This window comes from Bufo gargarizans, chromosome 4, assembly GCF_014858855.1.
Source record: "Bufo gargarizans isolate SCDJY-AF-19 chromosome 4, ASM1485885v1, whole genome shotgun sequence".
NCBI classification, from domain to species: domain Eukaryota; kingdom Metazoa; phylum Chordata; class Amphibia; order Anura; family Bufonidae; genus Bufo; species Bufo gargarizans.
In genome coordinates this window covers 538,776,373-538,848,461 of record NC_058083.1, presented here as the reverse complement: position 1 = coordinate 538,848,461, position 72,089 = coordinate 538,776,373, and the positions used below count along the sequence as shown (strand labels likewise).

Here is a 72,089-nt window from a genome sequence, read left to right as displayed (position 1 = left end):
TTTCTGCTGAGGAAATCTGCTTGTACATTTTCCGAACCTTTTAGGTGAATAGCCGTGATGGAGGATACATTCTTTTCCGCCTCCCTGGTGCTTTACGTATGCTACTGCCGTCACATTGTCAGAGAAAATCTTCAGATGTTTTCTGAGTACTATCTTTTGGAATGATCTTAGCGTCTCCCAGATCGCCCTTAGTTCTCGGTAGTTTGAAGATATTACTTTTATGTTGTCTGCCCATCAGTTTGAGGAGCCTAATTTCGCCCCCCATCCAGTGCCGCTTGCGTCTGTGTACACCTGGATCTCTGGATTTTTTATCCAACTTACACCTTTCGACTGATTTGTCTTTTCTATCCACCAATTCAAATCGGATCTTACGTGAATGGGGATGGTTATTTTTTTCTCTAAGGAGGACTGTTTCTTGTCCCAATTCTTCGGGATCCAGGATTAGGTTATCCTGGTATGAGCCTGGGACCACAATACCGATGTAATGCAGGAGGTCATCATTCCCAATAGACTCATGGCATTGCGTATGGAGCACTTGGTCTGGCCCTGAAATTTTTTAATTTTTCCTATGAAGGTTTGTTAATTTTTCTTGAGGAAGAGATGTCATCTGAGTTCTTGAATCTAAAAGTACTCCTAGGAATTTCATCTTGGTTGATGGGACCAGACAAGATTTTTTCTGATTTATTATCCAGCCCAACTCTGAAAACCGATGAATTAGGTAGTTGGTGAGACTGGACGCCTCTGATTCTGATTCTCCCAGAATGAAGAAGTTGTCTATATATGGGAAAAATTTTATTCCCTCTGATCTGAGAGGAGAGATCATTTCCACTACTAGCTTTGTGAAAACTCTCGGGGCCAAGGAAATTCCGAAAGGTAAAGCTGTGAACAGGAAGTGGTTTACCACTCCGGTGCTGTCTATCAGTGCAAACCTGAGATATTTTTGCGAGTTTTCGTGTATGGGGAAGTGATAGTAAGCGTCCTTTAAATCTATGGACGTCATGTAATCTTCTACTTTGATTAGAGGAGTGATGGACATTATAGATTCCATCTTGAATGTCTTCCTGTAAACAATGGACGTATTTAACCTCTTTAGGTTTATGATGGTATGAAAGGAGGCTTCTGTACCAAAAACAGGTTGGAATAATAACCCCTTCCTTCTTCTGAACAGGGGACTTTTACTACCACACCTGACTCTATTAACTGCAGGACGCCTTGCCAAATCCTTCCCAGAACTTTTGAGCTGTGAGACATCATCCAAAACTTTTTTGGAGGGGTTGAGGAAAACTCTATCCGATAACCATTTTTTTCAAATATCCAAGGCCCATGGGTTCTGGGTTGTGGTTTGCCAAAAGGGTAGAAATCTCCTCAACCTTCCTCCCACTCTGGCGTCATTGTTTGTCAGACTGTTTGTTTTGGGGATTGAGAAGGAACCCTCTGCCCTTTCCTTCTTTTTGGTAGCTCCACCTAGCGGTTTTCCCTTTCCCCCTATAGGACCTGGATTGGGTGTTAAAGGGATGAAAGGGCTTCTTTTTGTTTTCCTCAGGGAATCCATTCTTTTTATCTGCCACTTTCTCGAGGATAGAATCCATTACGGGACCAAAAACATATTCTCCTGAAAAAGCGATAAAGCATAATTTGGATTTTGATGCTCGTTCGCCTCCCCAAGATTTCATCCACAGGGCCCTCCTTGCAGAATTTGAAAGAGCAGCATCCTTGGCGGCAAACCTCACAGACTCGGCTGAGTTTTCCGCCAAAAGTGCTGTAGCTGATCTGAGGAGAGGAATAGAATTTAGAATTTCTTCTCTCTGGGTTTTATTCTTAATATGGTTTTTAAGTTCGCTAAGCCAGAAGTACATTGATCTAGCTACGGAGGTTGCAGCTATGTTAGTTTTTATACCGAACATGGATGCTTCCCAGGACTTTTTCAGGAGAGAATCTGCCTCTCTCTCCATTGGATCCTGTAATTGGGAGGAGTCCTCAAAGGGAAGGGAGGTCTTCTTGACCACCTTTGCTACCTGGATGTCGATTTTCGGAATTTCGTTAAATATTTTAATATCGGTTGGATCAAACAGTAATCTATTTTTGAATTCTTTGGGGACTCCCAGTCTCCTCTCAGGTTCCGTCCACTCATCCATGATCATATCCTTTATATTTTTCGTTCACTGGAAATACTTTAGATTTCTTAGCTCTAAGCCCCCCAAACATCTCGTCTTGGACCGATTAAGGTTTTTGTACCTCCTCAATGTCCATGGTTGCTCTTACGGCGCCCAGTAATTCCTCCATCTCCTCAGATGAAAAGAAATACTTTTTCCTGTCCTCCACTATTTCTTTCACGACCATGGTCATGGTCGTGACTCCTGAACCGCATGCTGTTGCCTCCGGTCTGGTTTGGTTGATCAACCACAGGTGAGGGCCGCTAGTATGTTGCCTCACTTGTGGTTGCCACTGGCAACATGTTGTTATTTTGTATGTCGCAGTATAGCAGCCCGAGCTGGTGCTAGGCAGCTTGCTGCAATGTGCATGCGGTTGCACCTGGCAACCTGTCTTTGTTAGGTGTGTTTTTTCTATGTCTGGTGTGCACGGGGTTTGAGTGTGTACTTTCCCCTTTAAGTGGCTTCCATCCCTTGCCTGGTGTAGGAAGGGTTAACTCCATTCTTTGTGTGAACACTGGGTGTGTCTGAGTGTGACTACTTGGGGCTATTTAGCTCCTGCTGATGCCAGTATCTGGGGGGTACTTCAGCCATGGTTAGCTGGAGTCATCCTCCTGGTTATTTGCCATCTGCCAGTGAGGGCCACCCTTGTGGTCATAAGTTTAAGTTATTTATGATGTTATTTTATGTTTATGTGGTGTCTATTATTACTGCGGCTATGGATCTGGTTTCCTGTGTGTTTATGTGTGTGTGCTGTGTCCTTTTATGTTTGGGTGTGGACACCAGCTTGTGAGCACAGGATCCAGTCAGTGTGTCTGTGGCAGGTAGGTGTGATAGTGCTTTTCACCCTCCTGCCATATCCATAGGCTGTTTATGTTTCTATCTCCTTGCAGCTTGACCAGTTTAGACTCCTGTCCGTCCGTATCCAGGAGGAACAGGTAGTCTACCAAGCACCTAGCTCAGGGATCTGCGGAGGGTTAGTAGGGATCCGAGGTTCCTGAGTATGAGCCCTCCTACCATAAAGGTCGTCTCATACAGCTAGGAGTCAGGGTCAGATTAGGGATGTGTTAGGAGGTGACCTGCTCCCTAACTCTGTTGTCCAGGTCAAGCAGCTTCCACTTACAATAAGATCACACGGATCAGAGTTACCCCCACTCTAATCCGTGACAATTTCTCCCTCTGACAGTGCGTCTACATTCTGTCTAGAGGTGGAAGCGTCAATGTCCTCTGATTCAGAGGAGGATGGAGAGGACATTCGCGATTTTCTCGCAGGCGGAGTAGGAGGGGCAGATCTGAGAGAGGCTAGCAAGGATTTTATTTTGCTCTGAATCATTGATTTGACCTCCATAAGTATGGATGGTTGCTCCTCTTTGACAAGCTCATTAATGCAGACTTGGCAGAGCTTCTTTTAGTGATTTTCTGGCAATCTTTTGCCACACGTAGCGCATCTAGGGATTTTGGCCTTAGTTCTGGGCTCTTTAAGTCCCTAAAAGAGGAGCAACCCAGTATCAGTAAGCTATTGCAAGAGGTAGTAAATCAACATGATACATATTTTCCTTCCCCACAGGGGTACTCACGGTTTGAGCAGCCAAGGGTGCATCTGTGGAGTCCATCTGGTCTGCAGAGGTATTGGTGGCCAACATCTGGAGCAGGAGCCTTACTGGGACGCTAGTTACTTTCAAATCTCCCGCCCTTGAGCGATAGATACGGCGTCTGACGTCATCTTTGTGCGCGCCTCGGCTCCTAGCCCCGCCCCCTCAACCTCCTGCCGGCCGGAACAGAGAACGACGCTACGGCTTCACACTAAGGGGTCCGCGTGCAGAGCGTTCAACGGTGCGCAGTCAGCTTCCTACTGAGGGAAGGGGGACCCTGTGCTTTGGGGAGGGATTCAGGCCCCCCGCTGGAACAGGAACGAGATCATCTCAATAGTCCTCCTCTGCCCAGCTTAGGATGGAGCCGTCGGAGGGCAGAGGGAAGGGATAGCAATCCCAACAGGTATTTTAAAAATAACAAACAAACACTGTGGTCTTCTCACCTCCTACAGGAGGTCTCTATGTGAGGTGCCCCCCGTAGGGGCAGGAAACACTGAGGGTGAGAGTGGGTGGTGGCCTTTTAAACTCTCTGTGTTCCTGCCCCTATAGAGGTCAAGGGGTCAATCTCCAGGTTAAGCCGTCATGGTGGACGAAATGGAAAAATACATTTTTTGTCACCTTACATCACAAAAAGTGTAATAGCAAGCGATCAAGTCATACGCACCCCAAAATAGTGCCAATCAAACCGTCATCTCATCCCGAAAAAATCATACCCTGACCGAGATAAACGCCCCAAAACTGAAAAAACTATGGCTCTCAGACTATGGAGACACTAAAACATTATTTTTTTTGTTTAAAAAATGAAATCATTGTGTAAAACTTACATACTTAAAAAAAATATATACATATTAGGTATCGCCGCGTCCTTAATAACCTGCTCTATAAAAATATCACATGACCTAACCCCTTAGGTAAATACCGTAAAAAAAAGTGTAAAAAAAAACAATTTTTTTTCACCTTACATCACAAAAAGTGTAATAACAAGCAATCAAAAGTCATACCCACCCCAAAATAGTGCCAATCAAACCGTCATCTCATCCCGAAAAAAATTAACCCCTACACAAGACAGTCTCCCAAAAAATAAATAAAACTATGGCTTTCAGAATGTGGAGATCCTAAAGAATCATAAAAAAATAAATAATGCTTTGTTATGTAAAACTGAAACAAACAACCAAAAAAAGTATACATATTTGGTATTGTTGTGTACGTGACAACCTGCTCTATAAAAATACACATGATCTAACCTGTCAGATAAATGTTTTAAATAACAAAAAATAAAAACTGTGCCAAAACAGCTATTTCTTGTTATCTTGCCTCACAAAAAGTGTAATATACAGCAACAAAAAATCATATGAACCCTAAAATAGTACCAACAAAACTGACACCTTATCCCATAGTTTCTAAAATGGGGTCACTCTAGGTGTCACCGCCACTTCTGTGAGAAGGTCTGACAGACGTCCTTTTCTACCTCTTGCATGATGTTCTTTGTTTTGGTTTCACTTTGTCATCTCATTTCCTTCTCCCAGGTGTCACCTATTTAGACTAATACTCTTTCCTTTTCTATTCCCTCCCATACTGCCTCACTTTGCGGTTTATACTACTTCCTGGATTTAAGTGTTCACTGCTGGAGATTTTTGTTGCTGCTTGTTCAGATAAGTCCTTTCATGTATTGTGTTTACTTGCTGGCTTGATTCTAGGTGACCCTGACTCCCTCCGTATTAAGTGCAGGGAGCCAGTGGTTGTGTCCCCTCACTATTATAGGGTTTTCAGGTATCACACAGCCTAGGTACGGGGACATGCAATTGTCTACCTCTGAGAGCGTTATATGTGCTTAGCAGTCAGGGTGAGCTCTTAGGGTTTTATAGAGGTCACCTTTATGCTCCTTAGTTTGGGATCAAGCCAGTCGGATGTTTATCCATAACTTCCAGCTATCTGCAACATTATCTGTGACATTATAAACCGCCATTACCGTCTTAAGCATGGATCCGGTTTCAGCCTTGATTGACCGCATGCAAGGTCTTTCACTGGAGGTAGCAGATCTCCGTAAAACTGTGTCTCAGTTTCAGTTGACCGGTTCGGCTTGCGTTCATGGAGTTTGTACCGAGCCTAAGATCTCGCTTCCGGATACATTCTCCGGGGGTAGTGAGAATTTTGTTTGCTTTAGAGAGGCTTGCAAACTCCATTTTCGCCTACTTCCCTATTCCTATGGTGATGAGGAGCAGAGGGTGGGGATCATCATCTCGCTGCTCAGGGATAACGCTCAGTCTTGGGCCTTTTTACTGCCAGTGGGGGCACGGCCCCTCCGAACGGTGGATGAATTTTTTGTAGCCCTGGGGCAGATATATGATGACCCGGATCGTATTGCTCTGGCTGAATCTAAACTGTGTCTTTTATGCCAGGGTAAACAATCCGCAGAGATATATTGCTCCGAATTTCGGAGATGGGCAGCTGATACTGGTTGGAATGATGCTGCACTCCGAAGTCAATTTTGCCATGGTCTTTCGGAGGGATTGAAAGATGCATTTGCTTTTCATGAGAGACCTACCTCGGAGTCTGCCATGTCTCTAGCTGTTCGTATTGACAGGCGTCTTAGAGAGAGAGGAGAGATCGCTCCTTCCTGTCATACTCAGTCGAAGGACAGTGGGGCTGTCTCCTTCAGTGCGCAGGGGCCTCAGTCTCTCTCAATCCCCTCTGAGCAGGAGGCCATGCAGCTGGGTTTGCTTGCCTCTGATAAAAAAACCTCTAAAAACTTTCCATTTCCTACTATTGGCAAGGTTGATGCGGAAATTGAAGGTTTGCCGTTTGCTTGTAGTTCCCGTTTTCTCCTACCTGCCAGGGTGGCGCTAGACAGCAAGAACATGGTTTGTGAGATTTTTGTAGATAGTGGAGCAGCTGTCAATGTCATTGATAGTCAATTTGCTATAACTCATGGTTTCCAGGTATGCACTTTGGGAAAAGATATACCTGTTTTTGCTATCGATTCCGCTCCACTTCTCAAAAATCGCTAAAGGGCATAGTTCACAATATCCGTTTGACTGTGGGTGACGCTCATGTTGAGGATATGTCATGTTTCGTCTTAAGTGGATTACCTACTCCTCTAGTGTTGGGGCTACCCTGGCTCACTAAACATAACCCCACCATTGATTGGCAAGCGAGGCAAATAAATGGTTGGAGTGAGTTTTGCAGAGAGAGAATTGCCTCACGGCGTCTCTTTCAGAGGTTTCTACCAAGACTGTGCCATCTTTTCTCTCTAAATTTTCGAATGTGTTTTCCGAGAGTGGTGTCCAGGAGATGCCCCCTCACCGGGAGTACGATTGCCCTATTAATATCATCCCAGGCGCCAAACTGCCTAAATCTCGTTTATACAATATCTCCCAACCTGAAAGGGTCGCTATGCGTACTTATATCGCTGAGAGCCTGAGAAAGGGACACATCCGACCCTCAAAGTCACCTGTTGACACTGTTTTTTTTTTTTGTTAAGAAAAAAGATGGTTCTTTAAGACCTTGTCTGGATTTCAGGGAGCAGAACTGTATCACAATTCGTGACCCATATCCGCTTCCTCTGATCCCGGACCTGTTTAACCAGATTGTTGGGGCTAAAGTTTTTTCAAAGTTGGATCTAAGAGGGGCATACAACCTAGTCAGGGTCAGGGAAGGGGAAGAATGGAAGACAGCCTTCAATATGACAGGGTCATTTCGAGAATTTGGTTATGCCTTTTGGTTTGATGAATGCTCCAGCCGTCTTCCAACATTTTGTGAACAGCATTTTGTTTATCATTTCATGGGGAAATTTGTACTGGTGTATCTAGATGACATTTAGATTTTTTTCTCCTGATTTCAAAACTCATAGGGACCACCTACGTCAGGTCTTGCTCATTCTGCGGGAGAATAAATTGTACGCTAAATTGGAAAAATGTGTGTTTAGGGTTCCGGAGATTCAATTTCTTGGTTTTCTTCTCTCCGCTTCTGGTTTTCGCATGGACCCTGAGAAGGTCCGTGCTGTGCTTGATTGGGAACTTCCTGAGAATCAGAAGGCGCTGATGCGGTTTTTGGGTTTTGCCAATTATTACAGAAAGTTCATTTTGAATGATTCTTCTGTTGTTAAACTACTCACTGATATGACTAAAAAGGGGGTAGATTTTTCCTCCTGGTCGGTAGATGCGCTTAAGGCCTTTTCTAGTATCAAAGAGAGTTTTGCTTCCGCTCCCATTTTGGTACAACCTGATGTCTCTCTACCTTTTATTGTTGAGGTGGACACTTCTAAGGTGGGTGTGGGTGCGGTCTTATCTCATGGTCCCTCTCCTGTCAAATGGCGACCGTGTGCCTTTTTCTCAAGGAAACTCTCCTCTGCAGAGAGAAATTATGATGTGGGAGATAGGGAGTTGTTGGCCATCAAATTAGCTTTTGAGGAATGGCGCCATTGGCTAGGGGGAGCCAGACACCCTATTACCATGTTTACCGACCATAAGTATCTGGCCTACTTGGAATCAGCCAAGCGTCTGAACCCAAGACAGGCCAGATGGTCTTTATTCTTTTCTAGGTTTAATTTTGTTGTCACGTTCCACCCTGGGGTTAAAAATGTGAAGGCGGATGCCCCGTCACGTTGTTTTCCGGGAGGGGGGAACTTTGAAGACCCGGGTCCCATTTTGGCTGAAGGGGTGGTCGTCTCTGCTCTTTATGCTGATTTGGAGGCAGAGGTTCAGGCAGCCCAGGCAGAGGCTTCTGATCTTTCTCCTCCTGGGAGGTTGTTTGTGCCTCTCCCTTTACGACACAAGGTTTTTAAGGAGCACCACGATACTGTCCTTGCTGGGCGCCCGGGGAGTAGAGCCACAGTGGATCTCATTGCTTGGAGATTCTGGTGGCCGGCTCTTCGTAAGACGGTTGAGGGTTTTGTGGCAGCCTGCGAGACCTGCGCTCGTGCCAAGGTCCCTCATTCACGGCCATCGGGTTCTCTCCTCCCGTTACCTATTCCTTCCCGTCCTTGGACACATCTGTCCATGGACTTCATTACGGACCTACCTCGTTCCTCGGGGAAGACTGTGATTTTGGTGGTAGTGGACCGTTTTAGCAAAATTGTGCATTTCATTCCCTTTCCTGGGTTACCCAATGCTAAGACGCTGGCGCAAGCGTTTGTTGATCACATTGTTAATCTGCATGACATTCCTTCAGACATCGTTTCTGATAGGGGCACGCAATTTGTTTCCAGATTCTGGAAGGCTTTCTGTTCTCGCTTGGGGGTTCGGTTGTCATTTTCTTTTGCTTTTCACCCGCAGTCGAATGGTCAGACCGAACGTGTCAATCAGAATCTGGAGACATATCTGCGCTGTTTTGTGGTGGAGAATCAGGAGGATTGGTGTTCTTTTTTGTCCCTTGCTGAGTTTGCTTTAAATAACTGTCGCCAGGAGTCCTCTGATAAGTCACCATTTTTTGGTGCATATGGGTTTCATCCACAGTTTGGGACATTCTCTGGAGAGGGGTCTTCTGGTTTACCTGATAAGGAGAGATTTTCCTTGTCTTTGTCATTTATTTGGCAAAAGATTCAGGGTAATCTGAAGAGGATGAGTGAGAGATATAAGCGTGTGGCGGATAAGAGATGTGTGCCTGGTCCAGACCTGAATGTGGGTGATCTGGTGTGGTTGTCTACAAAGAATATCAAACTGAAGGTTCCCTCCTGGAAGTTGGGTCCTAAGTTTATTGGGCCTTACAAGATCTTGTCCGTCATCAATCCCGTTGCCTTCCGCCTTGATCTTCCTCAGACTTGGAAGATCCATAATGTTTTTATAGGTCCCTATTAAAACCTTATGTCCAACCCACTGTACCCTCCTCTTTGCCTCCTCCTCCGATTGTGGTTGATGGTAATCTTGAATTCCAGGAAGGAAAGAGGTTCAATTCTTGTTAAGAATGCTTCAGGGCGTCCAAGAAAGTCCAACAAGCGCCAGGATCATCTTCTAAAGAGGATTCAGCTGCGGGATCGGAGTGCCACCAGTGCAGAGCTTGCTCAGGAATGGCAGCAGGCAGGTGTGAGTGCATATGCACGCACAGTGAGGCGAAGACTTTTGGAAGATGGCCTGGTGTCAAGAAGGGCAGCAAAGGGACAGATTGATCTTCTGCAGAAAATATGGTGAATGGACTGCTGAGGACTGGGGCAAAGTCATATTCTCTGATTAAGCCTCTTTCCGATTGTTTGGGGCTTCTGGAAAAAGGCTTGTCCAGAAAAGCAAAGGTGAGCGCTACCATCAGTCCTGTGTCATGCCCACAGTAAAGCATCCTGAGACCATTCACGTGTGGGGTTGCTTCTCATCCAAGGGAGTGGGCTCACTCACAATTTTGCCCCAAAACACAGCCATGAATAAAGAATGGCACCAAAACACCCTCCAACAGCAACTTCTTCCAACAACAGTTTGGTGAAGAACAATGCATTTTCCAGCACGATGGAGCACCGTGCCATAAGGCAAAAGTGATAACTAAGTGGCTCGGGGACCAAAACGTTGACATTTTGCCTGGACACTCCCCAGATCTTAATCCCATTAAGAACTTGTGGTCAATCCTCAAGAGGCGGGTGGACAAACAAAAACCCACTAATTCTGACAAACTCCAAGAAGTGATTATGAAAGAATGGGTTGCTATCAGTCAGGAATTGGCCCAGAAGTGGATTGAGAGCATGCGCAGTCGGATTGCAGAGGTCCTGAAAAAGAAGGGCCAACACTGCAAATACTGACTCTGCATAAATGTCATGTAATTGTCGATAAAAGCCTCTGAAACGTATGAAGTGCCTGGAATTATATTTCACTACATCCCAGAAACAACTGAAACAAAGATCTAAAAGCAGTTTAGCAGAAAACTCTGTGAAAACTAATATTTGTGTCATTCTCAAAACTTTTGGCCACAACTGTAGGTGGGAAAACCTGCAAAATCTCCAGAGCATCAAATCCTTATTACCCCACTGTAGACTGAAGTTTGTAGGCGTAACGTGAAAAAATGTGGACTAGGTCAAGGGGTGTGAATACTTTTTCAAGGCTCTGTATATAACTTTTTGGTCACGATTCACACACAGGCGTTTTTCATGCATTTTTTATGTTTTCCTTCACTGCACATTTACAGTGTTTATATCTCAGTTTCCCAGTATCCTGGTCATTCCTAGACCGCATCCCTTCTCTTCTGCAGACATTCTCCAGTGTGGGGGGATCTAGTGCGAGGCTCCAGTGCAGGTTCCAGTGGGGGGATCTAGTTCGGGGCTCCAGTGCAGGGTTCCAGTGGGGAAATCTAGTGCCGGGCTCCAGTGCGGGGCTCCTGTGTCCTCTCGTTGTCGGGTTATTTCTCGATATGATTTTATATACATACCATAATGGAGGGGGGTTGGGGGCACTGCCTGTGTGGAGGCTGATGAGATACCGTCAGTCCGATACGGCAGTTTATTATTGGCCACCGGTTGTGTGGACACGGCATTGCTGATTACGCTGCCACATGGGGGGTGATGTCATGTGACACGTCTGGCGTCCCGGGTTGTGGTAGCCATGTCTTCGACAGGTACCGGATATTCAGACAACACCCAGATAACGGGAGTTTAGACAAATTGTAGACAGGAGTTATGGGGGTACATAGGAGACACATGTCAGATCACTCAGAGCCCCTGAAGAAGGCAACCAGATAATGTCGGAGGTCCCTCAGGTCAGGATGGGGGTGATTCTCCCCTTTTATGTATTATGGCCCTGATTTATCGACAGAGGACGATAAAAGTAAATTATTAATGAAGATGACGAAGAACAGGAGATAAATCACAGGAGACACTATCGCCCCAGACGTATTATCTCCTGCACACGCCGAGACCCTCCATATGAAAAATGACCTCAAAAGCGAAGCGCTCCATAGAAAAGTCCACAAACACCTGGATTTCTGAAACTCCCTAAACTAAAACCGGTCACAGAATATCGGAAGATGAGTCTTACAAATAAAGGGACAAAAAGGGCAGAAAACCCAGAAACCACAGGGACTGAGGGACTACTGCTTAATGTGAGTGTATGAGGCCTGAAGGACTAGACCTTCAAGTGTAATCTCCATGTGTGATCAACAGTGACTATTGTGGACATATTATCTATTATTATAGTTATACTAACCCTAACCCCCCCCCCCCGATGTCTTCTTCACTAGGGTGTAATCCTGTGGACGGAGAGAGACACTGACTCCAGATCTCCCCTCAGAATCCCTCCCGGGATCATGGCCCCATCTCCAGTAATCTAGTCCCTAGAAGCTGGAATATTCTCCCCCTCCAGCCCCTTCTGGACTCTTCTAGAGAATTCCCCACCCCCCTTCCTCTGGCAGAGAGCTCCATAGTCCCCCTGCTCTTACAGTAAAGACTCCTCCTCTATGTTGTGGAGAAGCCTTCTTTCCTCTAGACGTAGTGGAGGCCTCCTTCTTCTAGTATCATCTAGATGTCAGACTAGTGGTAGAAATCCTCCCTCCAGGCCACACTGCTGCCATCTCCTGGGGACAACCTGCCTACTTCCCTCCTCATGGCTCCACATCCCCCATCACTGAGCGTGGCCGATCTTCAGCTTCTCCGTCCCTTGGAAGGTCTGGAGGCCGTTCTCCAGGAGCCTCTTCCTGTCACTTCCTATGATGGAGTCTCCTTCCCGATGTCTGACTGGCTCCAGAATACAATAAAGAGGAGAGAAATCTAGAAAGGTTTACCTCTCCGCTCAGCAGGGAGATGATCTCCAAGGTGAGGTCTAATATTCTTCTGCTGATCTCCTTCCTGTCCATCCTTGGTGAGCAGTGGAGAGAAGTGATAATGCAGGACCTGTGGTGACGTCACTACCATGTTATCAGGAGGGCGGAGCTCAGCAGTGGGGAGAAGAGGTGATGTAGGACCTGTGATGACGTCACTGTCATGTGATCAGGAGGGGCGGAGCTCAGCAGTGGGGAGAAGAGGTGATGTAGGACCTGTGATGACGTCACTGTCATGTGATCAGGAGGGGCGGAGCTCAGCAGTGGGGAGAAGCGGTGATGTAGGACCTGTGATGACGTCACGTCATGTGATTAGGAGGGCGGAGCTCAGCAGTGGGAAGAAGTGGTGATGTAGGACCTGTGATGATGTCACTGTCATATGATCAGCGGGGCGGAGCTCAGCAGTGGGGATTAGAGGTAATGTAGGACCTGTGATGACGTCACGTCATGTAATAAGGAGGGGCGGAGCTCAGCAGTGGGGAGAAGAGGTGATGTAGGACCTGTGATGACGTCACGTCATGTAATAAGGAGGGGCGGAGCTCTGCAGTGGAGAGAAGTGGTGATGTAGGACCTGTAATGACATTACCATCATGTGACATGAGGGGCGGAGCTATGTAAGGAGAGAGGAAAAGGAGACGAGTGAGAGATGAAAGCTAGATAAATGCTGGGAGTTGTAGCCCTTTCGTCTTCTACCGCCTCCTGTATTGTCCTCTGATATCACATAATAACGGGCTGGACATGCTGGGAGTTGTAGTCCTCTCCTCTGATATCACATAATAACGGCTGGACATGCTGGGAGTTGTAGTCCTCTTATATCACAATAACAGCCTAGACATACTGGGAGTTGTAGTTCTCTACGAATAACAATGATATATAACATCTCATTCTTAAACGGGTTCTGCACTTTGTTTTAACTGATGTGTCCTCTGGATAGATCAGCACCTGACTGGCGAGGGTCCGACACCCGGGACCCCCGCCGATCAGCTGTTTGAGAAGGCCGTAGCGCTCCAGCAGCGCCGCGGCCTTCTCACTGATTACCACTGGCCCAGTGACGTCACCACTAGTATCACTGGCCTGGGTGGGACTAAGCTCTGTTCACTTGAATGGAGCTTAGCCCCGCCCAGTCCAGTGATACTAGTCGTGACGTCACTGGGCCTGCGGTAAACAGTGAGAAGGCCGCGGCGCTGCTGGAGCGCTACGGCCTTCTCAAACAGCTGATCGGCGGGGGTCCCGGGTGTCGGACCCTCGTCGGTCAGATGCTGATCTATCCAGAGGACACATCATCAGTTTAAACAAAGTGCAGAACCCGTTTAATCCCCAGACATTAACATGGAGCTGCTTCCCCTCTGCCCTTCTGGGAAGGCTCTATAAGATTGTGGAGGTCGTCTGTGTGACAACCACCCGCCAATCCTGTCGTACTATGCCACAGTCGCCACCAATGTGACAACCACCCGCCAATCCTGTCGTACTATGCCACAGTCGCCACCAATGTGACAACCACCCGCCAATCCTGTCGTACTATGCCACAGTCGCGACCAATGTGACAACCACCCGCCAATCCCGTCGTACTAAGCCACAGTCGCCACCAATGTGACAACCACCCTCCAATCCTGTCGTACTATGCCACAGTCGCCACCAATGTGACAACCACCCGCCAATCCCGTTGTACTAAGCCACAGTCGCCACCAATGTGACAACCACCCGCCAATCCCGTTGTACTAAGCCACAGTCGCCACCAATGTGACAACCACCCGCCAATCCCGTTGTACTATGCCACAGTCGCCACCAATGTGACAACCACCCGCCAATCCCGTCGTACTATGCCACAGTCGCCACCAATGTGACAACCACCCGCCAATCCCGTTGTACTATGACACAGTCGCCACCAATGTGACAACCACCCGCCAATCCCGTCGTACTATGCCACAGTCGCCACCAATGTGACAACCACCCGCCAATCGCGTCGTACTAAGCCACAGTCGCCACCAATGTGACAACCACCCTCCAATCCTGTCGTACTATGCCACAGTCGCCACCAATGTGACAACCACCCGCCAATCCCGTTGTACTAAGCCACAGTCGCCACCAATGTGACAACCACCCGCCAATCCCGTTGTACTAAGCCACAGTCGCCACCAATGTGACAACCACCCGCCAATCCCGTTGTACTATGCCACAGTCGCCACCAATGTGACAACCACCCGCCAATCCCGTCGTACTATGCCACAGTCGCCACCAATGTGACAACCACCCGCCAATCCCGTTGTACTATGACACAGTCGCCACCAATGTGACAACCACCCGCCAATCCCGTCGTACTATGCCACAGTCGCCACCAATGTGACAACCACCCGCCAATCCCGTCGTACTATGCCACAGTCGCCACCAATGTGACAACCACCCGCCAATCGCGTCGTACTAAGCCACAGTCGCCACCAATGTGACAACCACCCTCCAATCCTGTCGTACTATGCAGCAGTCGCCACCAATGTGACAACCACCCGCCAATCCCGTCGTACTATGACACAGTCGCCACCAATGTGACAACCACCCGCCAATCCCGTCGTACTAAGCCACAGTCGCCACCAATGTGACAACCACCCGCCAATCCCGTTGTACTAAGCCACAGTCGCGACCAATGTGACAACCACCCGCCAATCCTGTCGTACTATGCCACAGTCGCCACACAGGTCCCGTCCACTAGAGACTTCTGGAGGCGAATCCACTGTGAGCACAGCAGACGTTTAAGATTGGTTGGTGGGCCCACACATGGTACAGTCAGAAAAATAAAATTATCAATTTCACGCTGGAAATCCGATTAATTTGCTGCCACCCCTCTTCGTAATCGAATCGGGGGGGAAGAGACGGCGGCTAGCTAATCCTACAGGGAAGGAGCGGTTATTTGCAGCCTAGCTAACCAATCAGCAATGTATAGAAATAAGACGGTGCGGTGGAATGTCTCCTCTGAGGACAGAGCTCTGAGCATAGACCAGATCATCAGGGAACAAGGGCAGAACTGGAACCATTAAATCGTTAGTTTTATTATAAAAACTACATTATAACTGACAGATAAATCGGCCGGCCGGACAGATTGGTCGGATAGAAATAGGTAAGAGGTGGAAGGGAACAGAATGTCTGTAAGGTCAGAATGACGGCGGTAAAGTCCAGTAAAAGATAAAGTCTTTGTAAGGAATAATCCAAGATGGCGGGGTGCCCGTGTCCAGCGGGCGGTCGTGATGTTAGTCGACGTCAGATGGTAGATGAAGGACGCAGGACCTCAGTGTGTCACTGTTTTTACCCCCTCTGAAGCGGGGAGTGGGGTATGACACGTTCAGGTCCAGCCTTGTGTAATTGGAGCAGGGGCAGTCCTTTGCCCCATAGGGAGAAAACCTGGCAGCATCTTTGCTTTGCCCGTTTCTCCATATCCCGTAAGTCCCATCAAGAAATAGAGTTGATATTTATAATCAGTACAATTTTACGCATCATCTGATAACAAATACGACTAGAAGATAATACAGGGTGCCTGAGAACCTTTATATCTCAGAGCGGGAATCTCTGATTTGCCCGCAGGTTCCCTGGAAGGTGCGTTATAATGATCTGAACGATTCCTAAAGAGATTATTCATTTAGTATTTTTCTATCCTATGAAATATGGGAAAATATGGGAACATATGAGATCTATGGAATGGAGGGTGACTGCAGGGTGACCTCTCTCCCCGTGTCATCCAGCTGTCTGATGCAGATCTGTCCTTTTCTTTTGGAGCTTTCTGACGAGGCTTAAGGTGTGAGGCCTCCTGCTGGGTTGGAGCCACTCCGACTACAGAAAGGGAGTTTTTATGAGGTTCTGTCAGGAGAATACCAGATTGATGGGTACTTAACCTGGCATGTGGGCAGGAAGAGTCTTTGGCAAGGAGGTGCTAATTGTACCTCTGATCTGTGAGCTGTGCTAGCAAGGTGAATTACTTTGGGTTGAAACAAGATTTTAACTCTTTGTGTGCACGCAAAGGCTCTTGTGATTTTAAAACCGGACGCATTCGCGATTTCTTCGTGTTGCTGAGATTGCGAATCGTTACAGTCTGTGGGGATTTTTGTACCTTCTTCTAGAAGATCATTGGTGAGGTCAGACCCTAATATTGGAGGAGAGGGCCCTGGTCCCAGATTCTTCCAGGCTCCTTCAACTTTGTCTTTATGGAGCTGGTGCGCTGGGGTGCAGTCATGGAGGAGCAGAAAAGGGCCCCCAAACTGTTCCCACAAAGTTGTCACCATACATCTGTCCACAATGTCTCCTCTGCTGAAGAATTAAGATTTCCCTTCACTGGAACTAAGAGGCCGACTGCTGAGGACCCCCTCATAGCATTACTCCACCGACTCAAGACCCCCCATAGCATTACCTGCCTCCACTGACCCCTGAAGACCCCCGTAGCATTATCCTCCTTCACCGACTCAAGACCCCCTCATAGCATTACCCCTCCTCCACCAACTCAAGACCCCCTCATAGCATTACCCCTCCTCCACCGACTCAACACCCCCATAGCATTACCCCTCCTCCACCGACTCAACACCCCCATAGCATTACCCCTCCTCCACCGACTCAACACCCCCATAGCATTACCTGCCTCCACTGACCCCTGAAGACCCCCGTAGCATTATCCTTCTTCACCGACTCAAGACCCCCCCATAGCATTACCCCTCCTCCACCGACTCAACACCCCCATAGCATTACCCCTCCTCCACCGACTTAAGACCCCCTCATAGCATTACCCCTCCTCCACCGACTCAACACCCCCATAGCATTACCCTCCTCCACTGACCCCTGAAGACCCCCCATAGCATTACCTTACTCCACTGACCCCTGAAGACCCCCCCATAGCAATACCCTCCTCCACTGACCCCTGAAGACCCCCCCATAGCAATACCCTCCTCCACTGACCCCTGAAGACCCCCCATAGCATTACCTTACTCCACTGACCCCTGAAGACCCCCCATAGCATTACCTTACTCCACTGACCCCTGAAGACCCCCCCATAGCAATACCCTCCTCCACTGACCCCTGAAGACCCCCCATAGCATTACCCTCCTCCACTGACCCCTAAAGACCCCCATAGCATTATCATCCTCCACTGACTGCTGAAGACCCCCTATAGCATTACCCGCCTCCACTGATCCCTAGAGACCCCCATAGCATTATCATCCTCCACTGACTGCTGAAGACTTCCTATAGCATTACCCGCCTCCACTGACCCCTAGAGACCCCCATAGCATTATCATCCTCCACTGACTGCTGAAGACCCCCTATAGCATTACCCGCCTCCACTGACCCCTAAAGACCCCCATAACATTATCATCCTCCACTGACGGCTAAAGACCCCCTATAGCATTACCCTCCTCCATTGACCCCTGAAGACTCACCATAGTATTACCCTCCTCCACTGACCCCTGAAGACCCCCCATAGTATTACCCTCCTCCACCCAATTTTACAGCTGGCACAATGCAGACAGGTAACGTTCTCCTGGCATTCACCAGACTCGACCATCAGATGTGTGATTGGTCACTGCACAGAAGACATCTCCACTGCTCCAGAGTCCAGTAGTCGTGTGCTTTACACCCTCCATCCCATGCCTGGTGTAGTGCCCTGGAGCCGGGGTACTGTGAAGGCTGGAAATTTGTCCCTGGTTTCCCCTATACAAATTCATCAACTTCTCACTTTAAAAGGGTAACTTGCATTGACTTATACTGTTTATTACTGCGTAACTTCATGTAGTATGTATGTTGGGATATATATTGTAGAGCTACTGTATACTGTGTTTTTGGGCACTGACTAACAGTGAAGGTGGACAGGGAGTGCATCGCGCAGTACCTGAATATAGAATATACTTGTGGACAGCAGCGTGTCACCACCAGATATCTGAGAAGCTCTGACAGACGTCCTTCAGAACCTCCTCCTTGAGGTTCCTTTTGTTTTGCTTTCATTTTCTCATCTCGTTAGCCTCTCTCAGCTGTCATGTAGTTGCACTAATTGCATCCCTTTAAATCCCTCCTCATACTGCATCACTTTGCGGTTTATATTCCTTCCTGGAGTGTGTGCATGCTGATCCTACTTCTGAGTCTTCTACAGATAAGTTTTGTTCGTTCATTTGTGTTTTCCTGTTTGCTGGATCCCAGGTGACCCTGACTCCCTCCGTATCTAGTGTAGGGAGCCGGTGGTCGTGTCCACTCACTATTATAGGGTGTTCAGGTGTTATACAGTCGAGGTACGAGGATATGCAATCATCTACCATTGGGATTTTCGCATAGGCTGAGCAGTTAGGGAGAGAGCCAGGTCTGATGCAGGGCTCTCCCTTTTGTTCCTTAGTTTTGGATCCAGTGAGTCGGATATTCATTTTGTGTCTTCTAGTTTCCTGTACACCTTCCATGACACAGCGGTGGCAACTGAAAGTGTAAGCGCCTGTGTAACAAAAATAAGGAGTGATACAGTGGGATGTAAAAGTTTGGGCAACCTTGTTAATCGTCATGATTTTCCTGTATAAATCGTTGGTTGTTACGATAAATCTATCATATAGGAGACGCACACAGTGATATTTGAGAAGTAAAATTAAGTTTATTGGATTTACAGAAAGTGCTATAATGGTTTAAACACAATTAGGCCGGTGCTACATGTGGTCACTGTTGTCATTTTATTGATTCCAAAACCTTTAGAACTGATTATTGGAACTGAACTTGGCTTGGTAAGCTCAGTGACCCCTGACCTACATACACAGGTGAATCCAATTATGAGAAAGATCATTTAAGGGGGTCAATTGTAAGTTTCCCTCCTCTTTTAATTTTCTCTGAAGAGTAGCAACATGGGGGTCTCAAAACAACTCTCAAATGACCTGAAGACGAAAATTGTTCACCATCATGGTTTAGGGGAAGGATACAGAAAGCTGTCGCAGAGATTTCCGCCATCTGTTTCCACAGTTAGGAACATATTGAGGAAATGGACGACCACAGGCTCAGCTCAAGTTAAGGGTCAAAGTGGCAGACCAAAAAAATCTCGGATAGACAGAAGCGATGAATGGTGAGAACAGTCAGAGTCAACCCGCAGACCAGCACCAAAGACCTACAACATCATCTTGCTGCAGATGGAGTCACTGTGCATCGTTCAACCATTCGGCGCACTTTACACAAGGAGATGCTGTATGCGAGAGGGATGCAGAGGAAGCCTTTTCTCCGCCGCTTGAGGTGGGCTAAAGCACATTTGGACAAGCCAGCTTCATTTTGGAATAAGGTGCTGTGGACGGATGAAACTAAAATGGAGTTATTTGGCCATAACAAGGGGTGTTACGCATGGAGGAAAAAGGACACAGCATTCCAAGAAAAACACCTGCTACCTACAGTAAAATATGGTGATGGTTCCATCATGCTGTGGGGCTGTGTGGCCAGTGCAGGGACTGGGAATCTTGGCAAAGTTGAGGGATGCATGGATTCCACTCAGTATCAGCAGATTCTGGAGACCAATGTCCAGGAATCAGTGACAAAGCTGAAGCTGCGCCGGAGCTGGATCTTTCAACAAGACAACGACCCTAAACACTGCTCAAAATCCTCTAAGGCATTTATGCAGAGGAACAAGTACAACGTTCTGGAGTGGCCATCTCAGTCCCCAGACCTGAATATAATGGAAAATCTGTGGTGTGACTTACAGAGAGCTGTCCATGCTCGGAAGCCATCAAACCTGAATGAACTAAAGAGGAATGGTCCAAAATACCTTCAACCAGAATCCAGACTCTCATTGGAACCTACAGGAGGCGTTTAGAGGCTGTAATTTCTGCAAAAGGAGGATCTACTAAATATTGATTTCATTTATTTTTTGTGGTGCCCAAATTTAGGCACCTGCCACAACTGAGCAGACGGGGAAGGGGAAGGAGGGGAGCTCCCTTCCTCTGTCCCCCCATCCATCTGGGGGCTGCAAAGGCACAGCAGCCCCCCGATGGCAGAGGGGGGAGCTCCCTGACTTAATCCTTTTCATACTGCGGTCCGTACGGACCGCGGTATGGAAAGGGTTTAACGGCTAAACGGCAGACATCGCAGTGATGTCAGCCGTTTATACCAGAGTGTCAGCAATGTGCTGACACTCTGGTAAACCACTGGACACCAATGAAAATTTAGCGGGAGGCGGGCGGGGGATCGCGATCCCGCCTGCCACACCGCCCACAAATGGACCCCCTACACCCCGCCACATAAATGAATTCAGGGGTGCAGGGGGGGGGGTTAAAAAAATTAGATTTTGGACATTTTTAGGTTTCTGATCAGAAACAACATAAAGCGCTGCAAACCGCAGGTCTGAATTGACCTGCGGTTTGCAGCGATCACCGATATGGGGGGGTCACAGGACCCCCCTCGGCATTGAGCCTGGGTGCCTGGCTGTGTGTAACAGCCGGCACTCAGGGCTGTCACCATGTCTGCAGACATGGTGACAGTTTAATGCCAGGACGAGTATACTCGTCCTGGAGCGCTAAGTACCCTTGCTCCAGGAGGAGTATACTCGTCCAAGGTCCTGAAGGGGTTAAGGGTTTTCAATATGGCAATGTAAGGGAGAAAATAATGTTGTATGCAGATGATATCTTATTGTTTTTGGCTGATACGGGTTTAGAGTTGGCCAGAGTAGTGGCATAATTGGAAAATATGGTTATTATTCTGGTTTGATAGAGGGTTTAGAGTCTGGAGTATTGGGGGTCACAAGAAATAAGAATTGTATTGTTAATTTAATGGATCACACTTGGAGAGAAATATGAGAGGGATATATGGATTTTACACCTATATGGAGTCATATAAATTTTAGAGAAGTTCAGAAAATTAAGTATCATGTGAACTGGGAAAGTAAGGGACTTCGTTTGTTGTCACAATTGTTTCAAAGGGACGTGTGGAAAGATTTTGGAACACTGAGGCAAGAGTTTGGGATTGTGAATAAAGACTTTTTTAAATACTTGCAGTTGAGAGGAGCAATTAGTTCATCTCAGGAAGATTCTAAAAAATATAAAATGACGCCTGTGGAAAATATAAAGCATTTATTGGATAGTAGAAAAGGGAGAGGCAGCATTTCAAGACGTATAGGTTATTCAAAATGAAACAGCGCAAGAATAAAATACTGGCTAAAGAGAAATGGAAGAAAGATATTGTAGGGTTATTGGAGGAACAAGGGGAAGATGTGTTGAGGAATAGGTCTTTGGTCTCAATGAGGGCCTCTCGTGGGGTTTCCCAGTTTTTCTTTATTCATAGATTGGACCACTCTCCAGTGCTGCGCAAAAGGATGAATGTCCTGGATGTGGTACGGAACAAACAGGACTCTACCATTTAGTTTGGAGATGTCCGAGATTGTTTCGTTATTGGTCAGGGATAGCGGATATTATAAAAAAAATTATAAGAGTACAAATAGAAGGAGATCAAGTGGCGTGTGTACTAGGAGGCACAGTACAATTTCGACTTTCAAAAATGGATAAGAGGGCACTCCCTAAACTCCTATTTCAGGCAAGACTTATTATAACTAAAAAGTGGATTGAAAAGGACCCACCCTTGATAGCAGATTGGAAGAGATCGTAGAGAATATGATAAAGATAGAGAGGATAATTTATAATAATAGGGGAAAGAAGGATTATTTTGATAATTTTTGGAAAAGTTGGTTAAATAATCATGTATGAGATAATAGATTATGAGTGTGAAAATGATTAACAAAGTTGTTTTTTTTCTCTCTCTCTCTTAGGGATAGGGTGGGTGTGGGGAGGTAGGGTAAAAACAGGGAAAAATGGAAAATGTTTGGTTGTTTTATATAAGCATGTATTTTCTGTCTCTTTGTATATGAATAAAAAATAATAAAAAACAAAGAAAAGGGTAAATGAACACTTAGAGACTTTTGGGACTTTAAATAAGAAGTTGGTAATTTTCCACAGCTGCCGTAGAGTTTAAAGAAGAACATGTTTTGAAGGGAAAAATCCAGACGCTGTTTACCACCAAAACCAGACAGACTGACCTTCTGAATGTCTGCTTTTATCTCTGTTGTTATGTCTGTAAAAACTTCTGTGTCATTGTCATCGAGTATCACTGAAGCTCTGATGTAAGTCTATGAAAGACAGAAAGTGTTACAATGTACAGAGTGGCCCACGACAAAGCAGCCCACCTCCTGCTACAGTATGACAAGATGAACGAGCACGTGGATTGTTTATTTTTAAGTCAGAAATTCTGGAGGAAGTGATCCCCGTTCTGGTCTCTGTGTCTTTGGGCAGGTCGGATCCTGTTGGCTGATACTGCCTACAACTCTATAGCAGAGATGTTGCAGAAGAAAAAATGTCCTGCTTCTTTCCAACAAGATGGAGCGACATGCCGCACCTCACGGAGCTTACTGGACTGATTCATGAACTGTTTACAGAGGAGTGAACTGTGAACGAGGGGTTATGGCCGCCACTTTCCCCAGACTTGTCCACATGCGAGCAGAAAGTGTCCGCTAACAATCCACATCCCCTGGATGAACTCAAGGAGAACATCACAAACACCATCCGCAGAGTCACTGCTGAAGAGCTGCAAGCAGTATCAGCCGACAGAGTCCGACCTGTCCAAAGATGCAGGGACCTGAACGGGGACCACTTTCTGCATCTTTTCTGACTTGTTGGTGATTAAAAACAACAACCACTTGCTCCTTCATCTTGTCCTACTATCGAGAGCAGCAACATATGGTGACACCTCGAAGGTGTCCGGGGGACCTAGTGTAGCGTTGGGGCCACGACAAACCCAGCCACTGGCCCTGTGCTTGCTGATGGAAGGCTGGCATGCAGTGGCCATGGGCACCCATGCCATGAAGCTCCTGGCAGTTTTTGTGCTGATGTTATACTCATAGGTGACAGTGGAGTGATATTATGCCGAACTAGAGGGCGTTTCCAATTTACCAGAAGGATTTTTTTTAAAGTCACTGTGCCTGTAATAAAGTCAGGTCACTTTAGTACATTTTGTCAGAGGAAAGGGACAGATCGGCTCAGAAAACACCAGTTTATTTTGGTATCCGATGGAGGGGGCATGAGTAAAAGGTAAAGCACACAAAGGCCTGTTCTTCAGTCTGTTCATATCACTATATATATATTCATATGTAGCTGAAATATCTGCATGTTAAATTAACCATGTCAATGCCACAAAAAGGGTATAATGAGGTCTGGTTACTTTTTGTATAATATTTTCATAAAATAAATGGATTCCGAGCTATTACACAGAGAAGCTGAGCTCTAATCCATCCGTATCTGGCTTCTCTCCCTATGGCAATCACTGTGTATTAGAGATCAGAAAACCAGTTAATAACGAACCAATTCGTTACGAACTTTGGAACATTTCTTCCAGCATTTGTTACATAAAAGTCCCCCTGGGATGTCCTCTCCTGTCCCACTATAATCTGTTTGGATTCTCCTGCGGAATGTGCCGACTGGGCAGGTAATTAACTGAAAATGAGAGCTGCATTTACTCCACTGTATGAGGACCAGCAATGACTCCATACTGATTGTTTCTGGGCAGCAGGTCACCATTTACCCAGCGGGATCTGCTGCTCATGAGCGATGATTCTTGGTGCTGTATGAAGGATTACTTCTCTGGATAAACAACCATTTGCTCGTCCATTCGGTGATCAGCAATGAAGGAACATTAGTTTCTGATAATCAGTCTGATAATAGTCCCACATAAATCCGCCATACGAGGAAGGTCCATGGGGACAATCCATTATCACTGCACAAGGTTCTACTTTTATTCCTCATTTCCACAATACTTTTCCTCCTTGGATCTTGGTCACTGTTTATCTCCTGTGTTTTTCAGATCCAGTCTGATTCCACCGAAAAAATAACACCTTATTGGCTATTTAATGTCTGTGACTAGATGCATAGCATTTCTCACATTCCCAAAAGGAGCACGGTCTCCATTTCCCACATTCTGAATATGAATACCACTTTTCTCTTGTGAAAATTCTCCAGTGCTTAACAAAATATGATTTATGTCCACATTTCCTACACTCTGAACATGAATTTGGTTTCTCTCATGTTTAATTAGATTTGATTTACTTCTAAAGCATTTCCTAAATTCTGAACATGAATACGGCTCCTTTCATGTTTAATTAGATCTGATTTACTTCTAAAACATTTTCTACATTCTGCACAAGAATATGGTCTCTCTCCAGTGTGAATTCTCTCATGCGTAACTAGTTCTGATCTATTTGTAAAACACTTTTCACATTGTGAACATGAATACGGCCTCTCTCCTGTGTGAATTCTCTGATGTACAATAAGATTTGATTGATCGGTAAAGCATTTCTCACATACTGAACATGAATACGGCTTCTCTCCTGTGTGAATTCTCTCATGTTTTCCAAGATATGATTTATGTTTAAAACATTTCCCACATTCTGAACATGAATAAGGTTTCTCCTTTGTGTGTCTTCTCTGGTGCACAGCAAGATGTGATTTATCTTTAAAACATTTCCCACATTCTGAACATGAATATGGCTTCTCCTCTGTGTGACTGCTCTTGTGCATAGCAAGATGTGATTTATTTGTAAAACATTTCCCACATTCTGAACATGAATACGGCTTCTCTCCTGTGTGAATTCTCTGATGTGTAACGAGATGTGATTTCTCTATGAAACATTTCCCACATTGTGAACATGGATACGGCCTTTCTCCTGTGTGACTTCTCTTATGTTGATCAAGGACTGATTTTTGGGTAAAGCTTTTCCCACATTCTGAACAGGAATATGGCTTCTCCCCTGTGTGATTTCTTTTATGCTGATCAAGGCTTGATTTTTGAGTAAAACATTTTCCACATTCTGAACAGGAATACGGCTTCTCTCCTGTGTGAACTCTCTCATGTTGTACAAGACATGATTTCTGGATAAAATATTTCCCACATACTGAACACGAATACGGCTTCTCTCCTGTGTGACTTCTCTGATGTCTAACAAGATGTGATTTGTTTGTAAAGGATTTCCCACATTCTGAACATGAGTATGGCTTCTCTCCTGTGTGAATTCTCCTATGTATAACAAGCCCTAAGCTTTTTGTAAACTCTTTACCACATTCCTCACACTGAAACCTTTTACCCCTTTTCTGCCCAGTAGTTGTGGTAACAATCTGTGATCTGTCAAGAGGAGGTTCTTCATGATTAGGCAGATTATTTGATAGATCTGCACTGTGAGGTCCTGGATGTGCATTACAGGTAATGAGGTTTCCTCCTGAAGAGCGCTGCATGATATCTTTATTTTCTTCTTTATAATATTGTGATAACATGACGTTTCCCTCAGACTTCTTTCTGGGATTTCCTGTTAGGATTAAAAATAGATTTCGTGATTTTTTTTTCTTTCAAGCCATAGATTTAGAACAGTCATATTATGGTGAAATCGCACGTGCAGTTTTTGAGCCAAATCCACTGCTCTACACTTAGTGATCACTTCTATTAAAAGGATTTGGGTGATCACTGATTAACCCCTTACCGTAACGCGCCGAACATATACGGCATATGTCGGGCCTTTAAAGATTACGTATGTTGGAAAGCAAAAGCAATGCCATAGCTAGCGAGTGCCTGCTGTTTCATACAGCAGACACCCGCAGCTAATGTCCGCAATCGGCAGTAATGCTGCCTGCGGACATTTAAGCCCTCAGATACCGTGGTCAAATGTGACCACAGCGTCTGAGAGGGCTAACACCCGGAAGGGCATGCTTCTGAGTCAGGACCACCTTCCCCTGGCCGAGATCGGGGAAGACGTTCCTTTACAGAAATGAGCCTGAACCTATACTAGGCTTCCAGGCTCATTATTAGAATATCCCAGTTCAGGTCAGCAGGTGGCAGCACTGAACTGTAATATAGCGATTTCTGTATAGAATAATGGAGAAAATTGCAAAGCGTGGTCCATTTGGAGACCTAAAAAAAAAAAAAGGGTTTAAAACTATATATAATATAATTCCATTAATAATATATATATATATACATCATATATATATTCAAATCACCCAATATCAAAATAATATATATTTTTTAATAACATCAAGGGCATCACCAACTGTGAAAACGTCCGCACTAATAAAATATTTTATTCTATTCTGTGAATGGCGTAATGGAATAAACAAAAATGGCCGATTTGAGTCCTCACACATCTCTGTAGACATAACTATAAAAAAAGTTATACGGGGTCAGAATATGAAAACGGAAAATTGCTGCGTCAGGAAGGGGTTAACTAAGAGCACGCAGTGTCAATCAGCTGCTTTTAAAGCTAGCAGAATATTTAGAGTCTTAGTGACCAAGCAATGTCTTTTTTAAATGTCTCATTCCAAGAGCTTTACCTTTTATATAATTTTTGCCGTTGATGTAGCCGCATGGGGGACCGTTTGACAATTTGTAGTTTTTAATGGCACCAAATTGGGGTACAGGTAACTTACCTAAAGGGGTATTCTGGTAGGTACAAGTTATCCCCTATCCACAGGATAACTATCAGATCAGTGGGGATCCTACTGCTGGGACCCCCACCGATCACCAGAACGGCGGACCTGTACCCCCTGCAGGCCCCTTACTGGTCGCACATGTGCGCGGTCGCTCCATTCATTTCTGTGGGACTTCCAGAGATGGGCGAGTAGAGCGCTCACCTACCTCCGGAACTCCCGTAAAGATGAATGGAGCGGCCAGGCACATGTCCGACCGCTGCTCCGGTCATTTCAGGGGAGCAGCAGGGGGTACGGGACTCCTGTTCTCGTGATCGGTGGGGGTCCCAGCTGTGGATACCTTGTGAGAGGTCAGTTGACCAATTCAGCACGGATCCGGCCTGTATTCACACCCTCCGAACATGCCAAAAAACAGAGTGGATCCAGCGAATAAAAGCAATAAAGTCTTTATTTTGTCTGTGTAAAAAATATAAACAAATGAGATCCCTCCTGTAAAAAAGCTGCCGCGCTTCAAGCCATACAAGTAGTATAAATGCATGACCAAACTGTCAGTAGACGAGATGGGGGGTGCAGAATCTCAATAATCCCCTCCCCCAGTGCATCCAACTATTACCATGCCACAGCTGGCCGTGCGGGAAATGTGCAAGTAATACAAGAAACGTAAATGACTAGATATTAAAGGGTTCTGTATCTGAGATTAGCGCTGATGTCAGCAGAACTGTCTGGCGGATAACTCCCTGCCTGCCGCCGCTCGCGCTAAATAATGACTTAAATAATATGCAAATGAGCCTCCAGGTGCCAGTGGGGCGTTCCTGCAGCTAGAGGCTCCGTCCTCTCACCGTTTGGCACGCCCTTGTAAAGATGATTGACATCCTCGATACCAAATATATATAGTTTTTTATAATTACTATTTTTACACAATATAAACCTTTAAAAAAATATATAAAAATTTTTTTTTGCATCGCCAGATCCCAAGACCCATAACTTTTTTTATTTTTCTTTCTACAGAGTCTATAAAGCAGGAGCCCAGCTCCTATGTGAGAGCTGAGATCCGGGCAGCACTTAGCCTAGGCCACCATATAACGGCGGTGGGCTATCCTAAGGCCTCTTAGTGACCGCTATAAAGAGGCATTTTGTCACATGGACTCGCGGGGCAGGGATGTAATATTACAAAGCAGTGGTGCGGAATCATCTGGAATATGCAGTTCAGTTCTGGACACCAGTCCATAGAAAGGACTCCCTGGAGCTGGAGAGAGTACAGAGGAGAGCGACTAAACTGATCAGGGGCCTGGAGGGTTAAGGCTCGAAGACAAGTGTCACAGGCGGCCCCCTATCACCATGGAATGTGGAGCTTAAATGGTTAAACTGAGTTTTCTCACACCTCAGCCATTAGAGCGGCCGATCATCGTAGCCGGTGTCCCCCAAAATCTGGTGCTGAGCCGAGTGTTCAGCCTGGACCATAAGAGGATGGAGAGAAGATCCTGGAGAGGATGTCTATGTGCAGTCACATCTCCCTCCGCTCCTGCACATAACACAGGGGTCACTGCCCGGAGTGCCACTTTACTGCAGCTCTAAGGTGGAGCCTCACCTGAAGAAACGTCCCAATTCCCTTCCTCCATTCATGATTCCATACCTGTGGTCACATGGACTGGAATGTCCTCCTCCACCTCACTTTTACACAGGGGATCGCACATCATCCGCTCTTCTTCATCCTCCACTTTAATATCAGTCACATCTTCCCTCTGATTTGTCATCTGTAACAATACAGGACAATACAGCAGACAGGTGGGAAATCTAACAGATCCACATAAGAGACCCCCAACATCTATGACCCCTCTATGACTGCAGGACCCCCTATATAGATGTGTATAGGGCTCAGCTCCATCTACCTGATGGTTCTCTGGGAGCTTCTCCTCTGGACAGTCCTGGGAATACAGAGGACGGGGACATCTCTCGGGGGGATTTCCTTCTATGAGTCCATCTGTAGGAAACACACAGGGACAGGAGAAATTATTACATGTGATGATGAGATGATGGGAGTACTATCCAGGTGACCCATGACAGCCCCCCTCCTTACCCTGCTGATCGCCCCATAAATCCGTCTCCTCTTCTGCTTCATCTTTAACCTCAACCTTAATATCCATCAGATTTTCATCCTAAAGAAGATAAATGTAAAATTATCTTTGGTTCAGTCCCTTTCTGGTCAGATTCTGGGGAGACTTCAGCTCCATCTACCTGATGGTTCTCTGGGAGCTTCTCCTCTGGACAGTCCTGGGAATACAGAGGACGGGGACATCTCTCGGGGGGACTTCTTTCTATAAATCCATCTGTAGAAAACACACAGGGATGGAATAAACAGCTATTTTATTCTCTTGCTTTCATTATTGGATACACCTGGAGGTGGACACTAAGTAAAAAGTATTAGATCCTGCCTCCATCTATACCTTCCTAGAGGGACCAAGGACCAGTTTGTATAAGGGCAGTTGAAGAAGCACAATCACAGGAACAGATCATTAAAGTAACCACATAAGGCCCCAGAAGTAAATAACAAGAATCGTGATGTTGTGAGACTTGCTAATTCTCACTATGCTGCATACTATCTCCCACCGGGACAGTGTCTCATTGGCCAGAGTGAGATGTCACCGCTGAGAGAAGGCCAGAGCCAGTGCCAACGAGAGGAGACCCCAGTCAGAGTGAGATGTCGCAGCCGAGAGATCACGCTGCAGCTAGAGGCTGTGTGTAATGGATTGTGTCACAGTGTGAAGAAGCAAAGTGGTCATCCACAACAGATTGACATGTGTGGTTCTGGAAATTAAGGGGTGGGGGTATAACTGAAGAACTGGGGGCGCAGGAACTTAGAGTAAAGTATGCCATATTCTAAAAAGTGTGGCTTGTTAGATTATACCAACTAGCAGTTTTTGTGCTTTGGTGACAGGTCCTCTACACTACTGAAGATTTGAAGCCCCCGTTCATGAAGAACTCGCTTCTAACATTGGGCAGGAGATGATGGCAACAAAATGTCCTCATTGAGGTGAAAACAGAAACCACCTTGAGTAAGAAAGATAGAACTGGCCAAAGGACTGCCTTATCCTGATGAATCGGCAGGAAAGCAAACTCTGAAACCCTGCAAATGGAAGTAACCGTCACCAAAAAGACCACTTTGTAGGACAGAAAACATAAGCAAACATCTTGCCAAGGCACAAAGGGGGAAAGTTGATGGGCATCAAGCACGAGATTGAGATCTCAAGGCATTAAAGGAGTTGTTAAGGTGGAGCTGAATGGGCTACCCTGGCAAAAAAGTGCAAACTGTAGAGTTTGAAGCTAGAGTGCACTGAAAAAGTATAGAAAGCACTAAAACTTCAAGGAAATGGAGACCTAGGCCCATTTTTATAGCCTGGTGAGAACATACGTGAAAACAATGAATGAAAGAAAGGATTTCTGCACTCTGTAATATATCTGAGGAAGACAGCTTCCGTCTGAATCAAAAAAAATCACAAGCCCTTAGAATGGCTTCTTCAACAGCCATGCCTTAAATGCAGCATATGCATTCGGGTGAAAAAGAGGGGTCTGAGAGAGTAGACCCTCCTGAAGGTCACCAGTGAGAAGAGCGATCAGAGAGGTGTACCAAACTCAATGAGGCAAATTTGTGGCTATGGGAATCATGGGCAGGTCCTCAGCCCTTATATTCATGAGGAGACATGGCAGGACGAGGGAACAAGTAAGGAAATGTGAAATTAATCTACAGAATGACTCTAAGACTGCTAGAGCTAGCGGAATCTGGGACCGAATGACAAATGACTGAAGTTTCTGATTGACCATGAGAGCCATATCTGTCTGGCCTCCATCGGTCGCAGATGTCCTGAAGAACCTGTCTATTCACTCCCTGCTGAGGAAATGTGCAATCCAGTTGTCCACATAGTGCTGGAACTTTTTGTTGTGCCCACTAGGGAATGCAAGTTATCTCCGCCATAACTGCCAGACTCTAGTTTCTGCCCTGATGATGGAGGTAAGCCACCATCGTTGAACTGACTGTTTGCATCTAAATAGGCTGATCTGCTAGACGATTTGTCTAATGATGCACAGCAAATCAAGACTTTAAATTCCAGGATGTTGATCAGAAGAGAGGATTCTTCAAAGGACATCTCCTCCTTTATTGTCAGATTTCTGACAACTCCTCCCCATATGCAGAGAATGGCATCCGTTGTGACAGCCAACCAATGGACAAGAACAAAAGAAATGTCCCATCATCAACAAGGAGAAGGAGATCTACCATCTCTGAGACTGACAAACTGAATACTCTAGGGGTGCTAGAGTCTTGTTCCACATGGATAAAATGGACCATTGAAGAGGACGGGTGTGAAACGGAGGCTAGAGAACCAACATGATGGCTGAGACCATAAGACCCTGGATCTAATATACAGTTGGATTGGAGTTGGGAGCAGTCACAGAAGAAGGCAAAGATTTTGTTAAAGAAGCAATGGTTTTCTGCCAGAAGAGAGACACTGGCCTGACGGGTGTCCAACCAGAGGCGTACATAGGAATCACTGGGCCCCATAGCAAAAATCTGAATTGGGCCCCTTAACCCCGCCCACTACCCACCATGGCCCCTCCCACTTCCTGACTTTGCTCCTCCCATGCCACACCCCCATTAAACAAATTTATACATGACCTACAGAAACTGTTAGGGGTTTCCTGGGGGTGACCTGTCACATGGGATATCTGCTGCAGCCTGCAGGTCTCCTTATTTGGGGTGCCATGTTAGGCTACTTTCACACTTGCGTTCGGGTCTCCGCTTGTGAGTTCTGTTTGAAGGCTCTCACAAGCGGCACCGAACGGATCCGTACTGCCCTAATGCATTCTGAGTGGATGCGGATCCGCTCAGAATGCATCAGTATGGCTCCGTCTGTCCTCCGCTCAGCAGGCGGACACTTGAACGCTGCTTGCAGCCTGGCCGTGCGGAGGCAAACAGATCCGTCCAGAGTTACAATGTAAGTCAATGGGGACGGATCCGTTTGAAGTTGACACAATATGGCTCAATTTTCAAACTGATCCGTCCCCCATTGACTTTCAATGTAAAGTCAAAACGGATCCGTTTGCACTATCATGAACAAAAAAAAAAATGTTGTTTTTTTTTTGTTCATGTTAATGCAAACGGATCCGTTCTGAACTGATCTAAGCGTTTGCATTATAGGTGCGGATCCGTCTGTGCAGACACCAGACGGATCCGCTCTGAACGCAAGCGTGAAAGTAGCCTTAAAGGGAATCTGTCACTAGCAATTTACCCCCAATTTTTTTTTCATGAATCCATGTTTAACCGAGTACCTGTTTTCCATCTGTCTTGTTCTTTTGATTGTGAGTCTTGTCATGTCTTCAAAAAATCGATTCTTATGATATGCAAATGACGCTGTAAGGAGCCCAGAGGGGCGTTATTCTTTCTCCACGGTGCCCAGGAACGCCCCTCTGAAGTGCCGTGCCAGGCTAAGTTTGAAAACTAATAACGCCTCCAAGTTCATCTAAATCGCCTCCCAGAGGCGCGGCTAAGTGCTCAACACCCCCCTCCTCAGTGCCGCGCTCTGCGGCAAACACCCCGATCCTCCTCTCGCCGGCATCCCAAATCCCACGCAGGCGCAGTGCCGTCAGTCATCTTATCATAGCGCAGGCAATCGCCGGCACTGCGCCTGCGCGGGATTTGGGATGCCGGCGAGAGGAGGATCGGATTTGGGAGGCGATTTAGATGAACTTGGAGGCGTTATTAGTTTTCAAATTTAGCCGGGCACGGCACTTCAGAGGGGCGTTCCTGGGCACCGTGGAGAAAGAATAACGCCCCTCTGGGCTCCTTACAGCGTCATTTACATATCATAAGAATCGATTTTTTGAAGAAATGACAAGACTCACAATCAAAAGAACAAGACAGATGGAAAAAAGGTACTCATTGATCCATGTTTAATAAAGTACCTTTTTCCATCTGTGTTCTTCTTTTCCATGTCAGTCTTGTCCTTTTTTCTAAAAATCGATTCTTGCTGTAAGCCGGACTGGAGCCCAGAGGGGCGTTTTTCTTTCTCCACGGTGCCCCTCTGATTAGTGCCCGCCTAAATATGAAAACTACTAACGCCTCCATCATTTAGCTGAATCGCCTCCCAGAGGCGCGGCTAAGTCCTAGACACCCGCCCCCCTCCTCAGCGCTGCGCTCTGAAACACCCGATCCTCCTCTCGTCGGCGTCCCAAATCCCGCGCAGGCGCAGTGCCGGCGATTGCCTGCGCCTGCGCTCTGATAATACGGCTGAGGGCAACAGCTTCAACATCGTCACTGGGCTCGGCGCATGCCCAGTGACGATGTTGAAGCTGTTGCCCTCAGCCGTATTATCAGAGCGCAGGCGCAGGCAATCGCCGGCACTGCGCCTGCGCGGGATTTGGGACGCCGACGAGAGGAGGATCGGGTGTTTCAGAGCGCAGCGCTGAGGAGGGGGGCGGGTGTCTAGGACTTAGCCGCGCCTCTGGGAGGCGATTCAGCTAAACATGGGGGGGGGGCCCTGGGGAGAAAAGCAGCCGCATAGCCGGCTGCTGGTCATCAGTGGGCGGGGCCTTATCTGCGCTACGGGCCCCCCAGTGCCGCGGGCCCCATAGCAGTGGCGTGGTCTGCCTCTATGGGCGGTACGCCACTGTGTCCAACAACATTGCCAGAAAAATGAGACTTTGAAAAGGAGAAAGGCATTTTGGACCAAATGAGGAGCTATCCAAAATAGTACAGAGTATCCAAGACGATCCTCATGCTTGGGGGCTTGATCAAAATGTTGACATTATATACATGGGGTAAACGGGATTTCTATTTTTTTCTATCCCACATCAGTCAGATTTCCATATAGATTTTTATTTTATTTTTTTACTGACTGGATCCTACTTTCGGAAGTAAAGATCAGTTGAGATTTTGCCTACAAGAAGCTAGGAGAACCTTGATTGACTTTTTTTTTCAATGTAATTATTCAGAGAATATTTCACCCTGGGTATCATGGTAAACTTGTGAAGCTGTTCTGAGGGGGTTCTTCATTAAGCCCCAAACTAATTTAAAGAGGCAGAAGGAGCAGAATGTGGAGACCTTATTATCTCACCTAAAAACTCTGGAACAAGAACACAGGAGAAACCCTTAGTGCTCGACACTCACACAAATCCAGGATCTTGATCTCAGCTAAGGCTTGTATTTAATCAGCAATGTGCTGGTCCCATTTCAAGAAAGAGAAAGCATTGATTTACGTCCCAGGAGACAAAGCGGGTAGCGTGCTCAGTCACAGGTTAGGTACATGTGCTTCTCAGAGTAGGATCACTGAGATGTCTAAGGATTACAGTATTTCTACAAGAGTCACAATCTGATCAAAGACCAAGGGACTTATTAACCGTCTAAAAAAGTTCTAGTAATAATTATGTAAATCTGCTCAATTTACCTACAGTAAACAACAGCCAGAGATGCCGACTCAATCTGCCGATCATAAACGGCTATGCACCAGGACAGCTTCGGGCCAGATGGTTTCCTGGCAGAATCCTTCCAGCAATTCGCAGATATTTTAGCCCTTATTTAATCAGTATTGTAACGGCAAAGAACCGACATAAGAAATGTTAGAAGCCAAGATAAAACCGGGGACGGATTCTTCACTGTGATCTGGCTATATAACTCTTATCAGTATGGATGTGAAGATATCTGCAACAATCCTTGCTGATAGACTAGGATTAGTCATGGAAGATCTCGTCTCGACTGACCAACTGGGCTTTATGCCATTTAAGCAAACACGTGATGCTACTCGCTGGATTATGGACTTATTACAAGTGGCAGGTTCCCCTGCAGCATTTCTTGTGCCTGCTTTTCATCAGTTCCTGTCGACCACACTTAATACGGACGGCTTGTAGGGGAATTCGCACCCAACAGCTTGTACTGGGAGCATTGGTATTAGCTGCAGGGAGATTAAGCTGTCTAATGGCACTAGACAGGGATGTCCCTTGTCTCCCCTGTTATTTAACCTGACCTTAGAAGGGTCTGTTCACTCATTAAGATCTAATGAGAGGACACAGGGTATTAATGATGGCAGGAACACCAGCATGACAACCAGGTATGCAGATGATATTATAGTCACACGAAATTCTCCGGTTATCATTAGAAGATTTAAATATAACAATACGTGAAAACTCTCTAGTGCCGTATTAGAAGGTGAACGATGACAAATCCTAAATCCTGGTGGTGACATAAATGCTTCTTACTTGGATTTAATTACTTATTGGTGCTGATCAGAAATCACTTGAGCAGATTGAAAAGGAAATTGATCGTATTAGAGAACAGATTCAACTATCTCTATCTCCAGAGGCTCGTGGGAGCTTCGATGGGGAGTTGGAGGTGGAATTATTGAAGTGGGAAAGGAAATTCAGGGTCTCAAGGTCAAGAAATTCCAAAGAGATTTAGTTGGATTTCCAAGCTAACAAGATCTGTTGGTGGAACCATGTAAGGAATTGGTCCAGATCAGTATCGATATCACATTCTATCTCCAGTCAGCCAACAAACAGGGATGTGGGGAGCATTTTTTAGGCAGACGCAGGAAATCTGCCAAACAAGATGGCGTGAAACGCTGGGCTTCCCCCCTCAGAACTCCCTCCACAAAAAGGAAGACCAGACGGGACAATCATCTGGAAAAAAGGGTGAAGAGGCACCGGAGGTAATCAGTTTATCACACATAGTATTGACTCAATCCCAGTTAACAATGCTACAGAAAGGGTTAACTTTTCCTCCAGTAGAGAGGATTAGAAATGTTTGCCAGTAAGCTGTTATTTAAAAAACATTTCAACAAAAAAGAGGAGACCGGTATGTCTCCCGTAGAATTGTAAGTGTTACATGATCTGGAGTGGTTATTAAATGGACCGGAGGTGGAGAGTGCCTCCAGTTTCCCTGCACATCTGCCCCATTGCTCACAGCATCGTCCCCTATTGTCACTTCGTCCAGCTGTGGATATTTTTGTAAGGTTAGTCGAAGATAATGTTAAGAGAATAAGGGAGGGTAAGTTTAATGATAACCTTGACAAGGATCAGTGGAAAGCCCTCAAGGAACTGAGCAATCTATAACAGATGGTTCACAAACCAGCGGATAAGGGGGGCAATGTGGTGATTTGGCCGATTCCATATGTACGAGGAGGAGGAGGTCTTCCATCAACTGAATGATAAACAATCTTCTTCTCAATTGGCAAGTAACCCTCTGGAACAGTAGAAGAATGAGCTGGATGACATGTTGAAGAAGGCTGAAGAAATTAGCAGTTTGAAAACATTAGATGGATTGATCACTGAATGGCCTGTTATTCCCACATTCTATCTGCTCCCAAAAGTGCAAAAAATAATTCTTCTGCTTGTCCACCCGGAAGGCCTACAGTATCAGGGATTGGGGGTCTATGTCAAACATGTAGATTCATCAATTTCTATTGGGACATTGAGATGTCTAGTACATTGGGACTCAATGAGTAATGAGGCGGTAAGCTTCAAATCCTTTCTGTAATGTGTTTTTTAATTTTTGTGATGTATTGTTTTTTTATGGCTGTTTGACTGGGACAAGCCTTTGGGTTCACATCCAAATAGATATATTATATTTATGTATTACATCAAATGGAGCATAAGAGCATTGGTGCTTGGATGCGCAAAGTATGCTGTCCTTACATATGGACTATAGACATGGATTCCTTATGACACATTATATATGCACTTTTTGCCATTATTTTTGGTATTAAATTAATGAAAGAGATTTTTGTCTGCTCCGGGGTGGGATGAGATAGCCTCAAGCTCCGTCATTAGGTTCAGTCAAGAGCTCCCTTCTAGAAGGAAGACAAACTATCATCAAGATGAAAGGTATCCGGATCACTGCCTCTGAATTCTCTCAGGATATATTGGCAAAATAAATCCTGGACGTAAATCTTCAATTTTGGAAACGGGTTGGTATATCGGCTCTGGAAGATTCATGTACTGGAGAGAAGATGAAATCTTTTGATGCCTTAGTAGAGGAATTTTGTCTACCAAAGAACTTACTCTTCCAGTATATTAGGATTCAGTCCTTTATTAATACCCATAAATTACTAAATACTTTGGGAGAACATCCACAGCGGCTCCCAAAGTTAGGTAGGTTTCTGCTCTAAGATAAACCCCTGCGAGGGGAGAGCTATTATATAGAGAGAGCTTCTGTCTCTCGTTCGTGGTAAGCCTCCTCATATGTGTAGATGGGATCAGGGTTTGGGGAAGGACATTTCGAGACCAGAATGGCATAGAGCCATGCAATACTGCCACTGCATAAACCATACTGAGAGGAGATGTATGTTACCCCATCTAGACCAAATAGATATGACTCAAACAGTATAGATTTATGCTGGCGGAAGGGCGGCTCAGAAGGCCGTGAAATACATATCTGGTACCACTGCCCAACACTCAAGTGGCCAGTCTTCCATAGCGCTGAGCTAGCTCTGCTAGATCTCTTCATGGAGAGTATTCCTCGAAGATACAGATCGGCAATCAATAAGATTTCTGTTGCTGCCAGGACTTCAGTAGCAAGCAACTGGAAGAGAGACAGAATCCCCTCAACAGAAGAACTAATCAGAAGAGTTAATCGTTAATATTCCCTAGAGGTATTTTTTTAATTTTATTTTTTATTACAAATGGAAGATATGGTCGGAGAATCAGCCCTTAACATTGGACATCAATAACTTGATGTCCTTAGGGATATTTTCCTTTAACTCACCAGCTTTACCCATCTCTTTACCCTCTTTAATACGTGATTGTAAATTGTTTAAGTTATGTACATTTTGGTTTTATTAATAAAAATTTAAAAAAATGTCCTGAAAAGCAATCACCACTATCCCCCCAACCCTAACCCTACCCCCCCCCCCCCCTCCTTCCAAGAATGAAGGAGAGCCTGAACAAAGCAAACACCTTGATGAAGATATTTGGGGAAGTGGCCAACTGAAAGGGAAGAGCCACCAATTGGTAATAATGATCACTGGGGGGTGACAGCAGATTTGGTGACCTGCCATCCCTCCTTACCTTCCAGAGGTGGGGAACAAGCAGCAAAAGCAAAAATGGTTTTGCAGACCCGACAAGCAGGTATGTCTGCCTCCTACAGACAATAACCTACAACTGTTTAGCATAGTCACTGCAGGAAGGATACTGATGGTGGGAGGAGCTAATCCTATTTACTTAGTGCCCGCCTCCTAATGGCAGTTGCTATACCTAGACTTATGGCTGTCCCCCCCAAAGACATGAATGAGAAAAATTGTTTGCATGTGATGATGAGAGTAGTATCCAGACGTCCATCAAAACACTGCTGATCGCCCCATAAACCCCTCTACAGCCCCCTCCTTACCCTGCTGATCGCCCCATAATTCACTCTACAGCCCCCCCTCCTTACCCTGCTGATCGCCCCATAAATCCCTCTACAGCCCCCCCTCCTTACCCTGCTTATCGCCCCATAAATCCCTCTACAGCCCCCCCTCCTTACCCTGCTTATCGCCCCATAAATCCATCTACAGACCCCCCTCCTTACACTGCTGATCGCCCCATAAATCCATCTACAGCCCCCCTCCTTACCCTGCTGATCGCTCCATAAATCCATCTACAGCCCCCTCCTTACCCTGCTGATCGCCCCATAAATCCATCTACAGCCCCCCCTCCTTACCCTGCTGATCGCTCCATAAATCCATCTACAGCCCCCCTCCTTACCCTGCTGATCGCCCCATAAATCCATCTACAGCCCCCTCCTTACCCTGCTGATCGCCCCATAAATCCATCTACAGCCCTCCCTCCTTACCCTGCTGATCGCCACAAAAATCCGTCCACAGCCCCCTCCTTACCCTGCTGATCACCCCATAAATCCGTCTACAGCCACCTCCTTACCCTGCTGATCGCCCCATAAATCCGTCTACAGCCCCCTCCTTACCCTGCTGATCGCCCCATAAACCCCTCTACAGCCCCCTCCTTACCCTGCTGATCGCCCCATAAACCCCTCTACAGCCCCCCTCCTTACCCTGCTGATCGCCCCATAAACCCCTCTACAGCCCCCTCCTTACCTTGCTGATCGCTCCATAAAATCACTCTACAGCCCCCCCTTCTTACCCTGCTGATTGCCCCATAAATCCATCTACATCCCTCCTCCTTACCCTGCTGATCGCCCCATAAATCACTCTACAGCCCCCCTCCTTACCCTGCTGATCGCTCCATAAATCCATCTACAGCCCCCCTCCTTACCCTGCTGATCGCTCCATAAATCACTCTACAACGCCCCTCCTTACCCTGCTAATCGCCCCATAAATCCATCTACAGTCCCCCCTCCTTACCCTGCTGATCGCCCCATAAATCCCTCTACAGCCCCCTCCTTACCCTGCTGATCGCCCCATAAATCCATCTACAGCCCCCCTCCTTACCCTGCTGATCGCCCCATAAATCCATCTACAGCCCCCCTCCTTACCCTGCTGATCGCTCCATAAATCCATCCACAGCCCCCTCCTTACCCTGCTGATCGCCCCATAAATCCCTCTACAGCCCCCTCCTTACCCTGCTTATCCCCCTATAAATCCATCTACAGCCCCCCTCCTTACCCTGCTGATCGCCCCTTAAATCCATCTACAGCCCCCTCCTTACCCTGCTGATCGCCCCATTAATCCATCTACAGCCCCCCCCTCCTTACCCTGCTAATCGCCCCATAAATCCATCTACAGTCCCCCCTCCTTACCCTGCTGATCGCCCCATAAATCCCTCTACAGCCCCCTCCTTACCCTGCTGATCGCCCCATAAATCCATCTACAGCCCCCCTCCTTACCCTGCTGATCGCCCCATAAATCCATCTACAGCCCCCCTCCTTACCCTGCTGATCGCCCCATAAATCCATCTACAGCCCCCTCCTTACCCTGCTGATCGCCCCATAAATCCATCTACAGCCCCCCTCCTTACCCTGCTGATCGCCCCATAAATCCATCTACAGCCCCCTCCTTACCCTGCTGATCGCCCCATAAATCCATCTACAGCCCCCTCCTTACCCTGCTGATCGCCCCATAAACCCCTCTACAGCCCCCCCCTCCTTACCCTGCTGATCGCCCCATAAATCCGTCTCCTCTTCTTCTTCATCTTTAACCTCAATCTTAATATCCATCAGATTTTCATCCTAAAGAAGAGAAATGTAAAATGGTCTTTGGTTCAGTCCCTTTCTAGTCAGATTCTGGGGAGACTTCAGCTCCATCTACCTGATGGTTCTCTGGGAGCTTCTCCTCTGGACAGTCCTGGGAATACAGAGGACGGGGACATCTCTCGGGGGGACTTCTCCTCCTGGATCCATCTGTGGAGACACAAGCACACAGTGACTGAATACATGGCCTCCTGTAGATCTGTCTATGGATCAGACACTTCTCTCAGCTCCATCACTTCTAGGGTTAGCAATCAGGGCCTAAATAAACGTTGTTGCTCACCAGCTGAACCTCAAGCTTATCCAGTCACCCACATGGAAACCCAAGGTTTGGAGCTGTTCTTCCATCCAGAGACTTGACTTTCACTCCTTCCTCAGGAAAATCTAAACTGTACATTAATACTACTGGCTTTACAGATCTTTCTGTACAATAATCTAGAATATTCTGGATAACAGAACAACTCAAGATCTGAACTCTTCAGAGAAGCTGAAGACATCTCCTATTCTAAGGTACTGTGTGACGCTCCCTTCTTTCTGGTAGTTAGTAAAGTAGAAATCACCATATCACACAATCCTCACTTAAGACTGGCTGCTCCAATTCCAAACTGTAAGGAGAACATCCTGGATGGGGAAGGTCCTCAGATAACAGATCCTCCCTGTCTGGTGGGACACAAGGGTCTGTCATAAACAGGGTGGATAAAAAATCAATGATTTAAAAAAAAAAACGGTTTTTTTTAATTTAAATCGGATTTTTTTTTATATAAAATGCTATTTGAGGAAAATATATTACCATCATGAAATAAATTTAGTTTTTTAATTATGTAGAATAAGGCTGTACAGTGAACCCTTAGGATACAATATTTTCAACATACAATGTCTCAGACTCAGACCCAACGAATCTTGTCCACTTCTCTGGTAAAATAGCTGCATTAGTAGCTAGTTAGCAGCTACTCCAGACTGTTATATGTAAAGACTTGTTTTATCTGTCTTAGTTATCTGCTTATTTTTCTTAAATCTTCATTTTCTCATTACTCAACACAACAATGGTTTCAACATACAATGGTCGTCCTGGAACCAATCAATATTATAACTTGAGGGACCACTGTATATGTGTAATTTTTTGGGTAAATAAATCCCATGAATCCATTCACAATGTCCTGCGCTTCCAGAGGTTTTTGTAAGATTATTGGGCAGTTTCTCTGCCTACAAGATATTATCACAGATGCTTGGTTTACTTTTGCAGTTCTCAAAACTGAATTGGACTCAGCAGAGATCACAGGCCTCTTCTTCACAGCAAAAATGTTATAACATGAACAGAGTTGAGAAAAAGACCTTAATCCTAACTTCTACAAACCTATGAATGCAGAATCAATCGAATCAAACTAATATGATAAGTTGTTATTCTAAAAATCTTCATCTACTTGCATATTATAAGTTATACCAGCAAGAATTAGTCTTTATGTACAAACCGGATTCCCAAAAAGTTGGGACACTAAACAAATTGTGGATAAAAGCTGAATGCAATGATGTGGAGACGGCAAATGTCAGTATGTTATGTGTAATAGAACGTAGATGACGGATCAAACGTTTAATCCGAGGAAATGTATCATTTTAAAGGAAAAATACGTTGATTCAAATTTTCACGGTGTCAACAAATCCCCAAAAAGTTGGGACAAGTAGCAATAAGAGGCTGGAAAAAGTAAGTTTGAGCATAACGAAGAGCTGGAAGACCAATTACCACTAATTAGGTCAATTGGCAACATGATTGGGTATAAAGAGCTTCTCAGAGCGGCCGTGTCTCTCAGAAGCCAAGATGGGTAGAGGATCACCAATTCCCACAATGTTGCGCAGAAAGATAGTGGAGCAATATCAGAAAGGTGTTACCCAGCGAAAGATTGCAAAGACTTTGCATCTATCATCATCAACTGTGCATAACATCATCCGAAGAGTCAGAGAATCTGGAACAATCTCTGTGCGTAAGGGTCAAGGCCGTAAAACCATACTGGATGCCCGTGATCTCCGGGCCCTTACACGACACTGCACCACAAACAGGAATGCTACTGTAAAGGAAATCCCAGAATGGGCTCAGGAATACTTCCAGAAACCATTGTCAGTGACCACAATCCACCGCGCCATCCGCCGCTGCCAGCTGAAACTCTACAGTGCAAAGAAGAAGCCATTTCTAAGCAAGATCCACAAGCTCAGGCGTTTTCACTGGGCCAGGGATCATTTACAATGGAGTGCGGCAAAATGGAAGACTGTTCTGTGGTCAGACGAGTCACGATTCAAAGTTCTTTTTGGAAATCTGGGACACCATGTCATCCAGACCAAAGAGGACAAGGACAACCCAAGTTGTTATCAACGCTCAGTTCAGAAGCCTGCATCTCTGATGGTATGGGGTTGCATGAGTGCGTGTGGCATGGGCAGCTTGCATGTCTGGAAAGGCACCATCAATGCAGAAAAATATATTCAGGTTCTAGAACAACATCTGCTCCCATCCAGACGTCATCTCTTTCAGGAAAGACTCTGCATTTTTCAACAAGATAATGCCAGACCACATTCTGCATCAATCACAACATCATGGCTGCGTAGGAGAAGGGTCCGGGGACTGAAATGGCCGGTCTGCAGTCCAGATCTTTCACCTATAGAGAACATTTGGTGCATCATAAAGAGGAAGGTGCAACAAAGAAGGCCCAAGACGATGGAGCAGTTAGATGCCTGTATTAGACAAGAATGGGAGAGCATTCCTATTTCTAAACCTGAGAAACTGGTCTCCTCGGTCCCCAGACGTCTGTTGAGTGTTGTAAGAAGAAGGGGAGATGCCACACAGTGGTGAAAATGGCCTTGTCCCAACTTTTTGGGGATTTGTTGACACCATGAAATTCTGATTCAACATATTTTTCCCTTAAAATGGTCCATTTTCTCAGTTTAAACTTTTGTTCCGTGATTTATGTTCTATTCTGAATAAAATATCAGAAGTTGGCGCCTCCACATCATTGCATTCAGTTTTTATTCACTATTTGTATAGTGTCCCAACTTTTTTGGAATCCGGTTTGTAGAAAACTATGATTTACATCAAGCCTTACTGACTAGTGATTTAAATCAAATCCACCCTGGTCATAAATAACTGTCTATCCAGGTAACCCCAACCAGATGATGCTATTAGAAGAACCCCAAATTGTTCCTCCCATGTCTTCTGTATAACCCTAAATAGCACATATAGAGAAAGTGGAGGGTGCAAAAAAAACTGGCACTGCCAAGACTAAGGGCTCACGCACAAGGTATTTTCTTTCTGTGTCCGTTCCAGGGTTTTTTGCGGACCATATGCGGAACTATTAATTTGAATTAGTCCGCAAAAAAAACAGAAGTTACTCCATATGCATTCCTTTTCCGTATGTCCGTTCCGCAAATAAAATAGAACTGAACCACCATTCTTTGGCCAGGGTACCGGTCATCTGAGAGAGAGGGACAGCTAGCTCAGACCTTTCCATATTCTGCCAGGGAAGAGACTAGAGAAGCCAGCCCTATGCCTCGTCTCAGGGAGGAGACTGGAGAAGCCAGCCCTATGCCTCGTCTCAGGGAGGAGACTGGAGAAGCCAGCCCTATGCCTGGTCTCAGGGAGGAGACTGGAGAAGCCAGCCCTATGCCTCGTCTCAGGGAGGAGACTGGAGAAGCCAGCCCTATGCCTCGTCTCGGGGAGGAGACTAAAGAAGCCATCCCTATGCCTCGTCTCAGGGAGGAGACTGGAGAAGCCAGCCCTATGCCTCGTCTCAGGGAGGAGACTGGAGAAGCCAGCCCTATGCCTCGTCTCAGGGAGGAGACTGGAGAAGCCGGCCCTATGCCTCGTCTCAGGGAGGAGACTGGAGAAGCCGGCCCTATGCCTCGTCTCAGGGAGGAGACTGGAGAAGCCGGCCCTATGTCTCGTCTCAGGGAAGAGACTGGAAAAGCCGGCCCTATGCCTCGTCTCAGGGAGGAGACAGGAGAAGCCAGGCCTATGCCTCGTCCTAGAGAGGAGACTGGAGAAGCCGAACCTATGCCTAGTCTCAGGGAGGAGACTGTAGAAGCCAGCCCTATGCCTCGTCCTGGGGAGGAGACTGGAGAAGCCGGCCCTATGCCTCATCTCAGGGAGGAGACTGGAGAAGCCAGCCCTATGCCTCATCTCAGGGAGGAGACTGGAGAAGCCAGCCCTATGCCTCGTCTCAGGGAGGAGACTGGAGAAGCCAGCCCTATGCCTCGTCTCAGGGAGGAGACCGGAGAAGCCAGCCCTATGCCTCGTCTCAGGGAGGAGACTGGAGAAGCCAGCCCTATGCCTCGTCTCAGGGAGGAGACTGGAGAAGCTAGCCCTATGCCTCATCTCAGGGAGGAGACTGGAGAAGCCAGCCCTATGCCTCACCTGTATTGTTCCACACTTGAATTCCTCCAGTAAAGACGCACACTCGTTACTGCAGTCCCTGACTCTCTGGACTTATTTCACATCAAGGTGGCCTTACCATCCCTTCCGGAGAGCAGCAACATGTGGTGACATCTTGATGGTGTCCGGGGGACCCAGCGTAGCATTGGAGCCACCCCACACCTGCCACTGCACCAGCATCTGTATGACCAAAAGAAGGTATGCAGCCTCTGTATGACCAAAGGAGGATATGCAGCCTCTGTATGACCACCAGAGGATATCCAGCATGGGTATGACCACCACCACAACAGGAGGATATCCAGCATGGGTATGACCACCACCACCACAGCAGGATATCCAGCATGGGTATGACCACCACCACCACCACAAGAGGATATCCAGCATGGGTATGACCACCACCACCACCACCATAGGAGGATATCCAGCATGGGTATGACCACCACCACCACCACCACAGGAGGCTATCCAGCTGTCACGGATGTAGTAAGGGAGAACACCAAAAAACAACAATAAGGAAGGGGAAAGACACTAGGCCTCACCGATAGGGCAGGAAAAGGGTCACCACCTATAAAACCCTGCTCCTGGCCCTAACTCCTATCCGTATGGGCACCTCTCGATGGTAGAGATACCCATACACAGGAACCTAGAAAACCCTGGTGACCCTTGGATGCCCTTAAGATAATGACAGGGCAGAGACAACCCGTTCCTTCCCTGGTGAAGGAACTAGCGTCTCACTGAAGCCTAGTAAACAACCGGGGGGGGGGGGATGCAAAACACAACAAGCGGAACACTTAACTTCTGAGGATGATGGCTGAACAGGATTCCAACAAGAACCACACTCCAGCTCTTCCAAAACCAAATGAAGCTATCCCAAGCAAGGAGTGATGGGTAAAGTCAGAATAAATAGGGATGGGTAAAGGTCACATGATCCACACCTGAACAGGAGGTGTGGACATACCAGCAACACAAAGACAAAGTGAAACCAAAAGAGGCTGTCAGATCACAAATTCGTAGATAATCTTTCAGACCTTCTGAGACCTGTTACAGATGTGACAGTACCCCCCCTTCTACGGGTGACCTCCGGGCACCCACGACCAACCTTATCAGGATGAGCTCTGTGGAATGCTCTCACCAGACGACTAGCATTAACATCGGTCGCTGGAACCCACATCCTCTCCTCTGGTCCGTACCCTCTCCAATGAACGAGATACTGGAGGGACCTCCGGAGAATTCGGGAGTCCACAATCCTGCTGATCTAAAATTCTAAATTTCATGGGGGGGAGAACAGAACTGGATCGCACATCCACAATGCTATGCTTTGATCTAACTCGCTTATCAGCGCTATAATAAAGTGTACAGCCCCCCATACTGCATGCTGTACAAGAGGCATTAGTGTACATTTTGATCAAAAGGCATAAGCCCACTCACCACGCCAAGGAAGCCTCTTTTGAGTGGGACCTACTCTGACAAAAAGGCGCAGCGCAGTGCGGTGACAAAGCGGTAATGCCCTGGTAGGCGGCGGGACCCAGGAGTCAAAGCAGCAACCCTGCTGTCTGACGATGCCACCCATGGCACTGGGTCCCACCAACCCACCAGAACAGCACCACAAAAACAAAGGCCACCACGCAGTACTGCACCATGTGAACAGCTGTCTAACACAGCATGTCCATTGCTATCAGGAGCTACAGGTCAATGACCACTATATGCAATCCTGTGTGATTAAAACCACCTGTGCCTCTTGTACAGCATGCAGTATGGGGGGCTGTACACTTTATTATAGCGCTGATAAGCGAGTTAGATCAAAGCATAGCATTGTGGATGTGCGATCCAGTTCTGTTCTCCCCCCCATGAATACTAAAATTCTAAATTGCCGTCCACCATGACAGGAGCGGGAGGTAAGGAGGACGGCTCAACAGGTTCGACACATTTCTTTAGCAACGATTTATGAAATACGTTATGGATTTTCAATGCCTGAGGAAGTTCAAGATGGAAGGCTACAGGGTTAACAATGGCAGTGTTCTTATATGGACCAATAAATCTTGGGCCCAACTTCCAAGAAGGTACCTTAAGTTTAATGTTTCTTGTAGACAACCACACAGAATCACCCACTCTCAGGTCCGGACCACTCATACATCTCCTGTCAGCCCCAAGCTTATACCTGTTGCCCATCTTTTTCAGGTTATTTGGGATTTTCCGCCAAATAGAAGACAAAGAAGAGGAAAATCGTTCCTCCTCAGGAATGCCGGAATTTTGAGCACCAGAAAATTTACCAAACTGTGGATGGAACCCATATGCCCCAAAAAACAGCGACTTATCAGTGGATTCCTGTCTACGGTTATTTATAGCAAACTCAGCTAACGACAAAAATGAAGACCACTCTCCTTATTCTCTGAAACAAAACATCTCAAGTAAGTCTCCAGATTCTGATTAGTGCGCTCCGTCTGTCCGTTCGACTGAGGATGAAAAGCCGAAGAGAAGGACAATTGTACACCCAGACGAGTACAGAACGCTCTCCAGAATCTGGAAACAAACTGAGTCCACTGATCGGACACCACATCAGAGGGAATGCCATGTAGTTTCACGATGTTGTCGACAAACACCTGTGCAAGAGTTTTAGCATTGGGTAGACTAGGTGATGCAATAAAGTGTGCCATTTTACTAAAACAATCGACAACCACCAGAATCAGTCTTTCCCGAGAATTCGGTAAATCCGTGATAAAATCCATGGACAAATGGGTCCAAGGTTTGGACGGGATGGGCAATGGAAGCAGAGATCCGGAAGGCCCAGTATGTGTCACCTTAACACGTGCACAGGTACCACAGGCTGACACAAAGTCCGCAACACACTTACGCAACCCCGGCCACCAAAATCTGCGAGAGATTAGATCGACAATCGATCTACTCCCAGGGTGTCCAGCAATCACCGTACAGTGATGTTCCTCAAACACCTGGTGGCGTAATTCGGAGGGAACAAACAACTTCCCCGGAGGACAAGAGTCCGGAGCATCTTCCTGTGCCTCCAACACCCTGGCCTCGAGATCAGGATAAAGAGCGGATATGACTACCCCTTCAGATAAAATTGGACTAGGGTCATTAGAGTCACCCCCCCAGGAAAGCTACGTGACAAAGCATCCTCTTTGCCATAGTTACCCCAGGGCGGTAAGTGACGATGAAGTTAAATCTGGTGAAAAACAATGACCATCTGGCCTGCCTTGGGTTCAGTCGTTTAGCCGACTCCAGGTAGGCCAGATTCTTGTGATCCGTAATTACCGTAATAGGGTGAATTGCTCCTTCCAACCAATGCCGATATTCCTCAAACGCCAACTTAATGCCCAGGAATTCCTTATTCCCCATATCATAATTCCTTTCAGCAGTAGAGAGTTTTTTAGAGAAAAATCGGGATCCATACGAAAACCTGAGGATGAGAGCAGGTAACCCAGAAATTGCACTTCCTGTACAGCAAATACACACTTTTCCATCTTAGCATACAACTTATTCTCTCTTAGGATCTGTAACACCTGTTTCACATGATCCTGATGAGTCTCCATATTAGGCGAATAAATTAGTATGTCATCAAGGTATACAACGACAAACCTCCCCAACAGATGATGAAAGATGTCATTGACAAAGTGTTGAAAAACCGCAGGAGCATTGGTTAACCCAAAGCGCATGACCAGGTTTTCAAAATGACCCTCAGGGGGTATTAAATGCGGTCTTCCACTCATCCCCCTCCTTGCCCCCCTCAGATCCAATTTAGAGAACACCTTGGCACCGACAATCTGACTAAACAAATCCGGAATCAAAGGAAGGGGGTAAGGATCACGGACGGTAATAAGATTGAGCTCACGGAAGTCCAGGCATGGTCTCAGGGTACCATCCTTTTTTTCTTTACAAAGAAAAACCCAGCAGCCACTGGGGACTTGGATGGTCTAATATGTCCCTTTGACAAACTCTCGGTGATATACTCTCGCATAGCCTTTCTTTCGGGTTCCGAAAGATTATACAACCGAGATTTGGGCAATTTAGCTCCGGAAATAAGATTGACGGGACAGTCATACTCCCAGTGTGGACAACTCCTGATTACCACTCTCAGAGAAAACATCCGCAAATTCAGAAATGAACGAGGGTACAGTTTTAGTGGTCACCATAGAGAATGATGCATTAAGACAGTTGTCCATGCAAAAATCACTCCAATCCAAAATCTGTTGTTTGCCAATCGATGTTAGGGTTATGTTTGCTTAACCATGGTAAGCCCAACACCAACGGAGCAGGCAGACCCACCAACACATAACAGGAGATAGATTCCTGATGCAAATCACCCACTCTTAAATGAATGTCATTCACTACCTGCAACAGGCATTTTTGGGTGAGAGGTGCTGAGTCAATTGCAAAGACAGAAATACTTTTCTCTAATGCATTAGTAGTCAACCCGTGAATGAGTACAAACTCTCCATCAATCAAGTTAACTCCTGCCCCACTGTCGATAAATGCTTCGATTATCATAGTTTTGGACTCTAGCGCCACCTCGGCAGTCAGGAGAAAATGGATACTACCAGTAAAACACAAATGTAGGTTTTCTTGCTCCCCATCCACACTACCAATAGTAATTTGAGGATTAAAAGGTTTTTTCTTTTTGTTTACACCTTGATGCTGCAAGTACGGACAAATATTCAAAAAATGTCCCTTCTTGCCACAATAAAAGCAGACTCCTTTCACATGACCCAAGCTTTTGCCAGGAGTAGCTCCTCCTAACTGCATAGGGTCATCACAAGGCGCAACTACCAGTGTCTCTCCACCATAAGTGTCAAAGGAAGCAGCACCCTTATTGGACAGTACGTCCTGAAGGTGAGGACCCCTAGATCTCTCCCTCAGGTATCTATCTAGACATACAGCAAGGGACATAGCTGCTTCCAATGACTCCAATGACGCGTCCTGCAGTTTCTCAGAGAGACCCTGACAGAATTGGCTACGGAGAGCAGGATCGTTCCACTCAGTATCGGTAGCCCATCTCCTAAATTCAGAGCAATAGGTCTCCGCAGAACGTTCTCCCTGCCGCAAACTCCGTAACTTGGTCTCGGCCTGAGAGATCCAATCCGGGTAATCGTAGATGAGACCCAAGGCTCTAAAGAATTCATCTACCGACCGGAGGGACAGTGATCCAGTCGGCAGAGAAAAAGCCCAAGATTGGGCGTCCTCTTTAAGCAATGAAATAATCATACCCACACGTTGACACTCATCCCCAGAAGAGTATGGACGCAGACTAAAGTATAATTTACATGACTCCCTGAACCAGATAAAATTGTCACTACCCCAAGAAAACCTGTCCGGGAGAGCTACATTCGGTTCAGGGCAGGCCTGGAACCCACCACCGGAACCAGCAGCCTGTGGACTATGAATCTGCAAGACCGTTGCGCGGAGGTCTGCTACCTCCAAAGTCAGATTCTGCAGCTGTTCGACCAGTGCAGTCATAGCATCCATAGCTGCACAGATCAGAACAAAAATGGCGGTATGGGCTTGGGATAATGACACGGATTTAGTAGGGGAGAACACCAAAAGACAACAAGAAGGAAGGGAAAAGACACTAGGCCTCACCGCTAGGGAAGGAAAAGGGTCACCACCTATAAAACCCTGCTCCTGGTCCTAACTCCTATCCATATGGGCACCTCTCGATGGTAGAGATACCCATACACGGGAACCTAGAAAACCCTGATGAACCTCAGATGCCCTAAAGATAATGACAGGGCAGAGACCACACGTTTCTTTACCTGGTGAAGGAACTAGCATCTCGCTGAGGCCTAGTAAACAACCGGGGGGGGGGGGGTACAAAACACGACAAGCGGAACACTTAACTTCAGAGAATGAAAGATGAACAGGACTTCAACACGAACCACACTCCAGCTCTTCCAAGACCAAATAAAGCTATCCCAAGCAAGGAGTGATGGGTAAAGTCAGACTAAATAGGGTAGGTAAAGGTCACATGATCCACACCTGAACAGGAGGTGTGGACATACCAGCAACACACAGACAAAGTGAAACCAAAAGAGGCTGTCAGATCACTAACGAGCAGATAATCTTTTAGACCAGGCATCCTCAAACTGCGGCCCTCCAGCTGTTGCAAAACTACAACTCCCAGCATGCCCGAACAGCCTACAGGTATCAGCCTACAGCAGGGCATTGTGGGAGTTGTAGTTTTACAACAGCTGGAGGGCCGCAGTTTGAGGATGCCTGTTTTAGACCTTCTGGGACCTGTCACAGATGTGACACCAGCATCTGTAAGACCTCCACCACAGGAGGACATCCAGCATCTGTATGATCGCCACCACAGGAGGACATCCAGCATCTGTATGACCGCCACCACAGGAGGACATCCAGCATCTGTATGACCGCCACCACAGGAGGATATCCAGCATCTGTATGACCTCCACCACATGAGGATATCCAGCATCTGTATGACCTCCACCACAGGAGGATATCCAGCATCTGTATGACCTCCACCACAGGAGGATATCCAGCATCTGTATGACCGCTACCACAGGAGGATATCCAGCATCTGTAAGACCGACACCACAGGAGGATATCCAGCATCTGTATGACCGCCACCACAGGAGGATCTCCAGCATCTGTATGACCTCCACCACAGGAGGACATCCAGCATCTGTATGACCGCTACCACAGGAGGATCTCCAGCATCTGTATGACCTCCACCACAGGAGGATATCCAGCATCTGTATGACCGCTACCACAGGAGGATATCCAGCATCTGTATGACCGCCACCACAGGAGAATATCCAGCATCTGTAAGACCTCCACCACAGAAGGATATCCAGCATCCGTATGACCTCCACCACAAGAAGATATCCAGCATCTGTATGACCGCCACCACAGGAGGACATCCAGCATCTGTAAGACATCCACCACAGGAGGATATCCAGCATCTGTATGACCTCCACCACAGGAGGATATCCAGCATCTGTATGACCGCTACCACAGGAGAATATCCAGCATCTGTATGACCGTCACCACAGGATATCCAGCATCTGTATGACCGCCACCACAGGAGGACATCTAGCATCTGTATGACCGCCACCACAGGAGGATATCCAGCATCTGTATGACCTCCACCACAGGAGGATATCCAGCATCTGTATGACCGCTACCACAGGAGGATATCCAGCATCTGTATGACCGACACCACAGGAGAATATCCAGCATCTGTAAGACCTCCACCACAGAAGGATATCCAGCATCCGTATGACCTCCACCACAAGAAGATATCCAGCATCTGTATGACCTCCACCACAGGAGGACATCCAGCATCTGTATGACCGCCACCACAGGAGGAAATCCAGCATCTGTATGACCGCCACCACAAGAGGATATCCACATCTGTATGACCGCCACCACAGGAGGACATCCAGCATCTGTAATACATCCACCACAGGAGGATATCCAGCATCTGTATGACCGCCACCACAGGAGGACATCCAGCATCTGTATGACCGCCACCACAGGAGAATATCCAGCATCTGTATGACCTCCACCACAGGAGGATATCCAGCATCTGTATGACCGCCACCACAGGAGGACATCCAGCATCTGTATGACCGTCACCACAGGAGAATATCCAGCATCTGTATGACCGTCACCACAGGAGGATATCCAGCATCTGTATGACAGCCACCACAGGAGGATATCCAGCATCTGTATGACCTCCACCACAAGAAGATATCCAGAATCTGTATGACCTCCACCACAGAAGGATATCCAGCATCTGTATGACCTCCACCACAGAAGGATATCCAGCATCTGTATGACCTCCACCGCAATAAGGAAATCCAGCATCTGTATGACCTCCACCACAAGACGATATCCAGCATCTGTATGACCTCCACCACAGGATATCCAGCATCTGTATGACCTCCACCACAGAAGGATATCCAGCATCTGTATGACCTCCACCGCAAGAAGGATATCCAGCATCTGTATGACCTCCACCACAAGACGATATCCAGCATCTGTAAGACCTCCACCTCAGAAGGATATCCAGCATCCGTATGACCTCCACCACAAGAAGATATCTAGCATCTGTATGACCGCCACCACAGGAGGATATCCAGCATCTGTATGACCGACACCACAGGAGGATATCCAGCATCTGTATGACCGACACCACAGGAGGATATCCAGCATCTGTAAGACCTCCACCACAGGAGGATATCCAGCATCTGTATGACCGCCACCACAGGAGGACATCCAGCATCTGTATGACCGCCACCACAGGAGGATATCCAGCATCTGTATGACCGCCACCACAGGAGGACATCCAGCATCTGTAGGACCGCCACCACAGGAGGATATCCAGCATCTGTATGACCGACACCACATGAGGATATCCAGCATCTGTAGGACCTCCACCACAGGAGGATATCCAGCATCTGTAGGACCTCCACCACAGGAGGATATCCAGTATCGGTAGGACCTCCACCATGCCATAGGGGTGTGAGGGATGAGAATCCAGTTTGTATAAGTATTTCCTCCATCTTGTGCACATGTGGAACATTACTGAGCCCGCTGGCAGGATGTGGGGAGATCTATCTACAAGGCCAAGCCGCTCCCTCATCAGAGTCTGACATGGAGAGAGTGATGTTATCTCTGTGCTTCGGAATGCGCTGCTAAAGAAGATAAGACGCTGCAGAAGGTTTTAACCATTAAAAATCCTGTTACTGTGGTGCGGAAGTATTGCCTGGTTTCACTTTCCACCCTTTTGCGGAGGCCGGATGTGTCTGTGACTATCTGTAGTGTCTGACTGAGCAGAGTGTCTGTGTCCGCTCTCCGAGCGCTCGTACATCCGCATCATCATAGAGAGGGGGGAGATGCCACCCAGTATGACTGTGCCCTCCAGTACACCCTGCTGTGTGACCAGTAGTGGGGAAGAGCTCGTATTACAATTCCTAATATTTTGTAGAATATTCATCATATATTCAGGAATTCGTATATTCGTTATATTCAACGTTCTTTTTTTTTTTACGCGAAAATCGGCAAGGTAATTATCACGCAATTATGTGAATATTCCGCGCTCAATATAGGCCTGGGTCAGAAATTAATATGTAGCACTATAGAATATAGCGCTATATATTAGATTTTTAGACTATTCGTCATTTTTTCCCATCTGAAGTGAACACATGGTGACGTCATTGGCCACAGGCAAGAAGCAGCGAGGAATCAGCTGTTCAGATGGAAATAATGACGACTAGTCAAAAAAACGAAAATATAGATTCTCGAAGTGCCGATTTTCGCGATAAAAAATTGTTATTTGAATATTCGCGCTCAACACGAGTGATCTGTGACCGAGCACCATGAGCAGCTTATACTGTGTCAGTCTCCACTCACTCGCATTACATTCTCTTTTGTTCTTCCATATAACATCCACAGCTCCTGTTACCTGGGAGAGGAGCCTCCATCTTGGCGGCCGGGGGCAGCTCCTCCTCTTCACCTCTGTGCCGCTCCATGGGCTGTTTGTACTACAATGTAGAGAGAGAACCTCGACCGAGACCACAGCCCGAGAGCGAAACAGCTTGTGGAAGGACCTGTGATGACGTCACAGTCATGTGATCAATGGGGAAGGGGCGGAGCTCAGCAGAGTAGAAATTGGAGGAAAGACCTGTGATGATGTCACAGTCATGTGATCAATGGGGAGGGGCTCAGCCCCGAGAGCGAAACAGCTTGTGGAAGGACCTGTGATGACGTCACAGTCATGCGATCAATGGGGAAGGGGCGGAGCTCAGCAGAGTAGACATTGGAGGAAGGACCTGTGATGACGTCACAGTCATGTGATCAATGGGGAAGGGGCGGAGCTCAGCAGAGTAGACATTGGAGGAAAGACCTGTGATGATGTCACAGTCATGTGATCAATGGGGAGGGGCTCAGCCCCGAGAGCGAAACAGCTTGTGGAAGGACCTGTGATGACGTCACAGTCATGCGATCAATGGGGAAGGGGCGGAGCTCAGCAGAGTAGACGTTGGAGGAAGGACCTGTGATGACATCACAGTCATGTGATCAATGGGGAGGGGCTCAGCCTCGAGAGCGAAACAGCTTGTGGAAGGACCTGTGATGACGTCACAGTCATGTGATCAATAGGGAAGGGGGCGGAGCTCAGCAGAGTAGACGTTGGAGGAAAGACCTGTGATGATGTCACAGTCATGTGATCAATGGGGAGGGGCTCAGCCCCGAGAGTGAAACAGCTTGTGAAAGGACCTGTGATGACATCACAGTCATGTGATCAATGGGGAAGGGGAGGAGCTCAGCAGAGTAGACGTTGCAGGAAAGACCTGTGATGATGTCACAGTCATGTGATCAATGGGGAGGGGCTGAGCTTTGGAAAGAACAGGGATCAGCAAACTTCAGGGCTTCAGATGTGGTGAAACTACAACTCCCAGTATGCACACTTGCTTGACTGTTCTCAGAACTCCCATTGAAGTTATCAGGGCATGCTGGGGGTTGTAGTTTTAACAACAGTTGGAGTGCCTGTGTTTGCTGACCCCTGGCACAGAGGATGAGAACCTATGGAAGTGATGGACTGCTTTACTTACAAAGAAATGCTGGGAGTTGTAGTCCTCTCCTACTTCCTCCTGTAATGTCCTCTGATGTCACATACTAACAGACTGGACATGCTGGGAGTTGTAGTCCTCTCCTCTTCTACATCCCCTGTAATATCCTCTGATATCACATAATAACGGGATGGAAATGCTGGGAGTTGTAGTCCTCTCCTCTTCTACCTCCTCCAGTAATGTCATCTGCTATCACATAAACTCAGGATGGATATGCTGGGAGTTGCAGTCCTCTCCTCTTCTACCTCCTGTAATGTCCTCTAATAATAATAATCATTTCAATACCGCCACCATATGCTGCCGCGCTGTACAGTCAAGACGTCATAACGTAACTGGCTAATATACAGCTGAAATGCCAGGAGTCAGGGCCCTGCTAGCAAGAGCTTACAATCTATGAAGAATTGGGGGTGACACATCAGGTAGTCAAGCCATCGTTGTACTGAAAGCAGTGATGGCGGCTGATCTGCTTCGGGTGTCGGACTCAGATCGAGTTCTGGCCGAGGAGTTAGCGGGTCGGGGAGAGAGTTCTCGGGGAATAGTGTAGTGTCCCACTAGGTAGGAGTGGGCACTACACAAGGGTCAATTGGGTAGCGTGTTACTTCTACTCGCAAGGGACAGTGATATTGTATTTATCTATGCATTTAATGTAAATTACTGTGTGTTTTACATGCTATGTTTCCCCTGTCATATGTTTATCAGGCCTAGTTGGGTGTAATTTAGCCTCCCAGACACTAGAGGGAGATAGGGAGCCCCTAGTATAAATGTCCAGGCCCAGACAGGGAGTGGGGAGGTCATAGTCAGGAGTCTGTGGAGACAGAAGTGAGAAGGCACCAGCCCAGGATATGCTGAGGGCCTCCTCCTGACATGCAGCTAGACAGCCCAGGATATGCTGAGGGCCTCCTCCTGACATGCAGCTAGACAGCCCAGGATATGCTGAGGGCCTCCTCCTGACATGCAGCTAGACAGCCCAGGATATGCTGAGGGCCTCCTCCTGACATGCAGCTAGACAGCCCAGGATATGCTGAGGGCCTCCTCCTGACATGCAGCTAGACAGCCCAGGATATGCTGAGGGCCTCCTCCTGACATGCAGCTGGACAGCCCAGGATATGCTGAGGGCCTCCTCCTGACATGCAGCTGGATAGTCCTGGTTTCTAGCTGCACCAGGAGGCTAGAAGGAGTACAGCCTGCTTGGAGACCGAGTGTATTCCAGGGGACTAGAGGAGTCACCTAGTCAGCCTGAAGCTCCTGAGGCTAAGGATAGCTCAGTTGAGATACCCCAGTGGTAGGACAGGACCTCCTGGGAGAAACCTGCAGTCATTCTCAAGTCAAGTAAGGATATTTACAGCCAAGATAAGTACACTAATAGGCAGAGGAACTATCAAGTAAAGCAAGGATTAATACGGGAGGAAGATATATATATTTACCAAGGATTTAAGCCAGCATTCAGGCATCCGGGCCTTGGGATTGAAACCAGACAGGAGTTCTAAAAGAACAGTGTACACTATTTCTGAGGAAAGGTACAACCTGATTCTGAGTGCATTGTGGATTTACCCTCTGAGTATCTTGCACCGAATTATACCTGCCAGTATTTGTATTGAAGCCTGCTTGTAAAGTACTTGATATAAAGAACTGCACTACTCCCTTGATGTATAAAGTTGGACTGTTAAAGGGGTTGTCCAGGTTCAGAGCTGAACCCGGACATACCCTTATTTTCACCCCGGCAGCCCTCCTGAGCCTGGCATCGGAGCATCTCATGCTCCGATGCGCTCCAGTGCCCTGCGCTAGATCGCGCAGGACACAGGCTCTTGTGTTTTCAATAACACACTGCCGGGCGGTAACTTCCACCCGGCAGTGTGTTCGGTGACGTCACCGGCTCTGAGGGGCGGGCTTTAGCTCTGCCCTAGCCATTTTACTGGCTAGGGCAGAGCCAAATCCCGCCCATCAGTGCCGGTGACGTCACCGGGGTTCCTGTCAGCCCCATAGAGAGCCCGGTACGTCACCGGAACTCAGAAAAATGCCTTTGCCCTGCGCGATTTAGCGCAGGGCAAAGGAGAGCATCGGAGCATGAACTGCTCCGATGCTCATGTCAGGGGGGCTGCCTGGGTGAAAATGGAGGTATGTCCAGGTTCAGCTCTGAACCTGGACAACCCCTTTAAGTAAAGCAACGTTTGGTTCACTATACCACCTGTGTACCTCACTTATTCCAACTATAAACCGGTGTGCCACCGTCACAGGCGTCACGAGCCTTAAAGGGACCTTGCCCCAGGCACTTAAAATACCCGTAACATCCAGGGCACCTCATCCACCATCAGGCCTGGTCCCTCCATACAGAGTGTGCCCCAGAGTACCCGTGTCTACCTCTCCTTCACTGCCACATGCCTGCCCAGGGTTCTCCAATACAGTGAGTAACCCTCGATTGCCCATACCGTGACCTCGCTTCGCTATACCCTGCAGGTCTGGCGTGCTGCATAAATTGGCGTCACGAACAGGATACGAACAATCCTGCGCCATTGCGGATATAAAAACTGTGTGCTGTTTATTGCCTTAAAGAGACAAGCCCTAATTGCTTTATTGGAAATTGCTGGGCCAAAGTGAACTGTGATAATTGCGGTGTGAAGATTGTATTATCTGGACTGTTTGCTGCCGATTTAAGCCACCGCTTGCTGTCAGTGAATAGACAGCGATTTTGCACGAAGATGGCCGCTTAGCTTGTCTGGATTTGTTTGCTGCGTCATCTTCATACTGAATTGGCGGTAAAAATTGGCGCCTTCTGCTGAAAAGTGCGGGAAGGCTATATGTCGGCGCCACCGCCCTGTCTGGACATTTGCATGTCTGCTGAAATGGACTCCTCCTCCCCATACTGGAGTACCTGGGGGGCGGCCTCCCAGTGCAATGGGAGGATCTGTCTGCAATTATTGGCGCCACCCTGTCGCTCTCCAGAGAAGGATCGAGCATGTTGAAGAGTGAAGACTGCTCTGCTGGGATGTCTGCGCCTGATCTGCTAAAAATGAACTGTACTGGTGTAGAGCAAGAGGACGCTCCACCGGCCTACTCTCCGGGACCGGAGAGACCCGCCTGCCCGCCACCGAGGACGCAACCCGAGACCTACTATGGCTCCTGGAGAGACTTTTTCCAGCCCTCGTTTAAGTGGTCAGCTTTAATGGCAGAGATCCGGGAGGCCGCAATAAAGAAGACAACTAAGACTAAAATCTACTACGAGGAACTGGCAAAGACCGTTCACGAATGCCACACTGACACCCAACCCCGTCTGGAAAGGAGAATGGGGTTGGTTGTGGCCTTTGACAAGGACCGAGGCTTCGGTTTCATCAAAGACTATATCACCGGCAGAGACTTATACGTGAATCGGAGGTCCATCAAGCGGAGTTACCTCCCAGAGCATTTGCATAACCTCCGCGAGGGAAAGGAAGTAGAGTTCACCCCTGATGAGGGCCTGCGAGGCCCCTACGCCACTGCCGTGTCCCGTCCTAAAAAGAAAACGGAGGACTGGGACCTTGATGAGGACCACCCTGGCTGCGAGCGCGAACCTGTGCGCTCTCCAGAACCGGCCCATTATGCCTTCCAAGAACGGGGCTCCTTCATTGGCCCGAACGTCTTTTGGCAACCTACAGTGGTGGAGAAGAGGGTGAGCCCATGGCCCTCACCTGAGCTGCCTCGCAGGGAAAAGACTGTCCGTGAACTGCAAGATGCCGAGAGATTCCGTGCTGCCCTGGACAACATCAGGAGAGGAAGAGAAGCGGACGCCTCACCTGAACCTGCAGCGGCTGCGCAGGATGCACCAACTCCTGTACAAGTGCCGGCGGCGACAGCGGAGGACAGCGATCCCAACTCAGAAAGCCTGGACGACCAGATCGTGCGGCTGGAGAAGAAACTGCGTGAGCTGCGCCAGATTGCCTCCGCCAGGATCCAGACTCCACCTGACCTGAAAGAAAAAGGACTTAAGGACTCGGACGTCTCCGGGTCTGAGGTGAGAGTACCTGTCCCTTCCAGCCGGCCCTCTTTAGTGTCAGCACCTGCGGTGAGGTCTTCCTACGCTGTGCACCGGCGCACAGAGCCAGTCGTCCAGGAACCCACCGGACCGCTTGCAGCAGCGGTACCCAGGCCAGTGCAGCAACCTCCAATTGTCATGCCTGCACCGGTGCGGTCAGCAACCCTGATTACCCCTAGGCCTATGGGGCCAATACCTATTAGGGGTCCGTTCATGCTGCAGTTGCGCCCCAATACTGTGTTGTGGGCACATCCGCCTGTTGATCCTCAGTACAGGCCCAGTCTACAAATGGAGCCAGGGAGCACCACTGAGATGCCTAGTGGATTTGACTTGCCCCTGTGAATTGGCCTGCTAGGCCATTGATTTGATTTATTTTGCCAAGAGACCCTAAATAAAGTGGGTTAACCCTTTCAGGACAGGAGTCCTTCGTTGTTTTGGCCCTCTGTTGCTGCTGCCAGTTACCCACGGCTCAGGGTTGATGGTCGACCACTGAAATACCAATTGCAGCAAGGCCATCTTGTTTACAGGACCTCCTGCCTGCTTTCTCAGAGTGAAGAAGAATCCCAAGTGTGCCTATATTGTGAATGTTGCACCTTTAACCCTTTCACCCCCCTTTTCAGGTTGATTAAGGGTATTACAGCACTTATTTTTATATGTATGCCATTTAAATAATGTGGATTATTTTATGTGCTGTCATTTTTATTATGCAACTCGAATTGAAAAGAATGAGCCCAGGGATAGACTCTACCGTACAAGAGCCTCTGAGATTTTGCTACCATTTTAAAGAAATGTGCCCAGAGATGGACTCCACTGTATGCGAGCCTCTGTGATCTTGTACCTTTGTCACTGCTTGAGGTGAAATATTTGCTGCAGATAAGAAAGGAACCTGGGTACGGACTCATGTTTGTTCTTTGAGCCTCCAAGAACTTTTAATTGTTTCTACATTTTTTCTACTGTTCTATTATGGACAATTTGCACCTAAAGTATTATTATGGACTATCCTGGTATTTACTGATACGCTGTGCCAGGTCAGCGCCCCTGTTCCCTTATGTTATCCTGAGAGAAGAGAACGACGCCCCTTTTCACCGAACTTGCTCCTTAGCCAGTGGAACTGCCTGATATATACATATAATGTATGTCGCAAATGTAGATGTATTTTCCTACTTTGCATTATTTTTCTACAGGGAGTGCAGAATTATTAGGCAAGTTGTATTTTTGAGGATTAATTTTATTATTGAACAACAACCATGTTCTCAATGAACCCAAAAAACTCATTAATATCAAAGCTGAATATTTTTGGAAGTAGTTTTTAGTTTGTTTTTAGTTTTAGCTATTTTAGGGGGATATCTGTGTGTGCAGGTGACTATTACTGTGCATAATTATTAGGCAACTTAACAAAAAACAAATATATACCCATTTCAATTATTTATTTTTACAAGTGAAACCAATATAACATCTCAACATTCACAAATATACATTTCTGACATTCAAAAACAAAACAAAAACAAATCAGTGACCAATATAGCCACCTTTCTTTGCAAGGACACTCAGAAGCCGCCATCCATGGATTCTGTCAGTGTTTTGATCTGTTCACCATCAACATTGCGTGCAGCAGCAACCACAGCCTCCCAGACACTGTTCAGAGAGGTGGACTGTTTTCCCTCCTTGTAAATCTCACATTTGATGATGGACCACAGGTTCTCAATGGGGTTCAGATCAGGTGAACAAGGAGGCCATGTCATTAGATTTTCTTCTTTTATACCCTTTCTTGCCAGCCACGCTGTGGAGTACTTGGACGCGTGTGATGGAGCATTGTCCTGCATGAAAATCATGTTTTTCTTACCTTGCAGACTTCTCCCTGTACCACTGCTTGAAGAAGGTGTCTTCCAGAAACTGGCAGTAGGACTGGGAGTTGAGCTTGACTCCATCCTCAACCCAAAAAGGCCCCACAAGCTCATCTTTGATGATACCAGCCCAAACCAGTACTCCACCTCCACCTTGCTGGCGTCTGAGTCGGACTGGAGCTCTCTGCCCTTTACCAATCCAGTTATCTGGCCCATCAAGACTCACTCTCATTTCATCAGTCCATAAAACCTTAGAAAAATCAGTCTTGAGATATTTCTTGGCCCAGTCTTGACGTTTCAGCTTGTGTGTCTTGTTCAGTGGTGGTCGTCTTTCAGCCTTTCTTACCTTGGCCATGTCTCTGAGTATTGCACACCTTGTGCTTTTGGGCACTCCAGTGATGTTGCAGCTCTGAAATATGGCCAAACTGGTGGCAAGTGGCATCTTGGCAGCTGCACGCTTGACTTTTCTCAGTTCATGGGCAGTTATTTTGCGCCTTGGTTTTTCCACACGCTTCTTGCCACCCTGTTGACTATTTTGAATGAAACGCTTGATTGTTCGATGATCACGCTTCAGAAGCTTTGCAATTTTAAGAGTGCTGCATCCCTCTGCAAGATATCTCACTATTTTTGACTTTTCTGAGCCTGTCAAGTCCTTCTTTTGACCCATTTTGCCAAAGGAAAGGAAGTTGCCTAATAATTATGCACACCTGATATAGGGTGTTGATGTCATTAGACCACGCCCCTTCTCATTACAGAGATGCACATCACCTAATATGCTTAATTGGTAGTAGGCTTTCGAGCCTATACAGCTTGGAGTAAGACAACATGCAAAAAGAGGATGATGTGGTCAAAATACTCATTTGCCTAATAATTCTGCACGTAGTGTATTACAGGTGCAGTATCCAGCTGGGCAGGGCCCCTTTATGTTGCGCCGAGGACGGGCAACGTCATAGTGTGGGGGTATGTAGTGTCCCACTAGGTAGGAGTGGGCACTACACAAGGGTCAATTGGGTAGCGTGTTACTTCTACTCGCAAGGGACAGTGATATTGTATTGATCTATGAAGAAAACAGAAGTATTGAGCAGCTCTCACCTGCCAGGGATTCCACTGGTATAGCACGGAACAGCTCCTTCACCCGAATCAGGAGAAATACGGAAGTATAGAGGAAAAGAGATTTTGTCCAGCTTGTACTTGTGGTAATCCAAGGCTTCTTTATTGAAAATTCAGTATAAAATCCAGGTACAGAAAGCAGAGTCTGCATGTTTCGGGCACAATGCAATCTTAGCCCTTACTCATGACTCCTCATGAGTCATGAGTAAGGGCTAAGATTGCATTGTGCCCGAAACATGTAGACTCTGCTTTCTGTACCTGGATTTTATACTGAATTTTCAATAAAGAAGCCTTGGATTACCACAAGTACAAGCTGGACAAAATCTATTTTCCTCTATACTTCTGTATTGATCTATGCATTTAATGTAATTTACTGTGTGTTTTACATGCTATGTTTCCCCTGTCATATGTTTATCAGGCCTAGTGGGGTGTAATTTAGCCTCCCAGACACTAGAGGGAGATAGGGAGCCCCTAGTATAAATGTCCAGGCCCAGACAGGGAGGGGTTAGGTCATAGTCAGGAGTCTGTGGAGACAGAAGTGAGAAGGCACCAGCCCAAGATATGCTGAGGGCCTCCTCCTGACATGCAGCTGGATAGTCCTGGTTTCTAGCTGCACCAGGGGGCTAGATGGAGTACAGCCTGCTTGGAGACCGAGTGTATTCCAGGGGACTAGAGGAGTTACCTCGTCAGCCTGAAGCTCCTGAGGCTAAGGATAGCTCAGTTGAGATACCCCAGTAGTAGGACAAGACCTCCTGGGAGAGACCTGCAGTCATTCTCAAGTCAAGTAAGGATATTTACAGCCAAGATAAGTACCCCAATGGGCAGAGGGACTATCAAGTAAAGCAAGGATTAATACGGGAGGAAGATATATATATTTACCAAGGATTTAAGCCAGCATTCAGGCATCCGGGCCTTGGGATTGAAACCAGACAGGAGTTCTAAAAGAACAGTGTACACTATTTCTGAGGAAAGGTACAACCTGATTCTGAGTGTATTGTGGATTTACCCTCTGAGTATCTTGCACCGAATTATACCTGCCAGTATTTGTATTGAAGCCTGCTTGTAAAGTACTTGATATAAAGAACTGCACTACTCCCTTGATGTATAAATTTGGACTGTTAAGTAAAGCAACGTTTGGTTCACTATACCACCTGTGTACCTCACTTATTCCAACTATAAACCGGTGTGCCACCGTCACAGGCACTGGCGTCATGAACCTTAAAGGGACCTTGCCCCAGGCACTCAAAATACCCGTAACATCCAGGGCACCTCATCCACCATCAGGCCTGGTCCCTACATACAGAGTGTGCCCCAGAGGAACCGTGTCTACCTCTCCTTCACTGCCACATGCCTGCCCAGGGTTCTCCAATACAGTGAGCGCCCTCGATTGCCCATAACCGTGACCTCACTTCGCTAAACCCTGCAGGTCTGGCGTGTTGCAATAGTCTGTTTCCGAAGTGATAAGCCTGCTTGAAAATATGTGTATTTACTGCACATTTAAAAGGTAAGAAACTTGGGAATTCTCCTGATATTCTGGGGCAAAGCATTCCAGGGAGTAGTTGTGGCTCGAGAAAAGTCTTGAAGAAGGAAGTAGGAGGTACAAATTATAAAGGAAGGTAATCTTAGGTCAGTAACAGAACGGAGAGCAGGAGAAAAATGGTAGACAGAGATGAGGAGGAGATGTAGGAGGTGCAGCACTGTGGAGAGCACAGGTAGGATGGTAGACAGAGATGAGGAGGAGATGTAGGAGGTGCAGCACTGTGGAGAGTACAGGTAGGATGGTAGACAGAGATGAGGAGGAGATGTAGGAGGTGCAGCACTGTGGAGAGCACAGGTAGGATGGTAGACAGAGATGAGGAGGAGATGTAGGAGGTGCAGCACTGTGGAGAGTACAGGTAGGATGGTAGACAGAGATGAGGAGGAGATGTAGGGGGTGCAGCACTGTGGAGAGCACAGATAGGATGGTAGACAGAGAAGAGGAGGAGATGTAGGGGGTGCAGTACTGTGGAGAGCACAGGTAGGATGGTAGACAGAGATGAGGAGGAGATGTAGGAGGTGCAGCACTGTGGAGAGTATAGGTAGGATGGTAGACAGAGATGAGGAGGAGATGTAGGGGGTGCAGCACTGTGGAGAGCACAGATAGGATGGTAGACAGAGAAGAGGAGGAGATGTAGGGGGTGCAGTACTGTGGAGAGCACAGGTAGGATGGTAGACAGAGATGAGGAGGGGATGTAGGGGGTGCAGCACTGTGAAGAGCACAGATAGGATGGTAGACAGAGATGAGGAGGAGATGTAGGGGTGCAGCACTGTGGAGAGTACAGGTAGGATGGTAGACAGAGATGAGGAGGAGATGTAGGAGGTGCAGCACTGTGGAGAGTACAGGTAGAATGGTAGACAGAGATGAGGAGGATATGTAGGGGGTGCAGCACTGTGGAGGGTACAGGTAGGATGGTAGACAGAGATGAGGAGGACATGTAGGAGGTGCAGCACTGTGGAGAGCACAGGTAGGATGGTAGACAGAGATGAGGAGGAGATGTAGGAGGTGCAGCACTGTGGAGAGTATAGGTAGGATAGTAGACAGAGATGAGGAGGAGATGTAGGGGGTGCAGCACTGTGGAGAGCACAGATAGGATGGTAGACAGAGATGAGGAGGAGATGTAGGGGGTGCAGTACTGTGGAGAGCACAGGTAGGATGGTAGACAGAGATGAGGAGGGGATGTAGGGGGTGCAGCACTGTGAAGAGCACAGATAGGATGGTAGACAGAGATGAGGAGGAGATGTAGGGGGTGCAGCACTGTGGAGAGCACAGATAGGATGGCAGACAGAGATGAGGAGGAGATGTAGGAGGTGCAGCACTGTGGAGAGCACGGGTAGGATGGTAGACAGAGATGAGGAGGAGATGTAGGGGTGCAGCACTGTGGAGAGTATAGGTAGGATGGTAGACAGAGATGAGGAGGAGATGTAGGGGTGCAGCACTGTGGAGAGCACAGATAGGATGGTAGACAGAGATGAGGAGGAGATGTAGGGGGTGCAGCACTGTGGAGAGCACAGATAGGATGGTAGACAGAGATGAGGAGGAGATGTAGGGGGTGCAGCACTGTGGAGAGCACAGGTAGGATGGTAGACGGAGATGAGGAGGAGATGTAGGTGGTGCAGCACTGTGGAGAGCACAGGTAGGATGGTAGACAGAGATGAGGAGGAGATGTAGGAGGTGCAGCACTGTGGAGAGTACAGGTAGGATGGTAGACAGAGATGAGGAGGAGATGTAGGAGGTGCAGCACTGTGGAGAGTACAGGTAGGATGGTAGACAGAGATGAGGAGGAGATGTAGGAGGTGCAGCACTGTGGAGAGCACAGGTAGGATGGTAGACAGAGATGAGGAGGAGATGTAGGGGGTGCAGCACTGTGGAGAGTACAGGTAGGATGGTAGACAGAGATGAGGAGGAGATGTAGGAGGTGCAGCACTGTGGAGAGCACAGGTAGGATGGTAGACAGAGATGAGGAGGAGATGTAGGAGGTGCAGCACTGTGGAGAGTACAGGTAGGATGGTAGACAGAGATGAGGAGGAGATGTAGGAGGTGCAGCACTGTGGAGAGTACAGGTAGGATGGTAGACAGAGATGAGGAGATGTAGGGAGTGCAGCACTGTGGAGAGCACAGGTAGGATGGTAGACAGAGATGAGGAGGAGATGTAGGAGGTGCAGCACTGTGGAGAGCACAGGTAGGATGGTAGACAGAGATGAGGAGGAGATGTAGGGGGTGCAGCACTGTGGAGAGCACAGGTAGGGTGGTAGACAGATATGAGGAGGAGATGTAGGGGGTGCAGCACTGTGGAGAGCACAGGTATGATGGTAGACAGAGATGAGGGAAGATATCTAGTGGTGCAGCACTGTGGAGAGCACGGGTAGGATGGTGTAACAGATCCCGCTGTTTAAAGTTAAGTATGGTTTTTAGCCAGGACCTTGGATAGCTACTTTTAACAATGGAGCAGACATCTACACTCACCTAAAGAATTATTAGGAACACCTGTTCTATTTCTCATTAATGCGATTATCTAGTCAACCAATCACATGGCAGTTGCTTCAATGCATGTAGGGTTGTGGTCCTGGTCAAGACAATCTCCTGAACTCCAAACTGAATGTCAGAATGACAAAAAAAGGTGGGCTACAACAGCAGAAGACCCCACCGGGTATCACTCATCTCCACTACAAATAGGAAAAAGAGGCTACAATTTGCACGAGCTCACCAAAATTGGACTGTTGAAGACTGGAAAAATGTTGCCTGGTCAGATCAGTCTCGATTTCTGTTGAGACATTCAAATGGTAGAGTCCGAATTTGGCGTAAACAGAATAAGAACATGTATCCATCATGCCTTGTTACCACTGTGCAGGCTGGTGGTGGTGGTGTAATGGTGTGGGGGATGTTTTCTGGGCACACTTTAGGCCCCTTAGTGCCAATTGGCCATCGTTTAAATGCCACGGGCTACCTGAGCATTGTTTCTGACCATGCCCATCCCTTCATGACCACCATGTACCCATCCTCTGATGGCTACTTCCAGCAGGATAATGCACCATGTCACAAAGCTTGAATCATTTCAAATTGGTTTCTTGAACATGACAATAAGTTCACTGTACTAAAATGGCCCCAGAGTCACCAGATCTCAACCCAATAGAGCATCTTTGGGATGTGGTGGAACGGGAGCTTCGTGCCCTGGATGTGCATCCCTCAAATCTCCATCAACTGCAAGATGCTATCCTATCAATATGGGCCAACATTTCTAAAGAATGCTATCAGCACCTTGTGGAATCAATGCCACGTAGAATTAAGGCAGTTCTGAAGGCAAAAGGGGGTCCAACACCGTATTAGTATGGTGTTCCTAATAATTCTTTAGGTGAGTGTATGTGTATCAGGGACATAGGTGTAGACACACTTCCAGTCAGTCTGCTCTAACCTCAAGACTGATCTATTTAATTACAATACACAAGATAACACTCTGGTCCATTGTCTGGGTAAGATACAGGGTCTACTTGTAAGATATGTGACCAAGCCCCTGTTTTGTGAGTGCGTTATCTTTTACTGTATATTGATTGGTTGCTGTAGTTTGTGTTCCTGCATAAAAGGCTGAGCTGTGGCCATCAATAAGTTCTTCTTCACCCTCAATCTAGAGTCTTGTCTCTTATTGGGGGTAACAAATATACAGCTATCAGACTAACGCTTAGAAGAGCTTCTTCACTTAGATTACTACTGGATGCTGAGCTATCTTCCCAAAGGAGTTACTACATGCATGGAGAATCGGTATGAGAAACTGAAACGGCTAACGTTGAAGGATTTGGTGGAGAGCCTTGGACGTTCGGCTAGCAACCGACCACGACAGGAACTGATAGCTGAATTGGCCGAATTTGACAAAAACAACACCATGGCTAACTCCAACCCACCGAACAGAGAAGAAGACAAGATCCAGAGAATCGTACAAAGTAGGCTGACACTCTATGGGCCTTATCCACCTATGGAACTGGTAACCCAACTTCTCAATGCATCGCTAGAGGAGGCAAGAGAGAAAAGAGCCTATCACCTATAGGTACTGATCACCCAAAGACCAGAGAGATCAACGGTACTACCCATTGTGACCCCCAGTGAGCGGAAAAAGGTACCATTTGCAGCATTTAAAGCATACCAAGAGACAGATGGGGAGATAGATGAATATTTGGACAACTTTGAAAAGCAATGTGCGCTACATCAGGTGCCACCCGAGGAATGGGTTACAGTTTTGTCGGGCAAACTGTCGGGAAAGGCCAATGAAGCTTTTTGTGCCATCCCAACCGAGGATATTACAAATTATGCCACAGTAAAGGAAGCGCTACTGTTCCGGTATGCTGTAACCCCCGAAGCGTACCGGCGACGGTTTAGGGAGTCCAAACGGAAAGGAGGAGATTCCTACTCAGAGTGGGCCTGTACGCTACACAGGGCCGCATCCCATTGGGTACAGGGATGCCAAGCCACCACAGGAGAAGAAGTTTTGCAGCTGTTCCTGCTCGAACATTTCATAGGAGCATTGCAACCAGGCCTGAAGGAATGGGTTCAGGATCGACGGCCACTCACCCTACAGGACGCAGCGCACCTGGCAGATGAATATACAGATTCCCGACTGCCAGAACCAACCGCTGTACATCCTCGTCTCGAGCCACCCATTACAAAACCACCTCCTAGGACAGAGTTCCGTGCTCCGGTCCCTCCAGCCCCGGCCCACTACTCCGGACCCCCCAGTTTCCAGCAGAACTAGTCCTGAGTACGGTGCCATGGATGCGAACAACGGGGACACATCAGGAGCAACTGCCCCCTGGATCCCCCCAGGTCCAACTGGGGACGACCCTCCAACCGGCCCCAACCTACACCAGCTGCCCACTGTGTGGAAGCTAAAGCCAAGGCGGAGGAATACTTAGGTGTCCTATACGAGGCCGACCCCATCCAAGCTGCCGCTCACGACAACAGACAACAGCACCACCAAGAGGTACTGGTCAATGGGCAATCAGCGCAGGGCCTGTGAGACTCTGGGGCCACCCTGACTCTCATACAGTGACACTTGGTCCACAACAATGATTGCACAGGGAAGACTGTCGCCATCTGAGTCGCCGAAGGAGCTAGTTATCATCTCCCCACTGGCCGGGTTCATCTAAACTGGGGAGCTGGATCTGGTATTGTACAAGTGGGAATAATGGACAACCTCCCAGCCGAAGTATTGCTGGGCAACGACCTTAGGCCCCTCACTTCAGCCTATGCTCCTACCGCAGCCGCTCATCCCATCACTACCCATGCTCAAACCCGCACCGCAGAGAACAACCCACCGGTCGGGGAGACCCAGGTAAGACATATTGACTCCTTGACTAAGACATTAGCCATGACGACCCTAGCCTAGGATACCCCAGAAGAATTTAGTAGGGAGACTAGGGCTGACCCCTCCCTCCAGAAGTATCGCCTTAGGGCGGAGACAGGTCAGCCAGGTTAAGAAGGGGAAAAATATGTATGGGAACAAGACAAGCTATACCGAGTGTCTGACATCTGTCACCCTGGGGAGCCCCTTCCCAGAGGCGCCTGTTGGTAGTTCCAAGAAATTAGCAACAGGAGCTTCTCCGAATAGGGCATGGCATTCCCTTAGCAGGACATTTGGGAATGACTCGCACCTCTCACCGAGTAACCCAGCACTTCTTTTGACCGGGTGTCTCCACAGATGTGTGACATTGCCGGACCTGCGATGTTTGCCAGTGGGTGTCACAACCAGACAGCTGAGAAGCTCTGACAGAAGCCTTTCAGAACCTCCTCCTTGAGTTCTCTTTGTTTTGGTTTTCAGTTCCTCATCTCGTTAGCCTCTCTCAGCTGTCATGTAGTTGGATTAATTGCATTCCTTTAAATTCCGCCCCATAATGCATTACTGGGCGGCTTATACTTCTTCCTGGAGTGTGTGTGCATGCTCATCCTGTTTTCCTGTCTGCTACAAAGTTAAGTGCTGTACATTTATCAGTTATTTTCTGTTTGCTGGATCCCAGGTGACCCTGACTCCCTCCGTGTCTGGTGTAGGGAGCCGGTGGTCGTGTCCCCTCACTATTGTAGGGTGTTCAGGGGTTATATAGTCGAGGTACGTGGCTATGCAACCATCCACCTCTGGGATCTTTGCATAGGCTGAGCAGCCAGGGAAAGTGCTAGGTCTTGTGCAGGGGTCTCCCCTTGGTTCCTTAGCTTTGGATCCAGTAAGTCATATATGCATGTTGCTTTGTCTTGTTTCCTGTACACCGTCCGTGATAGTGGGTTGGAAAAAGGGGGGAGGGGGGAAATCACCCCAAGGCGAAGCTGCTATCCATGCCCATCAGAGAAGAGCCCTTCAGCCAGATAGCATTCGACCTGATAGGGCCCCTCAAACGGCCTAGTCCATCCGATAAACGATTTATCCTTACCGTGGTGGAGTATGCCACCCGCTATCCCAGAGCCGTTGCCTTATCCAATATTCAGGCAGACACCGTTGCCAATGCCTTGGTCGGGATATTCGCTAGGGTGGGTTTCCCTAGGGAGATCCACTCCGACCAAGGGAGCCAGTTCACTGTTGAACTGACTAACCAATTGTGGAAAGTCTGCCAAATTAAGTCCCTACTTAGCTCCCTGTACTGCCCCCAGACTAACGGCCTCTGTGAGCGCTTCAACAGTACCCTTTAGGCCTCATGCACACGACCGTTTTTTGCGGTCTGCAAGAAACGGAAGCCGTCCGTGTTGCTTCCGCAATTTGTGGAACAGAACGGGCGCCGGCAATGTAAATGCTCTTTCTTGTCTGCAAAGCACGGACAAGAATAGGACATGTTATATTTTTTTAGCGGGGCCGCGGAACGGAGCCACGGATGCGGACAGCACACCGAGTGCTGTCCGCATCTTTTGCGGCCCCATTGAAGTGAACGGGTCCGCTTCCGAGCCGGCAAAACGGCGGCTCGGATGCGGACCCAAAAAACAGCCGTGTGCATTGATGTAGAAATATTAATATTAGAGATCTGCTCTCCAATGTCTTTGTGTAAGGAAAGGTCAAAATCTCAATCACCGTCAGTCAGACACAGGTGTTACCATGCTGAATTCTTGCTGAGCACTCCTCTTCTCCCTGCCCAGTCTGTTTCTTTTATTTACTAACAAAAGGTGTAAAAGGGGCTGGCCCAAGACAAGGATACAGGAAGCGATGACATACAGGAAGTGATGACATACAGGAAGTGATGACATAGGAAGATGAGAACATAGCCAGCTCACAAACACATGTATCCAATAACCACTGGAGCGAACCCTATCCATCCTCGCTCAGTGATCAATGCCAGATAAAGTTACTATGATCCACATGCAGGTTTATTTACAGGACAGCGTCACTATCTCCAGCGGCTGATCAGGCGCACTAGAGGCAACAAACGCACGTTCCTTTCATATATTGTTCTCTTAACAAATGCACCCGCGCCAAGCCACTAAATCCACGTCTTGCGCTGGGGCCCTAGCCGGCGTCCATACATCAGCCAACAAAACACTGCTCTGCTGAACACATCAGTCTCCCCCGGCCCACAGCCCAGTGCTTAGCACATGGACCATTCGCCAATGGAAACCTCTGCGCCCAGCAGCTGTGACAGGACATACACGGGAAGATATCCACTCCAATGGTTTACCCTGACACTGAGAGACATGATGACAATACACAATATATTAGAAACACATCCTAATAAAATTTCCACAACAGCATGAGGCCTTAAACAAATATTGAAAACGTTCACAGACGAATACTGTGACTGGGAATGGTTCCTGCCTCACCTCCTGTTTGTGTACAGAGAGGTGCCGCAGGAATCCACGGGGTTCTCTCCTTTTGAGCTACTGTATGGGCAAAGGGTGCGAGGCCCCCTGGACCTCATCAGGGAGCACTGGGAGGGAACCACCGAACAAGAAGGAGCCCCCATCGTGTGATATGTGGTGCAGCTCCGGGACCACATGGAAGAGCTGGGACGGATGGTTAAGGAAAACCTCCAGGCGGCCCAGGAGTGGCAGAGGGTATAGTACGATCAGGGCATTCCAAGTAGGACAGAAAGTCCTAGTGTTAAAACCGACCAAACATGATAAATTGCAAACAGCTTGCCAGGGCCCTTACACGGTGGTAGACCAATTCTGAGATACAACATATGTAAATCGCCACCGACAAAGATGAGAGGGTACAGAAATGTTGAGGCTAGGGATGAGCGAACTCGAACTGTATAGTTCGGGTTCGTACCGAATTTTGGGGTGTCCGTGACACGGACCCGAACCCGGACATTTTCGTAAAAGTCCGGGTTCGGGTTCGGTGTTCGTCACTTTCTTGGCGCTTTTGTGACGCTTTCTTGGCGCTTTTTGAAAGGCTGCAAAGCAGCCAATCAACAAGTGTCATACTACTTGCCCCAAGAGGCGGTCACAGCCATGCCTACTATTGGCATGGCTGTGATTGGCCAGAGCACCATGTGACCCAGCCTCTATTTAAGCTGGAGTCACATAGCGCCGCCCGTC

The 72,089-nt window shown here is 47.4% G+C and overlaps 1 protein-coding gene across 1 annotated transcript; it reads right to left on the bottom strand.

The window, feature by feature from the left end:
- Nucleotides 1–22,716: 22,716 nt before the first annotated feature.
- Nucleotides 22,717–54,067, bottom strand: LOC122936058 (gastrula zinc finger protein XlCGF26.1-like). The gene is made up of 6 exons (XM_044292059.1): nt 53,929–54,067; nt 40,137–40,228; nt 39,979–40,057; nt 29,131–29,222; nt 28,529–28,649; nt 22,717–25,781 (listed from the first exon to the last, which is right to left on the bottom strand). Exons 1-6 carry the CDS (start codon nt 53,993–53,995, stop codon nt 24,514–24,516), a joined length of 1,719 nt encoding a protein of 572 aa, XP_044147994.1. The 5' UTR covers nt 53,996–54,067; the 3' UTR covers nt 22,717–24,513.
- Between the last annotated feature and the right edge of the window lie 18,022 nt (nt 54,068–72,089).

Coding starts and splice junctions, on each gene's coding strand:
- LOC122936058 (XM_044292059.1), bottom strand. CDS start 53,995: ATGGAGCGGCACAGAGGTGAAGAGGAGGAGCTGCCCCCGGCCGCCAAG. Junction 40,058..40,136: donor AGCTCCCAGAGAACCATCAG/GTAGATGGAGCT, acceptor TCTCTTCTTTAG/GATGAAAATCTGATGGATAT. Junction 29,223..39,978: donor TTTATGGGGCGATCAGCAGG/GTAAGGAGGGGG, acceptor TGTTTTCTACAG/ATGGATTTATAGAAAGAAGT.